This window comes from Marmota flaviventris, chromosome 7 (genome assembly GCF_047511675.1).
Source record: "Marmota flaviventris isolate mMarFla1 chromosome 7, mMarFla1.hap1, whole genome shotgun sequence".
NCBI lineage: Eukaryota > Metazoa > Chordata > Mammalia > Rodentia > Sciuridae > Marmota > Marmota flaviventris.
In genome coordinates, this window is record NC_092504.1 from 54,112,715 (window position 1) to 54,176,798 (window position 64,084).

A 64,084-nucleotide genomic window follows, 5' to 3' on the forward strand; every position below is an offset into this window, starting at 1 on the left:
AACTTCCATGTTCTTTAACATCAGGTAATTCTATGATTGATCATCTTGTTGCAGCCTGTCAACAGTTGTCTCCATATGGCTCTGCTAAGTCTCTCATACTTTAAATCATCAGAATGCTTCCAGTATGCACAAAAAAATCTCATATTACTCAAGAACAACTCACCAGTTTGTTCATCAATATCCTCATTGTGTACTTCACAGCTCAGCTTCACCAACTGTGGTTAATCCCTGTAGTTTTTTGACCAAACCAACTGTGGCAGATGGATGTAACTTACATCCCTCAATTTGGCAAACAGTGTTATGTACCTGTTATTATTGATACGTGTTCTCATTTCATTTTTAATACGGCTTGCACAGGAGAACATACTCATCAGGTTATTTCTCATCACTCAGCTGATTTTGCAGTGCTGGGCTACCCTCTACAAATTAAAACTGATAATGCTCCAGCTTACATTAGTTATTCTTTTCAACATATACTGATCACCAAACAGGTATTCCTTATAATCTCACAAAGGCCAGACTATTGTGGGTAGAGCTCACTTGTCTCTTAAACTACAATTACAAAAACAAAAAGGAGGAGATAGAACCCCACAAAACTGTTTGAATCATGCTCTCTTTCTTTTAAGATTTTTAAATTGTGATTCTGAAGGTTGCGATTTTGCTGAGCAACACATTTACCACTTCACAGGCCCATTAGGCCTCATTTGGCAGAGAGACTTACAAAGAGGACAATGGAATAGACCGGATTCAGTGATAATGTGGGATAAATGACATGCACTGTATCTTTCCCAAATGTGCAGCTTGTCCCATCTGAGTATCTGAACATGCCATCTGTCATCATCATGGAGGATCTGGAAACAAAGAGCTCATCCAGATGTGTCAATCCCATCCCCCAGTGGGAAGAAGAAGCTGAGAAGTAGGAAGAAGGGAGAGAAGACTCTGAGGAACCAAAAGGCCAACCTGCCATCACAGGGACAACTGAAGGACCTCACATATCAGGCTGAGCAGACAATCAAACAACATGGAGGTACTACGTCTCCACCACAAAGTTTATGTCTCTCTGGCTCTTTTGCGCTGTTAGGTAAGTAGAGTTAATGGGAAATTTATTGGACCTATTTCCCAGATATACCTTTAGTACACGTAACTATTTAGACAGGAAAATACATCCCAGTATTAATAATGATACAAATGATGTGAGGTTTTTCAGACAAACACCTGTTCATTCAATTGGATTTAATTACACTTAATATAGTGAGAATTTACCTATATGTTGGTCCAATGACAAAAATGCTGGCTCTTTAAATAGCCTTAGAGAAAGATAGCCAGGGCACCCAATCACACTGGCCCCTGGACCAGAAAATCATATGTTCACACAGTTTCAAAAGTGAGACTCTCCCATGACAAGACAGTGTTTCTCATGAAGCATCTACCAATACCTTACTGCCCTGATCATTTTTCAATAGAATTTGGTACCTTTTCTAAATGGATGGAATGTGCAAATGCCTTGCCAGTATAGCATTAAGTCCCTGGCAATAACATATATTTTGGATTGGTCCCCATCACTAATCCTGAAGGAAATGCAAGTGAAGACAAACACAAGAGGTAATCTAACCCCAGTAAGAAGGGCTGTAGTAGAAAAGCCAAAAAATACAAATTTTGGTGAGGGAGCAAAGTAAGAGGCACTTTTACAGCCTGATACTAGAATGAAAATTATCACAGCCACTGCAGAAAAAAAATAAGGAAATTTCTGGAAAAACTGAAAATACGACTCTCCTGGAGCTCAACTTTCCCATGAAGGGCTATAAATTAAAGAAAATAACATAAGTATATCAAAATGACACCTGCACATTCATGTTTGTTACAAAATTATCCAAGATATGAAATGGACTGTTGTGTTCTTTTTTAGATGATGGGTAAAAAAAGTGAAACATATAAAGTATTGTTCAGCCATTTAAAACAAAATAAAATCCTGTCTTTTCAGGAATGAGGGTGAAACTGGTGAATATCATGTTAAATAAGATAAACTAGACCCTAGGAGAAAAGTACTGTGTGTTCTCTTTCAGGTATAGAATCTACAAAAGGAGATTTCATGGAGATAGCTTCAGAATTGTACTAAGCAGAAGCTAGGCAGTATAGGAGGGAGTGAGAATAGAGATGTTGGACAACAGGTACCAAACTGCAGTTACATAGCAGGAATAAGTACAACTGTGCTGGGCTCAGTCAGGTGACTATACAGTACAACTCTTCTTATTTTTCTTATAAAGAATCAGAAAAGAAAATTTAGAGATTCTTAACAATACAAATTATAAGTATTTAAAAGACAGAAAAATTAACTGGATTGGCCATTACATATGTTATTCATGTATGAAAATATTTCACTCTGCATAATAATATGTACAATATATGAAAAGATTAATAATTTCAGAAATTTGAGGTTTTGAAGAATTATCTGATCTTTTTTCAAGTTTTCTCTGTGTGCTTTCATATTACAAAGTTATTTACATTTATCTACACAGAAAATATTTTTTTGCATCACATTGATTTAATAATAACTAGTCATGCTATTAATGTATCAGAGTAATTTTTCAATTTTAAAAAGGACTATTTAGTAAAAGTACATATCGCATTGTCTAAATCATTTTAATTTTAAAAATTGGACTAAAATATGAACAATCTATTTTCCATTTATATATAAATCCATGACTGTATTATTCAAGGCTTTTAGCAAATCAGTACTTGACATCATTTTAAATTTTAATCTAACAGCTACACCGTTGATCCTCATATGAGAAATATTTTCAGGTTGATCTGCAAATAAGCAAAATGCCAATCACAGGGTTCTCATGATAGATTTCCTTGTAGATGACATTGGTTCCAACATTAATAATAAAAGTTTGGTTTTCAGATGACCTAGGATAAGAATAAATCAGGGCAAATTATAAGTCAGAAAAAAATAAGAACTGCACAATATAAGCCATTGAATATGAATTATTTTCTAGAAAGCAGATTTTTAAAAAAATATTTTTTAGTTGTAGATGGACAGGATGCCTTTATTTATTTATCTTTATATGATGCTGAGGATCAAACCCAGTGCCTCACACATGCTAGGTGACCACTCTATCACTGAGCCACAACCACAGCCCCTAAGAGCAAATTATTATAACCATGAAACTGTGCAGAAATTGCTTTTAAATCTCAGAGCAAGAAGCATTACATCTTTTGGAGACATAAGTGAAGGTGATATGGAAATATGTGCCTTGAGACTTGAAAGATAAAGAAAAGTCAAAAAGAAAGAGCACATTCTGGATAGTAGCAATAGGATATCTAATTATAGCAGGGGAAGTACATGAATGTGTACTCTTACAGTAAAATAACACCCCTGAATCTGCTGTGCATTGTCCAAGGCAGCAGGTAGTAGGGTAGTTGTTTTGCTAGAATTATAGGTGGGACAGACTAAACTTCATCATGAAAATAATACCCCTTCAATTAAGATTCTTGGATTTTGTTGTCATGGAAAATGTAGAGAACATTATAATAAAGGATAAGAAACATTTTTTATGGCATTTCAAATAGCCCGACAGGAGATCAAAGGATAGGTGTAAAGTTGAAAAAACAGGAGACAGAGAGACAATGCAGGAAGAGGAAAAACAAACAAACAAACAAAAAAACCTCCTTGTGTGGGGTAATTACAACTGAAATGCAAATCATTTATTATTATGCCATGTATAATAAAATGTAAATGGTTTTCTTTATTCTCTAATAAGAGAGAGAACATAGGTAAATAATGAAATTTTCATTAATATTTTCAATACATTTGTGAACTACTCAACTACTATCTTTCTGATTAACTTTCTTCATATTTTCATGATTCATTCCCCAAGTCTTACCAAGGAGGTCACCTTGGGGCATCTACTTATACAGTATTATTGTGTCCTAAGGCATTCGGTTCCTTGCCATCAAATCTCCATAAAACCTATTACGGTAAGGCAGATGTCTTTTTACTTGAAATTATTTCAAATTTTAGCAAGTTAGAATGTGAAAAAAATTACATAGCAAAATGTCTATTGTAGAATAATAAAATGGGAAGAAGAAATGATAATAGGAACATAGGATATATGAATAGAGGTCATACTTCTGTAAGTATTTTTATATTTAGCAATATTTGGTATGCAACCTTATTTTTGGTATGCAACCTTTATAGTTCATATATAGTAGCTAAAGTAAACAGGTTATCAATTTGAAATATAATTATTTAAAACTTTGATACTTATCATTTTGGGTCAAATATCTGCTTAACATTTCTAATGACCTCCTACATTCATTTTGCTCTATGAATCCATAATTTACAGTTGTCTTCAAGTTTTCTATTTAATATTACACTTTTTTCCTTTTGACTGATATTGAGGAAGTTAACTCAGAAACCAACCCTTTCTTAAAATAAATTATTCTATTAGTGTTTGCCCTTGGGGGATCACAGTTTTTAATGCAGAGAATCCATGGTAAGGGCAGCTTCCTGTCTCCAACCTAACTCAGACATCTGCAACCTTGAGAAACTAACAGGGTCAGTCAATTTTATTTTCTCTAAGTATGGTTGGTTTGGTGGTTACCCTGGCTTTTCTTCTCTGAATAACGCCATGTACAGCACCATGAATTGATCCCTTTTATCATTTAGGAGAAAAATGGAAGCAAAAATTATGTAGGAAGATGACAATATGTGATATGATTTAGCTTTTTAATACCTACTTATCATTGTGCTGGTCCTAATTAAAATTAAACTTCATTGATATCTACATTGATCTCACAGATCCTGCATGGAAAAAGAGGACATGGCAGGGCAGAATTTGTTAATTCCTATGTATCTGTCATATAATATCCAATTCACAATGAACATGTTAAACATATTTCTTCCTTAGCAAAGTGTTAATATTGAAATTTTAAAATCTGCACTATTTTAGAATCTGCCATGTATATTTGGTTTTGAAAGTGAATGCTGAGACAAATTAAAGATATCCAAGGAAATTTCTGTTATCACAACCTTTAGAGAGATCAATAGATTCTTTCCATAATTCTGTACCATTAGGTCATCTTATCTAACCTTTGTGGAATGTAGGCAAAGTCTCATGTAATCACGTTAGATTTTCTTTGGTCATGTTTCCAGCAATTGACCCCAGTGAAAACACCACAACTCAATCTCTCTTAGCTCTAGACAGAGTCTTCTATTTACTATGAAGGAGAGAATTTGCTCCATCACAAATCCAAGAGCAGGACAAAGGTTACTTTAATGACTGGTTTACACACATAAGGAAAGAAAAATAAATATTTTCAGGACATACTAGAATAGTGGCTCTTTTGAAAATTAAGGTCAAATAACAAAACAAAAATATATAATTTTAACCTTTGTGAGGTACATAGGTCAGTAATGTTACATATATTTATATCTTAATGCCAACAATTCCAGAACATACTACTTTGCAAAATCAAGAAACTATATAAATTGGACACAATCCTCTTTTCTCCAGGCTCTGTCTGTCTACCATATTTCTACTTTCTGTTTCTCTGAATTGTAGTCATATAGATACTGAATATACCTGGAATGTTTTGTCTTTTTAATGGACTTTTTAACAGTATAATATATTTAAATTTCATCTGGTTTAGACAACTTACCACTATTTCCTAAGATTCATAGGTAAGCAAAGTTCCAGGAACATAAGTTATAGAAGATATACGTATATGACAAAAAGCCTATCTATAAATCCATATTGGATACTTAGTTTTTATCTAACACTTCACTACTGAGACTGAGGTCATATGTGTGCAAGTTTCTCTTCAAAACTTATGATTCCCCACACTGGCTTCCCTAAAATCTCATCGTTTCCATCATTACTTCTTCCTCTTGCTCTTTTTTCTATCTTCATAGTTCTCATAGTTCTCAGCTCCTTCACACCCTTTGATATGTTGCCTTTCAAGGTCATACTAGTTATTTCACTCTGTGCCCCTGGCCACCCACTTCATCTTCCAGGTTCTTCCAGTCACTATTCTTTTGGCTCAACTGAGAGCATTTAAGAGACTCAGGATCCTCTAGAGGCAACTACTTGAGTTTGAATGAGGAAAAAGAAAAAAAAAAAAAAAAAGCCTAACTAGAAATAAAATAAATATGTTATCCACTAGAGGGCAAAAGATGTCTCTCGCTTCAGCCTAATATTCAGCCTCCATTAGAAAGGCCCTTTATGCAAAGAGAAAATAAATATTAAAAGTCTTCTTCAAAAATATTAGTTCATATTGAGTAAGTCATTTCAACTTGTTACATTTTTTTTTAATCAACAACACAGTTTGGATGAAATATTATGCAATTCAGAAGACCTTAATACTGTAGGCAATTTTATTCACTATTTAATCTCACTGATGCTCTGCTAAGTCCTCCTATATCCAGGCTGTGGAAAATATTTTCTTATTATTTAATTAATTAATTAATTTAATTTGTGTATTACTTACATGATTGAGTGACAAATCTTTCTATTATAGATTAACCACTCTAATGAGTAGACATCCTCATTCTGTAACACTGTTGTAAAATTTAAAAGTTTATTATAAATATTGAAATATTATGAAAAAGGAAATTAGTTACTAGTAATCTCCTTATTGTTCAAAATTTAAATTGACTTAATTAATTTTTAAGGGCTGGAGATACAGCTTAGTGTCTCAACATTTGCTTAATATGCATGAGGACCTGGGTTCCATCCTAGATAACAAATACATATAAATATGAGAGTTTTTGTTCTGTATTGTTTTCTACTCATACAACTAAGTGCATATATAAGGCACATATTTAGAGAACTCTAATCCTATTATATATATTTTTTCATGCTCCAAGAAAATAATAACCTTACTTACTATTTATCCTCATTTTCCACCTGTATTTGTGTAATGGCTGACAGTGGAATTGAGTATTCTTTGATAAAATGATTGTAATAACATGAAAGAAGTATAAGCTTTAACATCACTCTTCCATATTATGTATGTAATTAACTTCCAGTGTTTGTCTTATCAATAACTACTATAAATATTATGTACACCTTAATTATTTGTCTCTACATAATTTATCAATTTTATTGTAAAATAAATGGCAAAAATGCACTTTTATTTTTTCTCATTTACTACAATTTTTAAAATTTTGATTTTCCCATAATATTGTATAATTTCAGGGGATTTATGTGATAGTACAATATATATATATATATATATATATATATATATATATATATATATATATATATATATTGTACTATCACATATATATATATATATATAATGTGTAATGATAATATTATATATATATATAATGTGTAATGATAATGCCTGTATCACCTCAGGTATTTATCAATTCTTCATGATGAGAACTTTCCAAAGCCTTACATCTAGCTATTTTAAAATATACAATAAATAAGATAATGTGTATTTTTCAGATTTTTGCTATATTTTCTAAATATCTAATCCTTGTAAATTACAGAAATTCATGGGAATCTAATAGTGATTGGCAAGGAAGCACTTTGGAGCAATTAGAATTCAAATAGACCTGACAATCACCAATGTGGATTTGAATCTTGTTTACAAAACTGCACTACCATAATAGCCTTTCTTATTGGTCATGGTTAGTCTGCTAATCATCTTTTTCTTTTCTTCTTTTACCTGTTCTCTTAACTTTTGTATTGACACTGTCATTATCCCTTACTGTGAATGGAGAAATCATTTAGCCAAGGGTTGGACTTTGCAGAATATTCATTTCTCTGCTTGTGGAATGGAGAATTAGCATATTTGGTTTTAAACTTTGAATAAAATCAGATGTTCTGTTGCTACTAAGAAGAAAGTAACCAAAAAGTATTCTTTGAAAGATGAAGTAATGATGTGGTAGAAAATGCTTGCTTTCAAATTATGTTAAGAAGATATGATATTCATTAAAAATACATTAATTCTCTGATTATTTAAAGAAATATAATTCTATATGCTTATAGATCTGTTTATAATTATAAACTCAGGGCAGCCTACAAATACAAGTGGTACAAATTAATAGGTACTCATTAAAAACATGCAATTTGTATTCCTTGATACGTGTGCAACATACATTTTTGTTCTATTCTTTCTGTCAGGCAGCTGTGGTATGGGGACTCATGTCCTCTCAGGGAGTTTTCCTGAGAACACCTATATTAGTGGTGTAAACAGGAAACACTTCCTGCCTTTCCTTGTTATAACATTTCCCACACAATTTCTCTTTCTTGCTCACAATCTAACTTTCAATGCAGAATGAAAGGGTGTTTGAGGTAGAGGTTTTGATACATTGTTTTTCTGTATATTCAGCACTTTGTTGTGGTACATGCTAGTCCCTTCTCAATATTCTTTCAGAGAATGACTGGTATTTTCTTACGTGTTGAATAAAAAAGATCTTCATTTAATTGACCCTATCCTCAAAAGTCCCTATTGTTCTGTAGACAAAAATAAAATTCACATACTTGTGATGGTATAGACATGCAAGAATTCCAACTTACAGGTACCTTTGCTCCATTTCAGGTAATTCTGTCACTGTGAGTGAGTCATTTGAGCCAGAAAGAGAGAATCATACCTGATGAAAATGTAAGAAAAATAGAAATAACTAAATGGCAATAGGTTTACTTTGGGCAGAGGTTTGGCTGGTATGCAGTGGAGTCCTCTAATAAAATGAACATTTGGTAGGGTTGGGAAAGAAAACTCTGAATCCAGTAGGTGTGAATGAGCCAGATATCTGCTTTGGCCTCTGTCACTGAAAATGTAGTGGCTCATACTGAACAGGAAAAGGAAGATTAAAGCTGTAGTCCTTCAGCTATTGGGAAATTGTCATGTAAATACACATATGCCTGGTGTCTGAAAGGACTTTCAATAATGAAGGCGAAAATGTTTAAAAGTGCATGTAGTTTAATAAACCTACTATGTGTGCATGGGAAATATGAATTTAAGTCTGTTTATTACATAAACATTGCTTATATTTACATATATGTATATTATGTCATACATAAAAATATATATGACACAATGTGAGAAAATATACAGAACACAATATGTGTAATCATTTCTTTATTCCAAATCTTAAATATCATCATAGTAATCCAGCTGGTATAGAGGTAAACATGTATTTGTTTATCCTCTAAATCTGGAATGATGATAGACACAGATGTAAACAAATATTTGAGTTATATATTCATTCAATGTATGGCACTAATGGAAAGGACTTTCCAGCATTCTTCCATTTCTTTGGTACAATTCAGAGGAATAATGCTGATCCTTGTTTCTGCAAGTCAACTGAAAGAAGTTTGAATATGAATTTTCCTCTTTATATCTCCTACTACTTTGGGTTCATGTTAGGAGCTTGCAAATATTTATTATATAAAAATAATTTAAAAGAAGAGATGGAAGTAGTTATGAATATATAATAGAAATACTTTCACTCACTTTTTACTTGACAATTTAAACACAAGACTAATAATTTGCATTTCTATGCTTCAACATTATATGCCTTAAAGAGAATGAATTGCAAACCCTTATTGAAGAAATATGGAAGTGCTAACAACCACAGTTAGAAGCCTCCTAGTCTGAGATTAAAACATTGTCACCCAAATGAAAAGGAAATCATTAGGCAAAATGACGAAATTGTTTCTAAATTAAGAATCTAATTGAACTAAAGGGAAACAATTTTCTCAGTGCTACGTAGATAAGTGTACTAGAAATATGTGTGTAAGTCCTCAATCTTTGTGCTTATATTCTTCAAGATATTTTCTGAAGTTTAAAATTAGTTTTCAAAAATAAAGAAAATGAACATTGCAATAGTAAACTATATGCAGTTGCCTAAGGAAGTACTCAGAGTTCCATGTGTTAGGTATATGCCTTCCTGTTATGTCTTATACAAGTGATAGCTAAAGCTTTATGACACTTCAATGTACATTTTTCTTCGATACTTTGAGTTTATTAAGTGAAAGTTTTAAAAATAATTCTTCTCATTAGGGAACAGACATATGAGAATCATGGGAACAAAAGTTGAGGGAATAATTCTCTACAATGGGCTCACTGTGCTAACCCCCAACATGTTTTATTTTCCAAGAAGCAATTGGCCTGCAGCCCTGCCTGGACTACATGGACAGGATATTTCACATTCCTCTTCAAATTACCTGTTAACTTTAGGAAAAATGCAGACTCAAGATAATGTTAATGGGAGGAACCCAAGAGACACTTGTCTTAAGATCCTGAAACTCTGGAAGATAATAATAGTTCTTCCTAAATGTAAAATCTGTAAGAATGTGAGGTTAAGAATCCAATTAGAAGCTGAGCACGATGGTGCACACCTAGAATCCCAGGGACTCAGGAGGCAGAGGCAGGAGGATCATGAGTTCAAAGCCAGGCTCCACAGCTTAACAAGGCCCTAAGTAACTCAGTGAGACCCTGCCTGTAAATAAAATACAAAATAGGGCTAGGGATATGGGCTCAGTGGTCAAGTGCACTGAGTTCAGTACCAAGTTCTAAAACAACAACAAAATCCAATTAGAACTAGTCAGCATCGACCAAGGTGACCTAGAGTTACCATGACAGACAGTACTTCAAAGTCTGATGTCACCCGGCTCTCAGTCAAAATCCCAAGGTGGACCTGGGCAGGACTTGCTGGAAACTTCTCTGGGATCCCCAATGAAACTGGAGTGCAGGAGAGACATGTTGTCCTTCTTCTCTCTGAGAGGAACAATTTTCTCCTTTGAGAGTGTCCCCTTTCCCTTTTGCTATATCCCTTCAGTAAACTCATTCCTGTTACTCTGAGTGTCATATCTGGAATTATTCTGAACTGATAACAAGATTCAGGGTTTCAAGGGGTTCAAACCTTCGCATTGCCTCATTGTCTCAGAAGATCCTAGCTCTGTTAACACTATGACTTCTTAATTTTGTAAGGTTGTTGGAAGCTGTGTATGAATTACGGGTTCCTTTAAGCCAACCTAATGCTGGGAAGCTGCTTTTCTGGGAACTCCTGCATGAAACCTAAACCCCTGATCATGCTGGTTCTCTGCCTTAGCTCAGAGTCCTAATCAAACAACAGCTCCCCAGAAGTGGGCAGAGATGGTCGTGACCTGCTAAGCATAAAACAACCTGTTTACCACAGGATCCCCTGCTACACTGAAAATCTTATACCTACTGAACCCCTTTTGTCTGTACTGCTACATCTAAAGCAAGCTCAGGCTATTTCTTTGTTAGAGTCAGACCCTTCTGGTCTGTTCAATCAAAAATAAAACAATTGATGTTTTATATATCCACCCAAAGAAGGAATTAAAATGAGGACATCTAGGTGAACATTTTTAAAGGGCTAAGAGTAAAAGTGAATAAGCTCATGAAACCAAATATTTTCCACATACTTCTATTTGATAAGAGAAAGCAGGTAGGCATCACTACATTTCTAAAGCCACTGACAAACGAAATTGTTTCCTGCACCTTTCAGGAAAGAAGGGATGCCAGGGCTGGAAAACCAATGGAAAGCCAAATCACAACTCTAATTACTGAACTCTATCTTCAAAGAGGTTAAAGCTACAAAACAGAATCATAAATGGCAATATAAATGCATATGGTTTTATTTTATTTTCTCAAATCAATTTTCCTTGAACTGAAATATTTATGTTTCTTACACAGGGAGTGAATTTCATGATGATAAAATTTGACTTGACAAAGTGATTTGTGAAAAGTTGTTAGGATAGGTAGGAATCTGGCCATATAACCTCCTCTAATGGGAGCAACGGGAGGAGCCAGGCCTAGATAAAATCACTCCCTTTTTTTTTTCTTTCCAGTTTTAAAAGACACCTGGCAACAAAACAGACAGCATTTAGTGATGATGAACATCACAGTTGCCACACAGGCCAGCAGGAACCCAATCACATCCAAAGAGTAGTACTGGAACCAGGAGAGGTCATGGGCAGCAACCCGGAGGTGTTTAGCTCCTTTATGGCGCATGACAAACTCAATCCAGAAGACAGCTCGGTCCAGAGGCTTCACTGGCTGATCATGTTGAATTCTTGATAACTTCATAGCATTATCTTTATATCTAAAGGTGAAACATAAAAGGATCAACATTGAAAATAAGTTAATCTGTCTAAGCACATGAAGTCAATGAAAGTTTTTCACAAGTGCCATATAGATGTTTTAAAATAATTGTCAGAGACCTGCCATGCATATGGTATGTTTTTTCTTTTGTCACCATATAATGTCTGGTTTTAGCTTGTGTTCTGATGTATAAATGTTTCAAAAGTGCCCATGGAATTTCAAGAAGGTGAGTCAAATTCTTTCCGTCAGAGAAAATAGTTATGAACCATTCTGAGTCCAATAAGTGAGAGAGAAAGCATGTAATTTGTAAAAGATCACCTTGAAGCTTTTAAAGAGGAATCATATCATGGTGTGCAGTGCTTCCTAACTATTCTCTATGTTTTTCCTCTTCTTTTTTACCCTCTACTGTATTTTTCACTCAGCAGCCAGGATGGGATTATTAAAACATACACATCTGATTATGAAGCTATCCTGCTCAAAATTTTCATGTGACTTCTCATCATAAGTAGAATAAAATCCAAGTCTATTCTTGTACTAGTGGATTCTGATGGGTTAGACACTGGCCATGATTTCTGATATAATTTTTCCTCATTCATTCTCTTTACGCATATGTATCTTTCTAATTTTATTTTTATTGAATTTTTAATTATATGTAAATTAGGGCACATTATAACATAATCACAAAAGCAAGGATTATAATTTGCTCTAACTCAGCCCCTAGCACTCCCCTCTTCCCATACCCTCCCTCCCCTTGCTTCACTCTCTCTACTGATCTTTCTGAAATTTATGTATACTTTTTTTAATTATTGGGTTTTTTTGCATATAATTGATATTGGGATTCACTGTGATATATCCACAAATGTACACATGAACTTTAACCAGATTTTTTCCTGTCTTCTTCCCTTTTCCTGTTCCTGCTTATTCCTCCTCAATCTTCTTTGTTCACTCTATTGACCTTTCCTCTATTTTTATAAAATTTTCTCTTCTTTTTTTTAATCCTTTCTCCCCAGATGCACCCCGTTATTTTGGATTAACTTGCACATATAAGAGAAAAATTTTGACTTTTGACTTTTTGAGCCTGTCCTATTTCACTTGGCATGATAGTCTCCAGTTCTATGTATACACAGGCAAGTGTTATAATTTCATATTTTAGGACCAATACTCCATTATGTGTATACACTACAATTTCTTTATCCATTCATCTGTTGAAGGGCACCTACATTGGTTTCATAGCTTGCCTACAGTGAATTGTACTACTATAAACATCAATGTAGTTGAATTCCTGTAGTGTACTGATTTTAGATGTTTTGAATATATACTGAGAAGTGGGATACGTGAATTATATTGTAGATCCATTCCTAGTTTTTAGTGGTTTTGAGCACATGTGTGTTCTCCCTATTCCCCAGTGTCACCAAATGTGTTCTCCCTTTGGCACCTTCATACTTTTAATCTCATCTGGCTTTTCCTTGAGCATCCTTTCATGCAACATCATAAGTCTTGCTTATATCTCATGGCTAAGGTTTTGGCCATCATGTCACTCCTCAGAGGTGCTTTTCTTGGTCTTATTAGCATAGTAGCCCTAGGGATTTCTCCTATTACTTTATGTTGTTTTAAATGTATTTCCTAATAATTTAAAATACAATACATTTTCTATAATAAGCCCTAATAGTAACAAGAAAAACACCATATCCTAAGTGATCACTAGGAAATATCACAATTAACTTGCATGGATGATGAAATAAGGACACCAATGTGTCCACTAATTGGATCATGATATAGGATTTGCAGGTTGTATGTTCTGCCACTTAGAAGATCCTTAAGAATCCACTAGAAGACTTGAATTCGATAATGAAATACAAACTCAGAAAAATAATAGTATAGAAAAGGCAACAAAAAACAAAATAGCTTTTTAAATATACAAATAGCAAACTCAGTGAGAAAGAAATCAGAAAAACATTTGTAACAATACCTTCAAAGAAAAATCAGTAGGAATAAATGTAATAAAGGAAGTGTAAGTTTTCTACAATGAAATTTATAGAATATTGAATATTGATACTGGAAAATGGAAAGTCAGGAATCAGCAGAAAGAATACTGTTCCATCTGGCTAAAACCAATATACAGATTTAATAAAATCCCTGTCAAAATACCAATGAAATTCTTCACAGAAATAAAATAAAAATCACAAAATTCATATGGAAGCCCAAAAGACCTCAAATATCCAAAGCAATTCTGAACAAAAGGAGAAATACTGGAATTAACACAACTCTGATTTTAAAATAGACTACAGGGCCATAGGAACAACAATAATATAGTGTGGGATATAAAGAGACAGAGGCCAATGAAATATAATAAAGGTCCAAGAAATAAATCTGTACAGCTGTATCCATCTGATTCTTGAGAAAGTTGCCAAAGATACACATTGGAGAAAAGAGAGCCTTTTCTAAATATGGTGCTGGTAAAACTGGATAGCCATATATTGAAGATTGCAGCTTGATCCCTAACTCTAACCCTGTACAAGAATGAACACAAAATGGAATTAAACATTTCAGTAGTAAGTGAAATGAGTAAATAATCAGAAATACAAGATGTTGCATTTTTTCCCTCATATGTGGAATCTAGCAGGGTAGGTGATATAAAAGTAACAAGAAAACTATTAAACAAGAAGAAAAGGATCAGGGGAGAAGGAGGAGAGATTGTTAGAGTAATGAAAAGTCTTTTAGGACATAATGTAAAACTGATATATTCATATTTAAGTCTGATGTTTTAATCTGTATTTTCTTTTGATTTATACATTATTTTATGTCTCTTTTTCCATTCTTTCTTTACTTCTCTCAGAGTATTTTATTATTTATTCTGCTACTATTTTTTCCTTGGAAATGTAGTTTTGAACTTGTCCTTTAAGTGATACCTTCCTTAAGCAGTAATAATATCATTAGGAGAAATGAGAGTTAAATTGAAGACAGTCATTCTACCTAGAAAGTATAAACTCCATATAATTTCATTTTGCAGTATGGAAAATGTTAATTACTGAAGTTTTGTTTTATCAAATATCATGAAGAAAATTTTATTGTGCTTCTAAGTTTATCACAATGTTAAAAAAATCAACCATATGGAATGTTAGAAAGACATTTGCAAATCATATATCTGATGAGACTTATATCCATAAAGATGGAGAAATATTAAAATCAATAACTGAAACATAAATAACCTGATTAAAAATGAGCAAAGGGTTGAGCTGACATTTCTCTCATGAAGGTAAGTGAATGACCAAAAAGCACATAAAATGATGCTCTTTACCTATCATGGAATGCAAGTCAAGACCACAGTGAGCTACAATCCTTTTCACTAGGATGGTTACAACAAAAGAAAAGGTGATAATAAATGCTAAAAATGATATGGAATAATTGGAACTCTCTTATATTGTTGTATGCTGCAAAAAAATTTGCAAATACTTTGGAAAATAGTTTGACAGGTCTTAATATATATATATATATATATATATATATATATATATATATATATATATATATATAATTATAATATGACCTAACAGTTCTATAACTAGAAATTACCAGAAGACATGAATACTTATGTTCATACAAATTGTACACGTTGTTCATAATAATCAAAATTGGAAACAGAAACCTTTATAAACTGATGAATTGATAAATTACTTTAAATATTTCCAACCACACAATGTTATTCAACAATAAAAAACAATAAAGGCTGACCTTTGCAAAGCATGATGAAACTAACAACACTAGTTAAAGAAACCATTGAAAAAGAAAATAATTTTATTATATTTTTAAGTAAAATATTTAGAATAGGATGATCTATAGAGACAAAAAAATAAATGGAGTTTGCCTAATCTAGGAGGCAATAAGAAATGACTTCAATGCATTGTCACATTTCTTTTGATGTGATAAAATTTCCAAAAATTACAGTATTTAAGAGTTTTATAACTATGAAAACATCAAATGTATTTGAATTTTAATTCACATTTTAAATATATAAATGGTATATTGTGTGTTATACATCATTAAAATCTGTGAAAATATTAATACCAATGAAATAATTTTTGAGTAAAATAATTTACGGTTGCAGAAATTTTAGGTATGGATTTAAGGTACTGTCATATCTCTATAAGTTTATCATTCTTTTCTTGTGTAGATCCTGTCATATTTAAAAATTAAATCCTCATTGCAAATGGCTCTATATGGCAAACATTTTGTGTATGTACAGAAATGGTGCAGTAATCATTTTTCTATGTAATTTATAAGATTAACCCAACTTTGAAATACTTATGATATTTGAAGTTGTATATAACCTTGAAATAGTAATGGTTAAACTGGTTGAAAATAGATTTAATATGGGTTGAATCTTTAGATTCTTTCAAAATTACCCTCCTCCACAGCCACATCAATGTTTATAACAGCACAATTCCCAATAGCTAAACTGTGGAACCAAACTAGATGTCCTTCAACAGATGAAAGGATAAAAACAATGTGTCATATATACACAATGAAATATTACTCTGCAATAAAAGAGAATAAAATCATGACACTTGCAGGGAAATCAATGGAGTTAGAGAAGATAATGCTAAGGGAAGTTTGCCAATCCCAAAAAACGAAATGCCAAATGTTGTCTTTGATATAATGGTGGCTGATTCACAGTGTGATAGGGAGAGGAAGCAGGGGAGGAATAGACAAACTCTAGATAGGGCAGAGGTTGGAGGGGAAGGGAGGGAGCGTGGGGTTATTCATGATGGTGGAATGTGATGATCATTATTATCCAAAGTACAGGTATGAAGACATGAATTGGTGTGAATACACTATGTATACAACCAGAGATATAAAAAGTTCTGCTCTATATGTGTAATAAGAATTGTAATGAATTCTGCTGTCATAAATAAATAAATTAATTAATTAAAAAATTACCCTCCTCAAAATGGGCTAAAATTTATACTCATTGATGAAAAGACAATTCTTCTATAAATACTACCCAATGTCAAAGTTGTTGTACTCACAAAGGGTCATTAATGACCATCCTCAAGGCCTTGAGAAGATCTGCACTTGACAGTGTTCTGTATTCCAATCTAATAGCTGCTCCCTTGGCCTTCACATAAGCAATGTTATCAGGTTGATCCGCAAACAAAGGAATGCCCACCATAGGGACACCATGGTAAATCCCCTCATAGACACCATTGGCTCCACCATGAGTTATAAAAGCTTTTGTTTTTGGATGACCTAGGATTGATTTAATGTCAGAAAAATTATTAATTTAAATCTTAGAAAATGAGAAATATGTATTATAAGAAATTAAAGGAATCAGTGTGTATTTTAGGTGACAAATTATTATAAATAGGAACCTGCATTAATTATTTTTTTAATATCTCAGAGGAATAAGCACCTTAGTCCACTAGAGGGCTAATCAAAAACTACATGAAAGAGAAGGTACATAAATTGAGACTTGAATATTGAATACAACACTAATAGGGAGAAAAAATAGAATAATTTTTAGTAAAAGCATCAACATGCACTTATGGAAAATAAGGTCATGAAAGACATATTAGCATATTATCACATTAAAAAAGACTGAAGTTGCTAAGTTTGCTATGTAGCATGTCCAAAGCAGCACGGAATTGGAGGTGATGGTACTGAATTCAGAGAAAAGAGAGACTACACTTCATTATAAAATGTGTTTGCACTTCATAATGAAGAATGTGCATTAATTTCTAGAGAAAATAAAGAGTCACTGTTCATAAAAAAAAAAAAAAATCCTGGCTGCCATTTTGAAAGGTGTTTGACATACACCTGCAGGAGAGGAAAGAATAAGTGAAAAACATACAACACCACAGAGAGACAATCCAGGAACTGAGTGAAAAATTCTTGCAGAGATAATTGCACCAGAAATAAAGATAACTTGGATTCTGTATATAATGACGGTGTATATTAAAATTGCAGCATTTTGCTTTGTTTTTTTTTTTTTTTTTTTTTCAAACCATCCCTGGGCTGGAAAATAATTAAAAAGAAGTTGAACATTCTGTTTGATTTTTTTAAGTAACAAGTATTGAATAAAATGTTTCCTATTGAATTGTAAGCATCCAGATTGATGGTACTCATGCTTTTAGGACTTATCTCAGAGTCTTACCAAGAAGGTCATTCTGGGGGATCCAGTTGTATATTCGAGTGTTGGGTCCTAATTTATCTGGCTTCTTGCCTTGATATCTCCAGATGACCTGTTTGGTAAAGAATGTACCTTTTTCTATGATTTAAAGTTTAATGTTATAGCATGTTTGCATTCTAAAAATTTAAGAAATCATCTAGTTCAACATTTAACACATAAGGAAACGAGTACAATTTAAGTAATGAGAATTATGAAAATACAAACTAAAACTCCATAAATATTTTGTTTTATGCATTTTAATCCTAGATTTCATTTTCCAAATTAATATCATTATGTTTATTTCTTGTGAGTGACATAGATTAGACAGGACATGTATTGTTTAAGATGCTTATTTCAGTTTGCATTGTTTTTTATACATAAAAGCAAACCAATGCAGTCAGCTACTGTTAGAAATAAATTAATACTAACTAGGAATTACATGTAACTTGGATTTGACTTCAATTTATTGAATACTACCTATAAGAAACTTTTACTTGTACTTATGGACCTTAACCCACACTTCTTCCAATATTGGTGAATTTGGAAATTCTTTAAGTTTTAAAAGGAAGAACCCATTTGCGACTTACAAATAATTACATGGATATTGAAATACAGTTCAAAATTGTGAGGTTGCTAAATGTTTTAAAACTGTGTGTTATCATTTAATGATGCAGTACAAATCTTGCTACTAGTCTTATATATATCCAAGATATATTTATGTCTAGGAGCTGACTCTGGAAATTAAAAGCAATCTTCATGAACTGGAGAATAATTTCTAAGTGCTTATCTTCTATATGCAATGGGAGCAGCAAAGTAAATTTAGGTCTACAGAAGGAAAAATAATTGGGTGATTAGGAGAAGCCTATATCAGATAGGAAACTGCAAAGCAGATGGAAAACACTCAAAGACCACAAGAGTGGTTATGTTAGAAATTGTGGTATTAAAGCATTTTATGGAGGTGGGAATTTGAATTTCATCCCATGCCAGGCTTTCTTTTGCTTGACTCTTCCTTATACTCTCTTCTTTCTTCTTAAAAGGTATTAATCTGATGTTTTAGAAGCAAAGTCCTTTGAGGTACATTTATAATGCACAGGGTCCACTTCAAAGGCAGAACTAATCTCTGCACTTTCTCTAATTGTCAGACATTGTCAGGATCCTGTCCACTAGTGCAAGGTGTTTTTTCTTTTTCTACAAATACATGTGACTGAGTGGGAATTTGGCCCAATGGTTTGGGTAGCCTTTCTTTTCAAAACTCCAGGAACAGTTTGTTAAATATATTTATACTTTTTTTAAATGGGGAGGGGAAGTATTTTGGACTTACATTTTGAAGTTCAGTCCATATTTGGCAGACTCCATTGTTCTGGATCAAAGATGAGATATCATGGCAAGAATCCTATTCTTAAATGAGGGTAAGCAAGGAATAAGGGATTCCCTGGGGTATCTAAAATCATGATAAAATTCAGCCTTCTTCAATACCTGCTTAGCATTATTGTGGTGGTCCAGTTATGAGTCAATTTTTTATAGCTTTGTGATAACATTGGCAGTGTATAGTGCCCTCAGGGATCCTGCAAGGAAAAGGAAGATGTAGCAGGGAGAAAGGTGGTATCTGTGTAAATAAATGTCTGTGATATCCTTACAATTAAATTTCACAATGGACCTGTAAAATATATTTTTTATGAACACAATGTTAATATTAACATGAATTCAACACTCTCTACTGTTTAGAATTACCACACATATTTTTGTTTAAAACATGATTTCTGAGATCAACTAGAGATATCACAATAGGTTATGTTTCACAAAGGATGCTTCAATAAGCAAACCCTTTATAAGGTTTAACAGACTTTTTACATATTTGGCCACTAAGAGGGCACTTTTGCTTACCTTTTGTGGAATCTGTGCAAGGGCAAATGCAATTATATTGGCTTTCTCTTCTGGCATGTTAGAAACCATCGACCCCAGAGAAAACACCACAATACCATTTTCTCCAGAACTCTGTACAAATTCTTCCATTTCCTGTGAATAAAACATTTGCTCCATCAAAAAAGATGAAGAGGGAGGGGATATAAGATGTCAGATTAGAGGAAGGCTGCCTTTCTAGTTGCTCCAAGGATCAAAATATAAGCAGTGAGAATACTGCTTCTTAGTGAGATGGGTGAAAGAAGGATTTCACTAAAATTCAATACTGGACAATCAGAGTGTCTCAGAGATTCAGAAGTTTGGGTTCATTAAACAAAGAAGATTACATTGAAACCAAACTGTGGAAGAAGCTACAGCAGTAGTAATGGTGCTGTCTACCACAGAGAAATGAAAAGCACAGGGAGAAACACAGTGGACACATTTGGTATGAAAAAAACCTGAGATCAGAGAAGCAACATGAACTTAGCTGATTCAGAGTCTCCACTGAGCACTAGTGATTGAAAAATGCTATTTATTTACTGCTTGGGGAGAGATGAGGTGGATTCATCTTGAGGTGGCCTTGCCGCAGTCTCTGTTACCAGAAAGGAGTTCTGAGCAAACACTTCTGTACTGCCTACTGTGTGGCCTAGAGCGTACCTGGCTAAATGGGAGTGAAACAGGCATAGATAAGATTTTACCCCAGGGGATTCAAGCCAGAAAAGCAAAGGGGGAGCACAACTTGCTTTACCTTTGAGCTGATGGCTCTTGTGACCAGCTGAAGTGGGTGAGAATCTGAACAAGGAACTTATGGAAATACTCAGGGACTGAGCCTATGAAGGATGTGCAGGTGGACAGCAGAATATGTGGAAGATCAGCTCCCCTGAGTAGAATTCTTAGGAGGCTTCTGAGATTCAGGCTCCCTACAGAGATAAGCAACTGCCAGGCCCTAGGTGTGTGACCATCCAATTTCTTCTGAGTATATACCAAACAAAACCCCAGAGGTCTGATTAGACCTAAGTTTCCTCCATCAGAACTCATCTCATAGAACACTGCAGCAACCCCACCTCAGGAGTGCATAGATCTGGTCTGTGCACACAAAGCTCCAACTGACACTTCTTCCCATTCTAACCTACATCATACTGGTAAGAAGGGAAGCTGAGAATTATTTCAAACATCTTCATTCTTAGGCCATTCCAAGTGGTAGCTCAGAGAGAAACACAAATAGAGGAAGGGGATACCAAAATCCAACCTTTGCTTTTACTCTCAATACATAGCTAAAAAAGAAATGGAATGATAGATAGTTGAGTATAGTCAGTAACCATCCATTCTGACAATTTTGGCCACCTCAGTGGAAATGAATCCTTCATTTATCATTAAGAATATTTTTACTTTTTCTTATTCTTTCTGAGTGTTTGTGTATTCTTCCATTACTGATTGGTTTATGGACATATATTAAAATACATTTCTTTCTTTTTTTTTAGCCTTAGCATTATTTAAATGTAGCTATTTTACCTTGCATTGCCTTTTGAGCGTCAAGGTTTTTGGTCTGTATAATTTTGTTTTGTTTTGTATTGTTTTAGTTGTTTGTTTCTGTATCTCTCTTTTATTCTCCTGGTTATAGTGAAAATCTATTCTGTATTTCTCTCTCCATTTATTTATTTCTCCTATTTTCTACTCCATCCTTATAACTATCACCTGCTCTCTCTTCTGCATTTTCTCTCTTCACTTTTTAAAATTTCAAACTTTTTCCTCCTATCTTCTTATCCCACATTTTTTCCTTTTACTGAGTGTATTTTTGCCATCTTTAAACTAATTGGTTTACATATCTCTTGACCCCACCATAATGTTGTTGTAATTATTACTTCTGTGGAAGACATAGTTGACACCTGTTTCTTGTTTTAATGTCAGATTTAGTTTATATTTATGCACTGCTTCCTTGTTGGCAATTGCTGACCCACTTTTTGTATTTTTTTTTTTTGTAGCAATTTACATTTTAGAAGTCATAATAGAATCCAGGAATTTATTGAAATGCTGTATATTATTTGTATCCGATGTTGTTATTGTTTATTTCCCCTTATTCTGTGAGTATCTGGAAATATACAGTGACACTACAGGTTTACAGGGTAGAGAAGTCCACTGCTGAAATAAATTCAACCAAAATAGTTCATTTTGCTCCACATGAAAACTAATGGCATTCAGTCACTAACTATACTTTAATACAGAGAATAGTAGAGATAAAAACTCAAACTAATGATAAGACCTCAAATAGAAATAGCTGGGGGTGGGTTCATGGTTTCCACCTCTGGAAATCCACTGCACAGGACAAATAGAATTAATTCAAAGGTTGTGAACACCATCCTTATAAAGGAGTCTTAAATCAGGTCACTCCAGGACACTTTGTAAAGTAAATAATATGGTTTCAAAAAGTGGAAGAGGGCTGGGGTTGTGACTCAGTGGTATAGTGCTTGCCTAGCACACATGAGGCACTGGGTTTGATCCCCAGTACTAATAAAAAATCTAAATAAAATAAAGGTATTGTTTCCATCTGTAACTATTTTTTTTTTTAAAAAAGCACGGAAGAGAAATCCCTCCTAACATATGCATAAAATCCAACACAAGAGTATGAGAATTATGTAAGGTACCATGAAATCACTGAAAAATTCCTAATTTAGCAACAACTGATGCCAAAGATATTGAAATTTTTCAAAAAATCAGGTAAATAATTCAAAAAGTAAATTATAAAATATAATCAATGAAATGATCATATTTTAAAATGATCAATGAATTATAAAAATGATCAATGAATTCCAAGAGAACACAGAAAAACAATTGAATGAATTAAAAAAAATCATTACAGAATATAAATGAAAAGTTCAACAAGTTAGAAATATTGAAAAAGAACCAAACATAAATCTTGAAAGTCAAAGATAAAATAAATCAAATAAAAGGTCAGTTGAAAATATTTATACTACAGTAGACAATACTGAAAACAGAAAATCAGATATAAAAGAAAAAGTGACCAGCTTTGAATATTCAGACAGTACTAAAGTAAAAAAAAAAAAAAAAAAATTAAGCACCCATGATGATAATAATTATTTAACAAAAGAGTCCATATAGAAGAAATAAAAAACTAACCCTGAAGTTCACAAATGAACAAGTCTGATTGGAAGAGTAGCTAAGAAAATGAGAAATAGAACCACATTAAACATAAATGAATCAAAATGACAGAAATCAATAAACATCTCTTTGTAATGACATTGAATATAAATCATCTCAATTCTTTAATTAAGATATATTGTCTGGAAGAATGGATTATAAAACAAGACCCAATGCTATGTTGTTCATAAAAGACACACCTTACAGGTAAAGAAGCCATAGGCTGAAAGCAACAAGATAAAAATTGATACATAATACAAATGGAATCAGAAAATAAGCAGGATTGTCTACTCTTCTGACAAACAGACTTCAAGTCAAAATTAATCAGAAGAGACAAAGCTGGTCACTGCATACTGATAAAATAAATAATTCAACAAGAAGATATAACAATTATAAATATTAAAAAAAGATTGGTAGTGCGAATAAACAAATTTGACAATGTAGCTAAGTACAAAATCAACATACAAAATTCAGTAGCTTTCTTATATACCAACAATGAATCTGCAGAGAAAATAATCAAGAGAATTATTTCATTCACAATACCCTCAAACAAACAACAACAATAGCAACAAACACCTAGGAATAAATATAACAAAAGAGTTAAAAGACCTCTAAAATTGAAGATTGAAATTATAGAAGACAGAAAATAAGATGAAAAGACCCCCCATGTTCATGGATAGGTAGAATTAATATTATTAAAATAACCAAATATCCAAAGCTATATACAGATTCAATGTAATCCTCATGAAAATATCAATGACATTCTTCACAGAACTAGAAAAAGATAATCCTAATATTTATCTGGAAGAATAAAAGATCCATAATAGTCAAAGCAATTCTAAACCCAAAAAGCAATGCTGGAAGCATCGCAATATCTGATGTCAAATTATACTACAGAGCTATAGTAACAAAAACTGAATGGTACTGACATGAAAACAGACATATTAACCAGTAGTATAGAATAGAAAACACAGAGAAAACCACACATGTGCCAAAAACATACTTTGGATAAAAGATTGCCTTTTAAATAAATGATGCTGGGAAAATTGCAGAAAAATAAAACTATACTCTTATATCTTTCTCTGCACAAAAATCAACTCAAAATGGATCAAAAACCTAGAAATTGGATGCAATACTATACAACTTCTAGGAGAAAATGTAGGGTCAACATTCCAGCATATAGGCACAGGTATTGACTTTCTCAAATACAACCCCTAAAGGTCAGGAAATAATTCAAAGAGTAGATAAATTGGAGGGCATCAAATTAAAAAGCTTCTGAACAGTAAAGGAAACAATTAGAATTGTGAAGAGAGAACTTATGAAATGGAAGAAAATCTTTGCAAAACACCTTCTGCCAAATGAATAATATTTAGAATATACAAAGAATTCCCAAAACTTTACAACAACAACAAAAAAAATCAACCCAAATATTCAAAGAGAAAATGAATTAAAAAGATGCTTCTCAGAAGAATAAATATAAATAGGCAACAAAAATATAAAAACAAAAAATGTTCAACATCATTAGAAACAAGGGAAATGAAAACTACACTAAGATTTTATCTTTCACCAATCAGAATAGTAATCATTGAGAATAAAAAGAATAATAAATGATGGAGAGGATATGGAGAAAAAAATACACCATTGGAGGAATTGTAAATGAGTACAACCACTATGAAAATCATTATGGATAGTTTTTCAAAAGACTAAGCATGTAAATATCATATCACCCAAGTATACCATTTCTCAGTATTTATCCTAAAGAATTAAAGTCATCTTATAACAGTGATACATGCATACCCATTTTATAGCAAAACAATTCATAATACACATGGAACCAGCCTAGGTGTCTGCCAATGGATGACTGAATAAAGAAAATGTGGTATATATACACAATGGAGTTTTATTCAGCCAAAATAACAAATAAAATTATGTCATTTTACAAATAAATGAATGGAATTAGAGTCTCTTACATGAAATAAGTCAAACTCAGAAAGTCATGAGTTGTATATTTTCTCTCCTATTTGAAAGCTAGAGAGGAAAAATGGAAAAAAAATGAGGGTTGATCTCATGGACATCAAAGGAAAATCAATGGAGAAAGGGACCAATGGGAGGGAGGTGGGAAAGGAAGGGAAATTCCTGGGAAGTTTTATTGGCCAAATTATTCTGTTATACTCTGTGCATGTATGATTATGTAACATCAGATCTCATCATTATGTAAAATCAAATGAACCAATAAAAATGTAGGAAAAGCAAATAAATTATTGGTATGTAAAATAAGAAGAGAAAAGCATGTATTATAAGATTTGTGAGTTATGGATATTTTTAAATTGACCCAGTCACTCACTTTCTTTGGAAAAAGATGTGTGTTATGACACAGAAGGTACCATTAGGTACCATTAGGCTTACTTGTAGAAATAAGTGTTTGTGTGTGTGTGAGAAATGACATAGAGCCATTAAATAGTAATTCAAAAGATGATGTTAGAAATTATTATATGTAGACTCTTTATTCATCATTTTATTCATTAGTAATGTTAATTTTTTTTTTGTTAAAAACTATAGCTAGTACTTGGTTATAATTCTTACTGTTATAGTACTTCACTTGATTTTATTCCAGGCAGGTTATCTGGATGATTTTTTAGTTTGGAATTATTAGTACTTATTTCTGTCTTTGTGAGCCCAGAAGTAAAGTTACCTGTGCATAGGATTTTTGTACATTTTTATGTTTCCCATCTCTATAGTATTTCATTCCTTACTTTATAATTTGTGAGAGTTTCCCAAGTTTTCCTCTATAATAGCTCATAAAAACTGGAGATTAAAAAACACTAGCATTGAGAAGATTAATATTATGGTTTGGACTTTCTTTTACATAATTCTAAGGATCCTAACAATCCTGTACATGTCCAGAACTATACTTATCCATAATCAGCATTTTCACTGCATTGGAATGATACATGTACTTGAGTAATCATATCTTTGGGTTATTTATATGTCTCATCTTTTTCCCTGAAATTTTTTAATGATAATGAAGTTCTATGAGAATGAACTGTGTATCAGTGGCTGTAAAGAACCCTTATTTTCACCTCATTATGAACCATGGGAGCTCTTGGACCACAGTGGGACTTCCTTTGGCCTTTTTACAGAACAGGTCAACTTGTTGAGTAGCTCATTCACATATAGTGAACATTGCAGTACTCCTAGGAACTTGTGACACATCCAGTTATTTTGTGATTCCAGTAAGCTAGAGCAACGTGTACAGCAATGTATTCAATATATTTTCTCCCTGCTCAAAATGTTCTTCATTTGTGTTGTACAAAGATTTTCTCAGTACCACTCTTTTATAAATATACCCTTTTTTTAAAAAAAACAATTAATCCCTGACATACACAGGTCCCAGTCTTTCTGCAACATTATTTTTAGAGGAAAAATAAATTAATCATACGAAAATTTGGAAGAGCAACAAAAAAATATGTAATGTTTAAGAAGATTTGCCAAAATTATCTTTGGTTCATTTAGAGATTCTGTTGGTTCAAAATTTGAATTTTTTCAATGTGGTCTTTTTTTCTGTTAATGTAAGTACATGAATAGATACATGCACATATGTAATGTAAATGGAAGATTAAAATTCTTTTGTATATCTTTTCTTCTCACAAAAATAATGATATTATTATAATCAGTATTTTCCATTTCAATCTCCAACTAAACTTGTGTTATGACTTAATGTAATTAAGCATTTATTTGTAAAGTAATTGTACTGGGCAAGGTGGTACACACCTGTAATCTCAGCAGCTCAGGAGATTAAGACAGGACGATCTCAAGTTCAAAGCCAGCCTCAGCAAGAGCGAAGCACTAATCAACTCAGTGAGATCCTGTCTCTCAATAAAATGTAAAATAGGGCTAGGGATATGTCTCAGTAATTGAGTGCACATGAGTTCAATCCATAGTACCAAAAGAGAGATAAAAATAAATATAATAAGTAAATAAAGTGATTGTGATGGTGTGGTATGTACCAGAATAAGTTTTAAAATCATTACTTAAAGTATGACATCACTTAATATGTTGATTAGCTAATGTAAGACATTTTTTCCAAAATGTATTCTATAAGTAACTGCCATGAACACAGATTACATTCATTTGATTTTTTGTTTGTATTATTACAATTGGTATACTGTGAATCCCAAGGCTATTTGCATTGTTAAGAGTATTGATACGTTTGGATCTTTGTCATTTTGACAAATTTCTGTATTTAAACAATACAGAAATTATCTGAGAATCTAATTATTAATGGAAAAGCAAGTAATTTAGGGGAGCATTACTTTATATAATAAAGATCAAGAAGACAGTGTTTCTAATATTGGCCTGTATTCTAATCTTGTTTATTCTATTAAATAACACCTGCTACTATTATTCCTTATCATGATCACACTGCTATCTACCTTCTCATCGTCCTCCTCCTTTCTCTGCATCTTTCCCCTTTTATTGACAAGGTCTCTTTCTCCTACTGTGAATGGGGAAATCTCTCAAGGTCAGAGGTTAATGGTTTAAAACATTCAATAACTCTATCTCAGTTTTTAGTCAGAATTTTCACTAACTTTGGTTTTCTGTTTGTATTGTAGGAACTTATCACAAACAACAAAATAATTCTATTGAAAATGAGGTTTGAGTAAGATCTCAATGTGTTGGTGTCTTTAACAGGTAGGGAAAAAGCCACTCTTTAGAGATCACATAGCAATATGGCAAGTAATGTTTGCTTCTAAGCATGGTATTTATTAAAAATGTTTTAGACTCTTCTGTTTCCTCCTATGAAATATTATCCTATTTGCTGACAGAATGAATTTGTAATTGTAAACTAAAGGGCTGTGCTCAGAAATAAATGACAAGAAAACTTAGGTCATCATTATGTTTGCAAAGTACATTTTCTTTGTTCATTCTGTCAGGAAGCTGTGATGTTGAGACCTGAGTTTTCCAAGGGAGTTTTCCTGAGGTGTCCTCTAAGATTGGCATATGGCAGAAAGCTCTCTCAAACTAAACATCCCTAGCATGGTATAGGATGTAGTAGTCTGAGTTCTCAGGTGAGTTTGTTCAAATGCTGGAGTGAATACAAGTAAAGGCCACACATTTATGTCACTGAGAAAAGCAATTACTTTAAAGCTAAAAGGTTGTGAAGAGCTTGAATACTTAAAATATAATTTTAGCAATTCCACTTTCTCATTTGATTGCCAAAACTCACACATTTACCTTTAAGCACATTGATGGAATATCTGTTCTCTAGGTCTTTGGTTGAAAATACAGTGTTGATTTTTCAGAAATCTAGTTTCTTTTATCTGTGACATTATATCCACTGTGCCTGGCACATATTACCTAATTAATATTATTGGTAATAAACCTGTATACCAGACCTGGGCTGTCGACATTTACAAGAGAAAATCTATGGTAGATTGTTTAAGCCATATTGTGAGTTTCTATCTCTCAATTTGAATATAATCCAAATTCATGTCCAGAGCAGTGTTTAGGGTATGCTAAAATGAATTAAATGTAAAAATACCCAAATGTCACTATTTCTAAGTATTAATCCTACCTTTTTGGTATAGTTAGGGTCTTTAAAAGTAGATAACAAAGTTAAGTTTTTCAAGGAAAAATAGTTTTGTAGAAACAAAAAATGAATAATTACAATAGCGAATATTGCTTTGGATCCTATGTTTGTACCAAGGATATTGTGTATCAGTATTATCTACTTTTTCCAGGTAACACAATATGAAGTTTGACTATTAATAGATAAATAAGCATAGTCACATGTAAGAACAACCTCATCCATGTTTACATCATTTGTTATCTGCAGTCTTGCAACAACTTTCTGAGTGGTTCCTCTGCATTGTCTTTCCCTCTAAAATCCAACTTGGTGACTGCATTTTGAGATTTTTCAAAATGGAAACTTTATTCACATTTCTCTTATGCTTAACTCTTTTCATTGACTACCCAATGTACTTCACAGATATTTTAATCTCCTACTAATTATCTGGCTTGCACTTACCTCTCTAGCATCATCTCCTCTTTGCTGAGCCTTCTCCTGCTGAACTACTCTTGAAGTTCTTGGGAGTTTCCCTTACTATTGTATGTGCTTTTCCTTTTGTGTCTTCCTCTCTCCATCAACCCCTTTTCCTATCCTGTGGATTCTTTGAATTCACCTTAGTTATCAAGGCTTGTAGAATTTTTTTTAATGATCTTCGCTGGATGTTTCATTAGTATTGTATAATTTCCTTATGATAACACACACAAATTTATTACTTGTTACAGTCTCTGTACCCAGACGGAATATAAGGTCTTGTTGATGCAGAAACTGTGTCAACTTTATAACTCTCTATATCCAGCACTTATCTCTGGTATATGACAGTTACTTAATAAATATTCTTTGTATTTATTAGAATAAATGATTGATTCTTAAGTATTATTTTTATGTATATATTTTATATATTACATAACGAAGGTCTTAATTTCCCTGACTATTCTCAAAGGATACCCAATATCCTACTTTCTTCTGTGACAATAATGAAACAACATTACATGTGATGGCTTAGGAATGCCTGGGTCTATAATTGGCAGAACTCTTTATCTTGCTTTTCATATCTCTAAGTTAAACACTCTGAATTAAGAATGCAGAGTCATTTCTACCAAAAATGTTAATCAAACCGAACAAAAGAACAGGAGAACATTCACCTTAGGCAGGGGTTTGGCAGGTTTACAGTGGAGTCCTCCAACAAAGTCAAAATTTGGTAAGAATGGACGAGGAAACTCTAAATCCCAATAGGTTCGAATGAGCCAAAAATCAGCTTTCCCCATTGTCTCATACATTGTAGTGGGTCTCCCTGAATGGAGAAAAGTGAAAAAAGAAAATGAGAGACATGTACCTTGAATACTTGATATATTGCCTTGAAATGAGTTGGATTTGTGTAGGCAAGGTGTTCAAATTAACTTGTGTATGTGTGTGTTCCTGTGTTTGCATACTACAATTGATATGTTTTTTAGAACACAATTTGCATACTATATTTAATACATTTTACATATGTTAATTTGTACATAAACTAGTTGTGTGGGTACTTTCTAGTGTTTCATTAGTATATTTACAATCACAATTAAATTATTAACCTAAGCCTCCACAGTAGTAAACATGCATTTTATTTTATTTTCTCTCTAAAACTACAAAAGTAACCTAAATTTTTAGAATTTTTGTGAGATCCATTAACAATCAGTGCTCCCATAACTGTGGACATATCTTTTCAAGGAGTAGTCAGTCTAATTCTTACAATTAAGCAAACCATTCCCTTGATCCTTGATTCTTCAAGTGAACTGTAATGATTTAGTGAGTATGCCTGAATTCCTAGTGACCTCTACTGCATTTGCCTCATATTAAGAGATTAATAGTATTAACTTTGTAAAAATATTTGTTTTTGAAATTAAATCCAGAAGGTTTACACAAATATTAAAATAGAGATTGGTTCTGATGCTTAATTTAGTTCATATTGTCTTAAATGGTATATGCAGTTTAAAAAACATAGACTAATAAGGTGTGGTTTTACTCTACACCAAGGTTTTAGTCCTTAACACATGATTAGTTTGTTTTTATCAAAGGAATATGAAATATAAGGTATCACAATTAATAACTTTCTGTTCCTGAGATAGAGACACTGTTAACTGTGAAGTAATCTTCACAGCAATGCAAATAAATATTTTTTAAAATTTCTAACTGAGGAAAAAAAGCTATTCAAAAGTAAACAATTTCCTCCATGGTACATATATATGGTTGTGTGAGTAATACATGTGTATGTTATTAATGTTCATGACTATCATCATTAAAACATTTAGTGAGATTAATAATGAGTATCCTTAAAGATGAAAAGAATAGTAAAATGCATATGTAATTGCTCAGAGAAATCTTCCATGATTCAATTTGCAGGTTATTATTTCCTGAAACATTTTGAATAAGTAATTGTCACTGGCTTCTAACTGGCCTTATAATATAACGGCCCTTTTTTTGCTGGTGAAACTATTTTTTCATCTTATATTTTCATTCCTTTCTTTTACTTACAGAAAAGAAAATTCTTCTGATTTTATATTCATGCAAGCTCAGCTTCAAAGTCACAGGAAATTTAGGTTTCACAGTACTAATTAAAGAACCAGCTTACCTAGAACTTCACTGTAAAACTGATTCCATTTCTTCACATCAAATGACTGGAAACAAAAATCAAAATAAAGCATATACATTGTGTTTTTAATCCGATCCATGAATGTCATTTGAGCACTTAATTCAGACATAACAATGGGCACATAGGAAGGAGGGAATGAAAGTCCACCACTGTACTTTTCATATGTGTAGCCAGGAGTAAAGCGGAGAGTGTATACAAATGGTACTTTAAGTAGCTCAGCCAGCAGCTCACCACAGGGACCAATTGCATCTGCAAGAACCACATCAAATTTTGATTCATGTAGTTTCATCATAAGTTTCTTGTTTAAAACTACATTTCTGCAGAGCTCTTGAATTGTATCAGAATATTCCTTGAAAACTTTTTGCACTAATGAAAAAAATTCCCAAAAGTCATCTTTTGGAATATCATAAATTAATTTATGGATCCATTTGGAGAAAAGTTCTTCCAAATGTTGTTCACTTGATGGTGCAGGGTAAACCTCAAAATTAATAGCAGATGTTGTGTTGGGATTAATAAGAATGGAAGCTGTCGATGTCAGAACAGTCACCTCATGACCTCTCTGGAGAAGTTCATCCAGGATTGTCTTTATGTTGATCCAATGGCTGTATTCTGTGGGCCAAACCAGCACTTTTCCACAGCTTCCAGAGCTAAAGTAACACATCAGTTGTATCAGCAGAAGAACCGAGTTCCTTTTCACAGACATATTGGTGCAATGCAATGCTTCTTTTACATTAGCAGCTCTTCTTTTTTTCAATTTCTCAGGCTGATATGTCTCAGGATAAATCAATTCAAAGTTAAAGTATAACTCCTGCACTTCAAAGTCCAATTGTACAGGCTGATCATGTGGATGATAGAAGGACAAACACAAGTAGAGTACCTCAAGGTTATAAATGTTTGTATGACCTAGAGGGTTCATCTGTCCTCTGGTGCCTCTCTCTCTTTCTTTCTCTCTCTTCCTCTCTCCTTCCAGATGCTGACATGAGCTGAGGGGCTTTTCTTTGCTGGGACTTCCCTCACTGATGTGCTACTTCATCTTAGGCCCAGAGCAATGGAGTTAGCCATCAATGGACAGAGACCTCTGAAACCTTAAGCCCCAAATAAACTTTTTCTCCTCTAAGTTGTTCTTACGTATTTTGGTCACAGTGATGAAAAAGTTGACAAAGTAATCACACTTCTCAATATTGTACAACTAAACCTCAACAGAAACATGGGTGGTGACAAGCTATGTTCAAATTACAAGACTCCCCTACTGAAAATATGATTTCAGTGATGCAGATACTTGAATCAAGTCTACCTTACTGTTTTTAAGAGTTATTGTTAATATTTTTTTAAGGGTAGTGTAAAACATTCTAATCTAATCTAATGTTATTGTGTTTTTTTATGTTCTTGGAAGCAGACAATACATAGGAACTGGGGCAGGAGTTGTGGCTTAGTTATAGTGCACTTCCCTGACAATTGTGAAGCCCTGGGTTCGATCTTCAGCACCACATAAAAATAAATAGAATAAAGGCATCATGTTCATATACAACTAAAAAATTAAAAAATAAAATACCTATGAATTTATCTCACCTTTAGATATTTATCATTATTGTTTTACTAAGCAATGTGTTGTATTCAAGTTATCTGAAGAATCATTTTATTTTAGTTATTATGTTTTTCAATTTAGGAGTACTAAAAGGAAGTTACAGATGAAACTTTATTCAATTTCTCTCATCTCTGTATTCCTGTATAGCTTATCTTATAATTTGTTGAACTTTTCCAAGCACCACCCCTTAAACCACTCCTTCAATAAGTTTAAGATTTTTATGATTATGGAGATATGCTTTAGAATTTCAATGAAATGGTTCTAAGAGTCCTGTTTAGATTCTAGGAGTATACATGTATAGCTACACATTTAAATTATCATATTTCTTAGGATATTATTTCCATGTGGAACTTTTGTCCTGATATTCAGTTGATACTTTGGTAGAATGTGCTATATGTAACTGGATGTGAGTGGTGTTTCTTCTCACCTTTCTGTGTCTCACAGGGAGCACTTATACCACAATCAAAGGGGTTCAGCCAGCATTTCTCCAGTGTAGATCTGGTCAACATTTTGATCAAATCACCTCACCTTTTAGAAAGCTCCTGGTAAAGACATGTTTTCTTGGGATTCTTTGAAAATTATTCTTATTTGAAATCATCAATACGTACCAACTGCTAAATTATTATCTAACATAAGAGCAATCCCATATCATTCAATTTAATCTCTGTTGTGTGTTAGTCAACTTTGCATTGTTATTCTAATAAAATTCCTGAGATAATGAACTGATAAGGAAGTAAATATTATTTTGGCTCACAGTTTGGGACATTTCACAGTCTGTTGGCACCATTGCTTTGGGCTGATTTTGAGGGGGTACATCACGGTAGGAGTGTATGACAGAGAAAGTGACTAGGAATTCAAAAAGAGACATAGATAGAGGAAGAGAAAGGGCTTAGATCCCAATATTCCTTTCAAGGGCATATGCCAAATGACCTAACTTTCTTCCACTGGGCCTAACAATCTAAAAATTCTACCACCTCCCAGTGTTGCCTTGAGCCAGGGACAAATCCTTTGGGACATATTCAATATTCAAACTATAAACTCTTCTCCCCACAAAAGGAAGAAGATGTGGAGGAGACAAAGTTTCACTACTTGTGTTTTTAAAATCGTATATTGCTTTTCTTTTCTTCATTGCATTTTATATGCATGATTTGTTCTTTTCTCACTGTATAATAATGAGCAACTTTTGAACATAAAATGTGTATTTTCTAATATAGAGAGGTTATATTTAAAACAATTTTTAGAGAAAAGATAAACAAGCTAAAATTTTTCTAATTATTGACCATGCAGACTGTACATTGTCCAGAGCATTCTTCAAAGCATAATTATTTTCTGTAGGGAGACCATTGTGTTATTTCTGTGACTCACGTGGGGCATCAAGGTACTCTGTGTGATTCCAGTAAAATATAGCAGCATTAATTTATGTTCAATCTTTGTCTCACAGGTTTGTGGTCCAAAGCTATTCATTCAGTAGATGACATTACACAAAAAAGGTAGAGTCATACAACCTCAGTTGGTGAACTAATTGCAAACATGTATTTTTCTCATTCTGTTATATCCTTATGAAAATAGTACAAGCTCAATTTGAGAAAATTCAGAAAATTGTGGAAAAGTATAAAAAATGAAATAAGATTGACTTTCTACTTTTTCATGTAATCTATTATATTTCATCTTTCTCCTCAGTTTCCAGCTAAACTCATAGTGAGGCTGACTTAGGCAAACTATACCTTCTTGAATAAAATCTTTTGTAATAATGCTTTATGCAGATAAGGTTTTAAATAATTCAGCAAGAAAAGATAATCACATTATGTCCAGTATTCATTTTACAGATAACTGCCAAAGACAGTATTCTGTACACCTTGATCATTTTTTACTATATTATTATGAATCTTATTAAACCCATGGCTATATTTATTTTTAAGATTCTTGATGAATTTTGACAAATGTCTCTTCTTTAATATATTCTGAAGTTATCAATGAATCTAACAGAGAAACAAGATATTTGGGGGAATAATTTCTTTTTATGAAATTTAGAAGAAAATCTCACAACTATTGATGCTAATTTAAATGTTTCTATGAATTAATAACAATAGCTGGTAATACTAATTATTGATACCGCATTATTCTTGATCTTATTCCTTATCTTCATTTTCTTCTTACTCTCTACGCAACCCCCCCACCAAACACACACACACACAAACTGCCACTGCCACTTTCTCTTTAAGTGACCAACAAAATCCTTCAACAATGGAACTAGAAGCAGGTCTCATTGGCACATGCCTGGAGGGTCTCAAGTTCTACAATCTTCTGGTTGTTCTTTTATTCACTATGGTGAAAAAGCTTACTAAATACTAACTATTCCTCAATTTGAACCATTTCAATCATGAAAATTTTCTGTGATGTTGGATTACTTCAGGGTTGATTTACCCATTTTTCAACAACTTATGTAATTTTTGTATTGCTTTTAGTGTTAAAGATTATTATAATAGACAACATGCTGAGTTCTGAAGGAAAAGTATGATGATATTTTTTTCAGTCATTCCAATGATTTAGATCCCATACTAGTGTTATGGGTATGAGGAGACAATCAGCTACTGAAGAAAGAGAAAAACTAGACAAACTCTTCATAATTACAGGTTATAGAACAGTAATTTAATTACAAACTGTCTACAAAAACTCATTACATTTCACCAACATAACTTTAACAAATATAGGTAACATTGTTTTCTGTTTGAGGAGAGAGCAAAATTCAGCATTTTTTCATATTCCTGTTCTAAATTACCAAAACATAAAATTGAGACCTAGTATCTATTTCTAAAGTATGATTATGAGAGTGGGCCACCGGGTGAATTCATTTGAAGGATTAAGAGGAAATAATAATAAGCTAATGACACTAAATATTTTCTTCCATAGCTTAACTGTAGAAAGCAGATAGGAATGACTATGTTTCTAATGCCAGAGACATTCTACTGCAAAGTGACTTAGCTGGAAGAAGGCAAATGTCTTTCCAGATGCTCAGTAGAGAAGTGATGCTGAGGCTGGATTTATACTAAAAGACATCAGCAATATGGCCTCTCAGAACCAAAGGGAACTGTTAGACTTTTTTACAGGATTGTAATTATTGAGTGTTTTTCCCAAGAAAGTTAAATGTACACAATTCTCCAAACTAAAGTTAAAGAAGTTTGAAAATTTGAGAAATCATATTGATATTATGAGGAATTCTATAATCTCAAGAGGAAAAAAATGCTTAAAAATGAATAAATAATCTGAATTTCCATTTTTTAACAAAAGAGAAATGGGCAACAAGTATATGCAAAGATCCTGTCCATCACTAATCCTGAAGAAAATGCAAATAAAAACAACCACAAGAAATAATCAAATATACATAACAAGGGCTATACTCAAAAAGACAAAAAAAAAAAAAAAAAAAGAAAAATGTTGGCAAGGGTGCAGAGTAAGAGGCAATCTTACAGACCACTACTATAATGTAAATTAGAACAACCACCTTGGAAAAGAAGTTTCTTGAGAAACTAAAAATACATCTCACCTGGAGCTCAACTTTTCCACTAAGGAATAAAAAGAATTAAAGAAAAAGACATCAGTAGTATATCAAAATGATTCCTGTACCCCCATGTTATTGCAGCTCTCCCAACATTAGCCAGGATAGGAAATCAAGTAACATATTCAACTTTTTAGATAACAAAAGTGAAATATATATGCAGTGAATTATTATTCAGCCATAAAAATGGAATGAAATCCTATGCTTGTAGGAGTTAGAAAGGAACTGGTGAACATCATGTAAAATAATATAAACTAGACCATAAGAGAGAGTACTGTGTGTCTCCTTCATGTGTAAAATTAACAAAAGTTGATTTCATGGAAGTAGGTTTAGCATTATGCTAAGCAGAATCTAGGTAGGATAGGAGGGTGTGGGAATAGAGATGTTGGACAATAGGTACTAAACCACAGTTAGTTAGCAGGAAGAAGTCCAATTGTTCTGTGCCAAGCCAGGTGACAGTAGGGTACAACTTTTCATGTATATCTAATAAAGATATAGAAAAGAGGAGGTTAAAAGTTGGTTATTATAGAAGTTATAAATAAGTATTTAAATGAAGTAAATGAAAATGAACTGTATTTGACATTATATATATTATCCATGTATTAAGTTTTCTACTCTGCATAATAATGGTTACAATATATAAAAAGATTAATAATTTCAGAAATTTGAAGTTTTGAAATATTATCTAATATTTCTTCAAATTCGTTTACTTTTCCATGTGTTCTGTTTACATTTAGCTACACAAAATATATATTTTTAGCATCACATTGATTGAATAATAAGAAGTCATATAGTCACTGCATCAGTTTGATTTTCACTTTTAAAAGTCCTGATTTAGTAAAAGCACACATCACATTGTATAAATCAATTAATGTTTGAAAATTAGACTAAAAATAGGAGAAAATCTATTTTCACTGTCAAGGGAATCTGTCTATACATATATCTAAGTGAAAAAAAATGTTATATTCACAAAGGGACTTTGATGACTATATTCAATGCTTTGAGCAAATCAGTACTTGTCCTTGTGTTAAAATCCAATCTAACAGCTGCTCTCTTGATCTTCATGTGAGAAATGTTATCAGGTTGATCCACAAACAATGGAATGCCAACCATAGGGATCCCATGAGAGATGGCCTCATAGATGCCATTGGTTCCACCAGGAGTTATAAAAGCCCTGGTTTTTGGATGACCTATGATTAGAAGAAATTAAGGCACTCTGCCAATTTTGAGTCATAAATAAGATCAGAAATGCACAACATGAGCCATTGGAGATGAATTATTTTCTAGATATCAGATTATTATAACCATGAAACTGCACTGAAATTATGAAGGCTACATGGAAGTATGTGAATTGAGACTTGAAAGTGGAAGCAAGGTTGCCATGTAAATAAAAAGAAAGAGAACACTCTGCGTAGTAGCAATATCATGTGTAGTTTAAAAGTGGAAGTATGAGAATGTGTACAATTAAAGAAATTGTGACAGCTTTGAGTCAGTTATGCATTATCCAAGGCAGCAGAAAGTAGGGTAGTTGTGGTGCTGGAATCAGAGGTAGGACTGACTACACTTCATCATGAATTGAAGTACACTTCACAATTATAATCAAAGATTGTTTTTATAATGGAAAATTCAGAGAACATTGTGTGAAAGGAGAGGGATCTTTTTTTATGGCATTTCAAATAGCTCTGCTGTATGTCAAAGTATAGGTGTAAAATTGCAGAAATAGAAGAAAAAGAGACAATGCAGAAATTGATAAAAAAATTCACTGAGAGAGGTAATTACAACTGAAATATAGATAATTTATTATGCCATGTATAATAAAATGTGAAGAGTTGATCAATCTCCATTTTCCCTGAAAAGAGAGTAAATATAAAGAACTTAGGTAATTAATGACTTTTTCATTAATATTTCTAATACAATTATGAATGACTCAACTATTATCTTTATGATTAAGTTTTTTTTTTTTTTTTTAAAGAGAGAGTGAGAGAGGGAGAGAGACAGAGAGAGAATTTTTAATATTTATTTTTTAGTTATCGGCGGACACAACATCTTTGTTTGTATGTGGTGCTGAGGATCGAACCCGGGCCGCATGCATGCCAGGCGAGCGCGCTACCGCTTGAGCCACATCCCCAGCCCTATGATTAAGTTTTTTTAAAATATATTTTCATGATTCATTTCCCAAATCTTACCAAGGAGGTCACCTTCGGGAATCCACTTATACAGTCGAATGTTGAGTCCTAATGTATCTGGTTTCTTACCATCAAATCTCCATAAAATCTGTTAAGGTAGAGCAGACCTCTTATTCATTGAGACAACTTCAAAATATAGCAGGTTAAAATATGGAAGAGATTATGAAATTTCATAGCCTAATGCTTCTGATACAACAGATAATGAAATGAAAAATAGAAAAAGATATGATAATGTGAACAACTTAAATGGTGATTTAAATAGAGGACATTTTTATGTACATATTTTTATATTTAACAATGTTTGCTGCTATATGACCTCCAGGGTTCATAAATATTTGACAAGCTAAATGGTTTTATCAATGTGATATACATGTATTTAAATATTGATGGTTATAATAATTCTATTGTAGGACAAAAATCATTAAAAATTTCTAATGGGCTCCCCCATTTATTAATCTATATTTATAGTGCTTATCAACATTTAAATTTAATGTTACACTTTTTTCTTTTGTTTTTTATTTCTTATTTTTATTATTATTTTTTAAAACATTTATTTTTTTTATTTATATTTATATATAACAGTGGAATGCATTACAATTCTTATTACATATATAAAGTTCAATTTTTCATCTCTTGTTGTATACATAGTATACTGACACCAATTGGTTTCTTCATACATGTACTTTGGATAATAATGATCAGCACATTGAACATTCATTAGTTACTCCATGCCCCCTTCCCTTCCCTCCCACCTCTCTGCCCTATCTAGAGTTCATCTATTCCTCCCATGTTCCCTCTCCCTATTCTACTATGAATCAGATTTCTTATCTAAAAGAAAACATTTGGCATTTGGATTTTAGGGATTGGCTAACTTCACTTAGCCTTATCTTCTCTAACTCCATCCATTTACCTGCAAATGCCATGATTTTATTCTCTTTTATTGCTGAGTAATACTCCATTGGGCATATATCCCACATTTTTTTAACCATTTATCTATTGAAGGGCATCTAGCTTGGTTCCAAAATTTAGCTATTGTGAATTCTGTTGCTATAAACATTGATGTGGCTGTGTCCCTGTAGTATGCTGTTTTTAAGTCCTTTGGGTATAGACAGAGGAGAGGGATAGCTGAATCAAATGGTGGTTCCATTCCCAATTTTCCAAGAAATCTCCATACTGCTTTTCATATTGACTGCACCAATTTGCAGTCCCACCAGCAGTGTATGAGTGTACCTTTTTCCCCACATCCTCGCCAACACTTATTGTTGTTTGTCTTCATAATAGCTGCTATTCTGACTGGAGTGAGATGAAATCTTATAGTGGTTTTGATTTGCATTTCTCTAATTGCTAGTGATGCTGAACATTTTTTCCTATGTATTTCTATTGATAGTACATCATCTTCTGAGAAGTGTGCCTTCAGGTCCTTGGTCCATTTATTGATTGGGTTATTCGGATTTTGGGTTTTTTTTTTTGTTGTTGTTTGTTTGTTTGCTTTGTTTTTTGGTGTCTAGCTTTTTGAGTTCTTTATATACCCTAATGACTAGTGCTCTATCTGATGTGTGAGGGGTATAGATTTTCCACCAAGATGTAGGCTCTCTATTCACCTCACAGATTGTTTATTTTGCTGAGAAGAAACCTTTTAGTTTGAGTCCATCCCATTTATTGATTCTTGATTTTAATTCTTGTGCCCAGGGAATCTTATTAAGGAAGATGGGGCCTAATCCCACATGATGGAGATTGGGGCCTCCTTCTTCTTCTATTAGACACAGGGTCTCTGGTTGTATTCCTAAGTCCTTGATCCATTTTGAGTTGAGTTTTATGCATGGTGAGAGATATGGGTTTAATTTCATTTTGTTGCATATGAATTTTCAGTTTCCCCAGCACCATTTGTTGAAGAGGCTATCTTTTCTCCAATGCATGTTCTTGGCAACTTTGTCTAATATAAGATAATTGTAGTTTTGTGGGTTAGTCTCTGTGTCCTCTATTCTGTACCATTGGTCTACCAGTCTGTTTTGGTGCCAATACCATGCTGTTTTTGTTACTATTGCTCTGTAGTATAGTTTAAGCTCTGCTATAGCAATGCCACTAGCTTCACTCTTTCTGCTAAGGACTGCTTTAGCTATTCTGGGTCTCTTATTTTTCCAGATGAATTTCAGATTGCTGTTTCTATTTCTATGAGGAACATCTTTGGAACTTTAATTGCAATTGCATTAAATCTGTATAGTGCTTTTGGAAGTATGGTCATTTTGATAATATTAATTCTGCCTATCCAATAGCAAGGTAGATCTTTCCATATTCTAGGGTCTTTTTTGATTTCTTTCTTTAGAGTTCTGTAATCTTCATTATATAGATCTTTCATCTCTTTTACTAAGTTGATTCCCAAGTATTTCATTTTTTTTTTTTGAGGTTATTGAGAATGGGATAGTTTTTCTCATTTCCCTTTCTGAGGATTTGTCACTGATATACAAATGGGTTTGATTTATTGGTGTTGATTTTATATCCTGCCACTTTTCCAAATTCATTTACTATTTCTAGAAGTTTTCTTGTGGAAATTTTAGGGTCTTCCAGGTATAGAATCATATCATCAGCAAATAGTGCCAATTTGTGTTCTTCTTTTCCTATATGTATCCATTTAATTTCTTTCATTTGTCTAATTTCTCTCACCAATGTTTCAAGAACTACATTAAATAGAAGTGGTGAACGAGGGCACTCCTGTCTTGTTCCAGTTTTTAGAGGGAATGCCTTTAATTTTTCTCCATTTAGAATGATGTTGGCCTGAGACTTAGCATAGAAAGCCTTTATGATGTTGAGACATGTTCCTGTTATCCCTAATTTTTCTAGTGTTTTGAACATAAAGGAGTATTGTATTTTGTGAAATGCTTTTTCTGCATCTATTGAGATGATAATATGGTTCTTATCTTTAAGTCTATTGATGTGATGAATTACATTTTTGATTTCCATATGGTGAACTAACCTTGCATCCCTGGGATGAAACCTACTTGATTACTTTTGTATTCAATTTGCCAGAATTTAATTGAGAAATAATTCTTGTAGTACCCATGCAGATTGTCTGTATCTCACTTTGATGTTGAGCTTCCAGACCCTGCTGGTGTCCCTCAATGGGTGCTACTGCATCCTGGATCTGGGAACTGTATAAGTTGGAGTGTGTAGATCTGGGCCACTGAGGTTGACCTCTCATGGTAGTCTGCTGGTCAGAAGGGGCAGTCCTGAACCACAGCCTAGGCTCTGGCAAAGTCTGCCCTGCTGGGAAGGGGCTGGACCAGGCTTGCTATAAGCCTGGGCCCTGCAAAGGCAGCTGTGGGTGGATCTGAGCCTTTGTGCTTGACCTCCCACTAATCTGCTGGTTGGAAGGGACGTTCTTGCCCCCAAAGCCTAGGCTCTGGCAGTGTCTGCCCCCTGTGGGAGGGGTGAACTGTGCCTACTGAGATCCTGGATCCCCCTGGGCTGATGTGTGTGGTCTGGGCTGCATCTGGGTTCCTGTGGTAGTCTGCTGGTCAGAGGCTAGGCTTTGGTGAGTGTCTGCCCTGTATCAAAAGCAGTGGACCTAGGCTGCTGTGGGCCTGGTCCCCACAGAGGCTGTTGTGTGTAGCTCCACTTTTTTTCCTTTTGAGTGGTGTGTGAGAAAATTTACTCAAACATATTTCCTGAGAATAAATTTTTCTGGTAGTGTTTGCTCTTGTGTGATCATGTTTCTCTAAGGCAGAGAGTCCATGGTAAGGGCAGCTTCCTGTTTCCTTCCTGTCTCCTGTCCAAGACATTTTCAATCTTGAGAAAGGAGCAGAGCAAGTCACTAGGGCAGGTTGATTTTTCTTTTTTCTAAGTCTGGTTGGTTTGGTAGTTATCTTGGTTTTCCTACTCTGAATAGAATGAAGGACAGCTCCAGGAATAGGCCCTTTTTATCATTTAGGAGAAGAATGGAGGCCAAGATTATGTAGAAAGATGGCAATCTGTGATGCATTTTGACTTTTTAAGACCTACTTATTGTCATTGTGTTGGTGCTCATTCAAACTTAACTTCTTTGGTATCTACAGCGTTCTCAGGGGTCCTGCATGGAAAAAAAGAGGATAAGGCAGGGCAGAATTTGGTATTTTGGTATATCTGTCATATTAATATAATATTATATTCACACTGAACCTATGAATATATTTGTGCTTTAGCATAATGTTAATGCTGACTTTTTAAAATCAGAAATTATCTCTGCACTGTTTTAACAGTTGCTATATATATTTGGTTTTAAAAATGAATACTGAGATAAATTTATACATACCACAAGTGTGCATCTTTTGCAAGGAAAATCATTTATAAGACCCTTTACAGAGTTAAACAGACTCTTTCCACAGTTCTATACCATTATCTAACCTTTTTAGGAATCTGGGCAAGAGTTAATGCAATCATTTTGGCCCTTTCTTTCATCAAGTTTCCAATCATTGACCCCACTGAAAAAAATCACAACACCATTCTCTCCTGAGCTCTGGACAAGGTCTTCCATTTCCTGTGAAGGAAAGAATTTGCTCTATCACAAATCTAACAACAAAGCAAAGATTTATTCAAATAAGGAGAGAAAAAATATTTTCAGGACATACTAAATTAGTGGCTTTTTTAAAAAAATTAAGTTCATATATACATAACATAAATATATAATTTTAACCTTTTTTGAGGTACATAGTTCAATAATGCTACACATACACATATCCTAATGCCAACATTTGTAGAACACTATTACTTTGTTAAACCAAGAAATTATATAAATTGGACACAATTATTGTTTTCTCACTCTGATCTTTTACTACCAATACTTCTACTTTCTGTTTCTCTAAATTTGTGTAGTATAGATACTTAATACATATGGAAGGTTTTTGTTGTTGTTATTTCTTAAATATATTGTTGTTGTTTTTAGTTGTAGATGGACACAATACCTTTATTTATTTACATATGGTGCTGAGGATTGAACCCAGTGAATCACATGTGATATGCAAGGAAAGAGCTCTACCACTGAGCCACAACTCTAGCCCCTTTACTGGGATTTTTTTTTAAAAAAATCTGTATTCTACTTATTCATTTGTGTGTGGTGCTGATGATCGAACCCAGGGCCTCACTCTAGCGCTGAGCTATAGCCTGAGCCTCCCTTTACTGGATTTTTTTGTTTTTACAGTGTAGTTTAAGTAAGTTTCATCTGGGTTGTGGCACAGTTTCACTATTTCCTATGTATTATAGGGTAAGTAATGTCCCAGGGATGTAAGTTATATAAGATATACATATATTACAAATAGCCTATCTGTGTATCCTCTTAGACACTTACTTTGCTTCCAAGACTTCACTTTTGGCAATAGTGTTGTTGTGGTTATGTGTGTGCAAGTTCCTCTTCAAAACTTATAATCACCCAAATTGGCTTCCATAAGACCTTTCTCTTTCTTTTCATCACCACTCCCTCCCTCCTCTTATTGTTTTTAACACCTTCATAGTTCCCCTAGTATCTTCACTCCCTTTCATGTGCTTCTTTTCAAGATCCACCTAGTTCTCTCACTCTGTGTCCTAAGCCACACTTTTCAGTTCCTGCTTCAGCCTCACTGTTCCTCTAGTCACTTGTTCTTCTGACCCAACTGAGAGCTCTCAAGCAACTCAGGATCCCCGGAGGCAACTACTGGAGATTTAACAGAAAATAAATATTATTGGAAATAAAATAATTTAGTCTCACTTTAATAAAAATGGCAATTATCAAGAATACAAGCAACATTTAATGTTGGCAGAGATGTGGGGTAACAGGTACATTACTGGTGGAACTGCAAGTTGGTGCAACCATTATGGAAAGCAATATGGAGATTCCTCACAATAATTAGAATGCAATTGCCATTTAACCCAGCTATGCTTTTCCTTGGCATATACCCAAAGAACTTAAAATCAGCATACTACTGTGATGAAGCCATATCAGTGCAGCTCAATTCACAGTAGCCAAACTATGGAACTAACCTAGATGCCCTTCAATAGATGAATAGACAAAGAAAATATTTATATATATATATATATATATATATATATATATACACACACACACTCTAATGTTACTCAACACTAAAGAAAAATGAAATTATGGAATTTACATATATGGATGGAGCTAGAGAATATCATGATAAGTGAAATAAACCCATCTAAAAAACCAAAGGTGGATGTTTTCTCTGATATGCGGAAGCTAATTCACATTACAGGGTGGATTGTAGAGAAAAATAGAGTTTCTTTGGATTAGAAATAGAGAATTGAAGGGAAAGGAGGCAGTATGTGGGTAGGAAGAATAATAGAATGAATCAAATATTATTACCCTGCGTACATGTGTGATTACGTGACAGGTGATAATAAGAAGCTACACTCCTTTTATGTATGATGTGCAAAATGCTTTTTAATAATTTTATTTTTCTTTAACTAATGAGAAAAACTTTAAAAATAGAAGAAAGAATTAAAATTACTATATTGTACACTCAGCTATGCTTAGAAGACATTCTGAGCACCACAAGATATCTGTCTCCTCAGCCTATTCAGCCTCCATAAGAGAGACTCTCTATGTGAGGAGAAAAGAAAATGTTAAAATCCTTCTTCATAAGCATTAGTTAAAAAAAAAACTTTGTATTGTGCAGGTAATTTCAAATTGTTGTATTTTTATCAAAAACAGTAGAATCATTGAGTTTTGTATTAGAGTGTTACCTGACTTATGGCCAAAATTTTAGAATGCATTTCATAGGGTCTGTAAAGATATGTTATTCAGTTTGTTTATTTATGTAAGTATGTGATACGTTTATATGATATTTCCTAAGTACAAGATGGTATTCGTTATTAAATTTATAAAATCCCTGTACAGATTTCTATTCACATTGACTTAGAGTTAAATCAACATATGTAGAAACTAGATCTAACCAAACATTTAGAATACAGAGAAATAAAGAAATCCAAACAGGCTTCATGTGCACATGACTTGAATAAATCTTTGGTAAAAAAAGATTGCATTGACATTGGTTTAATGAAAAAAAACTGTTTCTGAACAACCAGCATTAAGTATTTTATTAGCTTATATTTTCTTTCTGTATGTATTAAACAGTCACATAGTGTTAACAAGGAAATACCTTGAGATGATACCTGATTTTGCTGGTGTCATTGTATCTTCCCAAAAAGAGTGTTTGAAAACATTTGTCTTGATAACTTGATATATACTATTATGTGGTATATATTAATTACATACTAGCCCATTTCAAACTAAAATTAACCACTTAAACACTAATTAAAGAATGGAACCATGCATTTTTGTAATTTTGACATGGGGCTCTAACATATGTATTTGGTTTTGTTAATAAACACAAGATATACTTTGGTGACAAAATAGTCATGAATTCTAGGATTCCCTCCTATCTGCATTGAAAAACAAGGTATTTCTTATCAGGTCCAGGAACCTTAAATTATCCTAGGGACTACAGGTAAAGAGGAATTTATCAAAATCTAAGAGTATTAAAGGTAAATTCTGATACCTGATTTGACTTCCCAGCCTTAAGTGGAGATTAGAATTCTTATTTGATACTCCTAGCAAAAAGATTCAGAAGGCAAATTCACAAAGCACTATGCAGTCAATTCCCATTCCATTTGTACTGATGTAAACAATTCTATAAATCCAAAACAGTTGAGACACATTTTGTCAAGAATAACCTTACTCACTTACTTTCTTAATAAGATTAAGAGATTGTAGGTAGATTTTGTTATAATAGAATGTTATAGCATATCTTTTTGTATTACTCTAACCTGGATTGGTTCATGTGTCCATCCTCGATGAATTTTTAATTCTGGTTTCCTTCATTATGTGGCTACAACTCACCAAACAAAATTACCATATTAGCCCCCGTCCTCCTGACTTGGTCCATAGAGAATAATATCCTCAATTCCCAGATACTTATCTGACGCTCTAAAGTATCCCCCCCCCTTCTGAAGCTGAATGCTTCTATTTGTGTGGTTGTGACGTTGATGTCTATGCCATTACCAAGGACTCAAAATTGAATGACAAATTTCACGGCATAATCATTGCAGATCATGTGCCAAATATTCTGCAAATGAACCGTGGGCATGTCTGAGCCAACTTGAACAGCTTCTTGCTTCTTGTTTTTCCTTGAAGAAGCCTCTGAAGAAATAAATTGCTTTGGTGTGTTTCACTAAAAATAAAACATTTACGGGCTTTTCCCTTTGTTAGGATCAGACCCATCAAGTCTCTTTCACTTGTCAATGCCCCACCTTTGAAAAATATTTTCCTGCATCTTTTGTATTTATTTCTTGATATTACTTTTCTAGCTTTTTATGTCCAGCCAGCCCACACCTCTGAGGGTTAGAAATTCCTTCCCAGGCCAAGGGAGACAATTTTTTGTTAAAAGTGATGTGTAAACTTTATGTAAAACTTTTTAGTTAAACTGTTCTGATGTTACTTAATATCATTTATTACTAAACTGGTACAAGATTCTGATTCACCGAATACTTTTGATGTACCACAATGCAGTGGTGATGATTGTGTGGTGAAGTATGGTGTGTTCATTGCTCCTTTATTTCTCTACACATATAAAGAACAATTAGGATAAATTGAAGAAAATCCTTACATATCTTTTTCTTTGCTCTAAAATCACTTATTAGATTAATTTCATCAGAATATTGCAAATTGTACCTCTAAATCATTCTTTATTGTTAAGAGTCATGTTTATTCCCTAATTGTTTATATATTTAGCTACATGTTTGATGAACATATTTCTGTACATATTATGACATGAAATCATATTGTAAAATTGAGGTCCCTGTAGAATTTCCTGTGTATACCTGACTGTGACAGATTTCTTATATCACCTACTGGGTTTGGCAGGAAATTCACACAAGTGGGAGAATTCCACCAGGCCTTTCTCCAGTAGAGATTTGGTCACACTATTGAATAACTCACTTCAGTGTTTTGAAATTTCTGAAAAAAATGCTTCCTGAAATTGTCCTGGAATTATCCTAACAGGTGGTTTCTGATCCTTTGCCTTATATATTCTATACAAGAATAATTGTACCTTGTTCAATAAAGTCCCTAATTCAAAAATGAAATAGAGATCCAAAAGTTTTTTTGAAATCTTGTCAATTTCCACACTTTTCTTAATGTTTCTGTTTTCAAGTCACTTTTTTCTGTTTTCATCTGTGAAATGATATTCACATTCTCAAAAACCACATAGTATATTTCATTTTCTAACCACTGGTTAGGCTTTGTTTGAAAAAAAAAAATATCTTAAGCAACAACATGAAATAACTTCACATTTGTTGCAGGTCCCATATTGTCTTCAACATTGTTTAAAATTATAATTTTAACTTGATTATGTCTTCTTTTTGATGAATGCATTATTCCTGTGACTCACATGATACATCCAGATAGTTCGTGTGTTCAGATGACTTTTAGTAATGTAGCCAATTTTATTTGCTATTTATTCTCACTGATGCTCTGCTTAAATACTTCTTCATCCCTATTATGAGAAATTTGCCTATTGTCTTTTATTTATTTATTTACTCATTCATTTTTTAAATTGTGTGCATACTTATATGATTAACTGAAATATCCTCAGATTACAGACTAACCACTGAGAAGACTGGTTCTTCTCATTCTACAACAACCTTTAAAATTCAATTTTAAAATTTTATCATAAAAATTGGAATAATATAATAAACAGAAATTTTCTTAAAAATAAACTACTTGTTGTTTCAAATTTAAATTTATTTAACTTTTATGTGTTTTAAGGGCTAGAGATAGAATTCAGTGTTCCAGCATTTGCTTAGTAATTAAGAGGACCTGGGTTCCATACTTAGATAACAAATACATATAAATTTTCATGTTTTTGTTGTGTTTTGTTTTCTATTCTTACAACTAAGTGCATACATATGGCACATATTTATAGATATTTAGGCACATATTATATATGCCTATTCATCCTCCAAGAAAATATCAATCTTATTTAATATATATCCCTCATTTTCCAAATATATTTGCATAATGGCTGAAAATGAAGTTGAGTATTCTTGGATAAAATGATTGTAATTGTATAACATGAAAAAAGTATATATTTTACATCATTCCTCCATGTTGTATATCTAAATGATTTCCAATTTTTTTATAAATAAATGCTATAAATATGATTACAGCATAACATTTTTGTCTGTGTAATTTCCAAAGTCATGAAGCAAATAGAGCTAGGCATTTTTATTTTTGTGTAATACTTTGTAAATTTTTTGCTTTCCCATAACAGTTATACAGGTTTTGGAGATTTGTGTGATAATTCAACATATGTATATAAAGCTAAATTATCAAATCAAAGTAATTAGTACCTGTGCCATCTTAAGCATTTATCATTTTTTTTTCTGCTGGGAACATTTCAAACCCTTTCTTCTAGCTATTTAAACCATACAAAAATTTAGAAAATGTGCATTTTTTCTGATTTTTGCTATATTTTCCAAATATATTATTCTTCCAAATATATAGAAATTTCTGAGAATCTAATGGTGTATGGTGAGAACGCACATTGGAGCTATAAATATTCATATAGGTCTGACAATCACTGATGTGGATTTGAATTTTATTTATGAAACTTCATTACCACAACAACCTTTCTTAAATATTATGATTAGTCTGCTAATCATCCTCTTTCTTGTCCTCTTTTATCTGTTATCTTAATTTTTCTATTGACACTGTCATTATCCCTTTATCTAAATGGAGAAATATTTTACCCAAGTGTTTGGCAGTTCAGACTGTTTGTTTCACTGCTTGTGGAATGAGGGGTGACTATATTGGATTTTAAACTTTTAATAAGATCAGATTTTATGCTGCTACTGAAGATGTAGCCAAAAAGTCTCTTAAATGATCACATAATGAAGCAGTAAAAAATGCTTGCTTTCCAACTGTGTTATTAAGGTGTGATATTCATTAAAATACATTAATTTTTTGCTTCATTTTAAGATATATAATTCTATAAACTTATAGATCTGTTCATAATTATAAACTCAGGGCAGCCTACAAATTCAAGTCTTACAAATTAACAAGTATTATTAAAAATCCACAATTTGCACTCCATGTTACCTGTGCAATATATATTTTTTCTAATATTGTTGTTCAGCAGTTATGCTATGGAGACCCATGATCTCTCAGGGAGTATTCTTGAGGCACCCTATAGACTTGAGGTAGACAAGAAACACTTCTGGTCTTCCTTATCATAACATTTCCCACACAATTTCTCTTTCTTGTGCACAGTCTACATTTCAATGGGGAATGGAAGGTGTTTGTAGCAGAGACTGTGCTACTTTGTTTCTCCGCATATTCAGCACTTTCCTGTGGTACATGCTAGTCCCTTCTCAATATTCTTTCAGAGAATGACTGGTATTTTTTTTATGTGTTGAATAATGAATTTCTACATTTAACTCACCCTATCCTTGAAAGGTCTTCTTCTGAAACAAAGATAAAATTTACATATTTGTGATAGTATAGATGTGAAAGATTTCAATATAGGTCTCTTTGCTCCATTTTCTATAATTCTGTAAATGTGATTAAGCATTCTGAATGAGGAAGAGAGAATAACTCCTGGTGAAAATGAAAGGATGACAGAACCAACTAAATGGAAACAAGTTTACCTTAGGCAGAGATTTGGCAGGTCTGCAGTGGAGTCCTCCAACAATATCTACATTTGGTAGGGTTGAGTGAGAAAATTCCAAATCCCAGTAGGTGCAAATAAGCCAGATATCTGCTTTAGCCATTGTCTCTGCCAATATAGTGGGTCATCCTGAACAGGAAATAGAAGACTAAATCTATAGAACATTGGGAAGTTTTTGTGCAGATAGGAATACGCCTCATGTTGGAAAGAACTTTCAATAATGAAGAAATATATGTTTAAAAGTGTGTTTAGTTTTGTGCCTCAGATGAAGCACTAATCTCCAGGATATATAAAGAACTCAAAAACCTGAAAACCAAAAAAAACCCCAAATAACCCAATCAATAAATGTGCTAAGGAACTGAACAGACACTTCACAGAAGAAGAAATACAATTGATCAACAGATATATGAAAAAATGTTCATCATCTTTAGCAACTAGAGATGCAAATCAAGACTACTGTAACATTTCATCTCACCCCAATCAGAATGATGATTATCAAGAATACAAGCAACAATAAATGTTGTTGAGAATGTGGGGAAAAATGTACATCCATTTATTGCTGGTGAAACTACAAATTGGTGCAAACTTTATGAAAAGCAATATGAAGATTCCTCAGAAATTTTGGGATGGATCCACCATTTGACTCAGTTATCCCACTCCTTAGTTTATACCCAAAAGTCTTATAATCAGCATACTACAATGATGCAGTCACATCAATGTTCATAGCCACTCAACTCACAATAGCTAAACTATGGAACCAACCTAGATTCCCTTCAGTAGATAAATGAATAAAGAAAATAATGTACATATATACATGGAATATTAATCAGTCTTAAAGAAGAATAAAATTATGGCATTTGCAAGTACATTGATGGATGCTAAGGGAAATAAGTCAAACTCAAAAAAAAAAAAAAAACAAATGCCAAATGTTTTCTCTGATAAGCAAATGCTAATCCTCAATGATGGGAAGGGAAGAATGAAGGAACTTTATACTTTGCAGAGAGGTATGAGGGAGTGCAACGGCTATGCGGATGGGAAAGTTGATGGAATGAGGTAGTCATTATTACTCTGTGTACATGTATTATTATAGTATTGGTGTGACTCTGAATCATATTTGGCTAGAGGAAGAAACTGAGCACCATTTGTGTACAATACATTCAAATGCATTCTACTGTCATGTATAACACATTAGAAAAATTTGTTTTTCAAAAGGTATGTGTAGTTTAATAAAGCTACCATGTGCATGGAAAATATGCATACATAGTCTATATTTATTATATATATACATATATATATATGATGCTTATAAATATATATATATATATATATATATATATATATATATATATATATATATATAATATATAAGCTTTTGGAGTAGACTTTATCTGTAATCTCTTAATTCTTTACAAGGTTAATTGCACAAAAATAAGCTGGCCAGTATAGATACAAATATTTAGATTTTTACCTAAAGTGGAAAAAGCAAATAACAGAAATGTAAGCAAACATTAGAGTTACATAATCCATTATTCATACCATGCTAATAAAAGAACATTTCAGTATTCTTTCATCTAGTTTGTATAATTTAGAGAAAACTCTAACCCTTGTTCTGCTAGTGAACTGAAAAGAGTTTAAATATGATTCTGTTCTTTGTGCCTACTACCTCCTTTGGGTTCACGTTAGGAGCTTGTAAATATTTATTACACAAAAAATATTTTGAAAAAAGTGCTGGAAATTGTAACAATATAAAACAGAATTATTTTTGTTTAGTTTTAATTTTCATCTTTTTTTTTCTTTGACAGATAGTTTAAAACACAAGACTAATAATTTACATTTTTGTGCTTTAACATTATAGGCCTTAAAGAGAATGACTTGCAAACACTTAGTGAAGGAATTTGAAAGTGCTAAAAAAAAAAAAAAAATTAAGAGCCTCCTGGTATGGGATGGAAACAATGTCACACAATGGAGAAGGAATTTATTAAGCAAACTGACAAAAGAGTTTCTAAATGAAGAATCTAATTGAACTAAAGGGAAACAATTTTCTTAGTGCTACATGGATCGTTGTAATAGAAATATGAGTGTAAGTCCTCAATCTCTGTGTCTAGGTTCAAGAAGACAGTAAAGTTTAAAATTAGTTTTCAAAGATAAATGAAATGAGTAGTGCAATGGTAAACTGTATGTAGTTGCCTAGAGAAGTCCTCTGGGCTCTATGGGGTGGGTATATGATTTTCTAGTGTGTTTTATACAAATGATGGCCAGAAGTTTCTGACACTTCAATGTATATTTTTCTGAAGCACTCTGAGCTTCATAGATGATTTTATTTTATTACATGAAACTACTAAAATAATTTTCTGATTTTCTATTGTTATAATTTCACAATTATAAAGGTCCAGAAAAGTTAGGACCTTATGGTACAAGTCACTTACCTAATATTTCACTGTAAAACTGATTCCATCTCTTCAAATTAAATGATTCAAACCAAAAATCAAAATAATGAATTACAGAGTATCTTTCATTTCATTGAATGTCATTTCATCACTTAATCCTGAAAACATTATAGGCACATGGGAAGAAAAAAGAGAAGTCCCCCAGTACACTTTTCCACTATGTAACCAGGAGAGAAACAGAGAGTGTACACAAATGGTTTTTGAAGAATTTCAGCCAGCAGCTCACCACAGGGACAAATGGCATCTGAAAGAATGACATCAAACCTTGACTCTTGTAGTTTTGTCATGAGTTTCTTGTTCAAAACTGCATCTCTACATACATTCTCTACATAATCAGAAAATTGACTCAAAATTTCATGAAATTTTAAATAATATTTCCAAAATATCTTTTATTGCATCTCATAAATCAATGCATTTAGTGATTGAGAAGAAAAATCTCTATATCTCCTCTTTACAATGATGAAGGATAGCTCTCAAATTTAATTGCAGATGATTTGTAACCATCCACAAAAATGGAACCTGAAGGTTTCAAAACAGTCCCCTCATGCCCCCCTCTGTGGGAAGTCCTCCAATATTGTCTTTATATTGATCCAATGGTTGTATTCCATTGCCCACACCAGCACCTTTCCACAACTTGCAGAACCAAAGTGAATACTCAGCAGTAACAGGAGCAGAACTGCAGTCATTTTCGTAGACATCCTGGGGAAATGCAAGGCTTCCTTTCACATTGAATTACCTCTATTCTTGTTGCTATCTAAGGAAAAAAAATCAGTATTTGGTTAAAAGGTAACTTGTATCCATCAAAGTAAATACACAGTGAACATTTAGAATATCTAGATTCCAAGTTGAAAAATCAAAGGTTAGGTGACTTCATGCTTGTGTGTTTTAATGACTCTTTCATGATTATAAATGCTTTCCTACAGTTAAGAATTTATGATCCTGCATGTGTGATCACCTCTCTTATGTTCAGATTTTTAGAATATGGATGGAACAATGGCAAATGAGGTGACTTTTGCTTATAGATTTCTTGACTGCAACTAAACTAAATATACAGTTGAAAAAACATTTTTTAGGTATCATCTAAAATATTTTTGCAGTAAAGTAATTGTTTGAATATAATTCATATAGTATACAAACCACCATTTTAAATGTATATATTAGTTGTTCAATCTCAGAAAAGAATCTCAGAATTGGAAACCTCCGTTAATATTCAATGTGGAAATGTTTTAAATCCAAACCCTCCTAGTACCTCTGATCATCCTATATGCCTCATTGCTAGGTAATATCTAATCAATTTCATCTCTCTATAGATATGTTTATTATGGAGACACTTCAAGTAATTGTTATATAATATATGGGATTTAGTGATTGATTTCAACACTTTTAAATAATTGTTATGGGTTTTGGTGATTGATATCAATACATACAATTATGTCTTGAAGGTTCATCAATGTTGTAGTATGTGTCAGGCCTTCATTCCTTTATGCTATTACAGGGCATTAGTTATGTCAGTGATCTAAGGCAGCCATGGAAATCCTTTCTCATCCTGATTTTTGATCTTATAGAATGCAGGGTGGTATCTCTATATTTTTTATATTTTTAAGAGTTGCTTTGTGGCACAATATATGGTCAATTTTAGAGAAGGCCCCTTGTGCTGCTGAAAAGAAAGTGTACTCGCTTGTAGAAGGATGAAATATTCTATATATGTCAGTTAAGTCTAAGTTATTGATTGTATTATTGAGTTCTATAGTTTATTTGTTCAGCTTTTTTTTTTTTTTTTTTTTTGAAGATCTATCCAGTGGGGAAAGGGATGTGTTAAAGTTACCCAAAATTATTGTGCTGTGGTCTATTTGACTCTTGAACTTTATAAGAGTTTGTTTGATGAACGTAGATGCTCCATTGTTTGGGGCATATATATTTATAATTGTTAAGTCTTGTTGGTGTATGTAGTGTCCTTCTTTATACCTTTTTATTAACTTGACCTTGGAGTCTTATTTATTTGATATGAGGATGAAAACCCCTGCTTGTTTCCAAAGTCGATGTAAGTGGTATGACTTTTCCCAACCCTTCACCTTCAGCCTGTGGATGTCTTTTCCTATGAGATGAGTCTCTTGGAGGCAACATATTGTTGGGTCTCTTTTTTGATCCAATCTGCTAGTCCATGTCTTTTTATTGGTGACTTTAGGCCATTAACATTCAGGGTTATTATTAAGACATGAGTTGGATTCCCAGCCTTTTTTTGTTTATTTTTGGTATTTAATATGACTTGGTTTCTCCTCTGATTAGGTATTTCAGACACATTGCTAAGAGAAACAGGCATACGTTTATTGAAGGGACAGGATAAGGGAAAAGGGGACACTTTGAAAGAATGAGTGTTTCACTCAGGAGAAAGACATGCCCTTCCTTCTCTCCAGTTTTTTTTGGGGAGGACCCAGGGAGTTTTCCAGAGGGTCTTCTCAGGTGTTCCTTTGACTTTTGAAAAACAGCAGGCTACCATCCAATCTTTAAATTCCCACTGTGCATGGTAACTTCCAGGGAACTTCTAGGTCACTTTGTACCATGCTGACCTGTTCTAATTGGTAAACAGATTTTAAGGTGAAAGGTTATTTATCCTTATATCCCTGTTTTGTAAGGAGGTCTTTGTAAGGGTCATAAAATTCCTCCTCTCCCTCTCCTCTGGGTACCTTGTATTTTTATTGGCATTTTGGGTCTGCATTTCTGTGGCAGATAACAGCTTCTTTGCTAAGAAGTGTAACAAAATCTTTTGACTTAAATCAGGTAGGGCTGCAGTAATATTTTTATATAAAAATAAAGCCTGTGTAAGTCAGCTCAGTGTGTTGTTTGGCAGGTCACAGGTCACTCAAAAAACACACCAAGTCCCAGTTTTGTTCAAATTGAAGAGTCTTTATTCAGCTGCCCGGCTAGTGACTGCTCCCCACAGGACTCATAAGTGTCTCTGCAAGGAACAGCCCCAAGCCTGAGAATTATAGGATATTTAAAGGCAAAAACCACAAAAACCATATCTGGGTTGACATAGCTGCAAGCAAGCATGTACAGAAGCTGAATTGGGCAGTTAGTGAGACAGTGCAATGGGTACATTAGTATTTCCCATGAGATTTTTCAGTTGGCATAGCAGTAAGAAAGCAGAAGGAAAGTGGATTAAAATGACCCTAGTTCAGTACAAGTTAGAGAATTGTTACTAATGTGTAGGCAATCAAGCTCTGACAAGGTACATTGCCAAGAAAAATGAAAACCAAAGAGCACAATTTTACATTGTGTATTGACTATATATTGCTATTTTGTGTTGCCAAGTATATTATGTTAGGCAACTATTAATAGGTACAAAAGTAGGACTTTCTCATGGGAGAAGTATTTCTTACTTGATATGGAGTCTCAGGGTAAAATGCAGTCTATTTGGTCATTGCCCATATAGCCTGGCCCATAACAAGTGGTTCTACTTTATAAAATTATTACCTTAACCTCTTGTGCCCATTCTTAATATTTGTGTGTTCCCTATCAAAGGCAGATAGGGTGGTCACATTTGGTCACATTTTTTAATTCATTCCTAAGTTTTTTGCACACTAGTTTTTCCCAACTTTGGCTACTAGGAATAATCTTAATCATTAATGTTTATGTACTAGTTTTATTTGGATATTTTTATTTCTATTTGGCATATAAGTAAAAATAAAATTTCTAGGTCTTACAAAAACTCTATTTAACATTGAGGACCTGGATAAATCTTAACTCTATTTACTGAAGCAATTTTCTAATCTAATAAGCATTGCTTGAGAATATTAATATCTCAATCATTGCTAGCACTGTATTATTATTTTTATTATAACAACATCATTGGTGATATAGTGAGATACCTCAATATGGTTTTGTTCTGAATTTCCTTTCCATATTTGTAAAATTAATTTTTCAGTTGTCCATTGGCCATTTGCATATTTTTCTTACAATTATGTCTATTAAGATCTTTTGTTGATTTGGTGTTATTCTTATTAGTTGGTTCCTATCTTTTTTATAGAGTCCTTCTATAATTCCATTAACATTTATATGTGATTTGCAAATATTTGTAATTTTTCCTCTTGATTTTACTGATAGTGTTCTTTCATGTAGGATATGTTTTAAGTTTGATGAAGTTCAATTATTCCATTCTAATTTTTCCATGCATTTGTACCCTAAATAAGAATCTGTTACCATCCTCAAGGTCATAAATATTCATACATTTTTGTTATTCACTTATATACTAAAACCTCTCTCATGTAAATTTCTGAACTACCTTATTAATATTTATACATGGCATAGGTTGAAGAAGGAAATATATTTTAAAATATTTTTTAGTTGTAGATGGAAACAATAGCTTTAAAAAAAAACATTTTTTTAATTGTAGATGGACACAATACCTTTTTTAAAAATTTATCTTGATGTGGTGCTGAGGCTCAAACCCAGTGCCTCCTACATGCCAGATGAGTATGCTACCACTGAGCCTCAATCCCAGCCCTGGAAACAATATTTTTGTATTTATTTTTATATAGTGCTGAGGATTGAACCCCATACCTCATATGTGGGAGGCAAGTGCTACACCACTTAGCTATAACCACATCCCAACCATTTGCGTTTTATTTACAAGTGGATAATCAGTTTTTGCACCCACATTTATTCCATAATAAGACTATTCTTTCCCTTTGTTTTGTCAAACTTATAAAAATCAACTAATCCATTAACATTCAGTGTTATCATTGAGATATGATGTATACTCTTACTCATTTTGGATTATTTCTAGTTTCAATTTAGCTTTTGTTCAATTTTGATTGGCTTTCCTTTTGGTGTAGTCCCTACTTTTGCTGGTTTTCACTTTTTAAATTTCTTTCCCATTTTATTGAGAATGTAGTTCAGGCTTTCTAGTTGTGAATTCTTTTAATTATTGCTTATCTTATAAGGTTTTTACTTTATCTTCAAATCTAAAGTTTAGTTTTGCTGATTATAAAATTCTTGATTGGCATCCATTTTCTTTCAGAGCTTGATATATGTTGACTGAGCACCTTCCAGCTTTGAGAATGTGGGTTGAGAAATCATCTAAGATCCGAACTGGTTTCCCCCTGTATGTAATCTGATACTTTTTTGTTGTGTCCTTTAAAATGTAATCCTTATTCTGTATGCTAGGCGTTTTCATTGTAATGTACCTTGTTGTGGGTCTGTTGTAATTTTATACATTTAGGGTCCTGTAATCCTTCCAAACTCATTCTATTATTGCCAATATCACCCTAATCCTCAAACCATGCAAAGACACATCAACGAAAGAAACCTTCAGACTAATATATCTAATAAACATAGATGCAAAAATTCTCAATAAAAATCTCACAAATCAAATACAAAAACATATCAGAAGATTATGCACCATGATCAAGTGGGATTCATCTCAGACATGCAAGGTTGGTTCAACATTCAGAAATCAATATATATAATTAATCACATCAAAAACTCAAAGATAAGAATCATATGATCATCTAAGTAGATGCAGAAAAAGTATTTGGCAATATGCAACTCCTTTTCATGTTCAGAACACTAGAAAAACTAAGGATAACAGGAAGATATCTCAAAATTGTAAAGGCTACCTACGCTAAGCCTCAGGCCAACATCATTCTAAATGGAGAAAAATTAAAGACATTCTCTGTTAAAACTGGAACAAGAAAGGAATACTCTCTTTCACCACTTCTATTCAACATGGTTTTTGAAACACTGGCCAGAGCAATTACACAGACAAAAGAAATTAAATGGATATGAATAGGAAAGGAAGAACTTAAATTAGAACTATTTGGTGATGATATAATTCTAGACATAGAAGACCCATAAAGCTCAACCAGAAAATTTCTAGCACTAGTAAATGAATTCAGAAAAGTGACATGATATAAAATCAATACCCATAAGTCAAAGGCATTTCTATATATCAATGACAAAGCCTCTGAGAAGGAAATGAGGAAAACTATGCCATTCACAATAACCTCAAAAAAAAAAAGATACTGGGGAATCAACTTAACAAAAGAGGTGAAAGTTGTATACAAGGAAAACTACAGAATCCTCAAGAGAAAAATCGAAGAAGACCTTAGAAGTTAGAAAGATCTATCTTGCTCTTGGATAGACATAACTAATATTATAAAAATGACCATACTACCAAATAATTACACAGATTTAATGCAATTCTGATCAAAAAACCCATAGCATTCCTCATAGAAATAGAAAAAGCAATCATGAAATTTATCTGGAAAAATAAGAGACTCAGAATAGCTAAAACAGTTCTTAGCAAGAAGAGTAAAGCAGGTGGCATCACTATACTAGATATAAGGCTGTACTACAGAGCAATAGTAACAAAAAGAGCATGGGATTTCCACCAAACAGACTGGTAGACCAATGTTACAGAATAGAGGACACAGAGACCAACCCATAAAATTACAATTATCTTATATTCAAAAAAAGTGCCAAAAACATGCATTGGAGAAAAGATAACCTCTTCAACAAATAGAAATCCATATTAAACAAACTAAAATTAAACTCCTATCTCTCACCATTAACAAAACTCAACTCAAAATGGATCAAGGACATAGGAATTAAAACACAGACCCTGCATCTAATAGAAGAAAAAGCAGGCCCTAATGTTTATCATATGGAATTAGGCCCCATCTTCCTAAATGAGACCCCTATAGCACAAGAATTAAAACCAAGAATCAATAAATGGGATGAAATCAAGCTAAGAATTTCTTCTCGTCAAAAGAAATAATCTGTGAGGTGAATAGACATTTTGGGAGCAAATCTTCACTCCTCACATATCAGATAAAGCACTAATCTCTAGGATGTATAAAGAATTCAAAAAGCTAATCACCTAAAAAATGAACAACTCAATCAACAAATGGGCCAAGAACATGAACAGTCACTTCTCAGAAGAGGATTTACAATCAGTCAACAAATATATGAAAAAATGCTCATCATCTCTAGCAATCAGTGAAATACAAATCAGAACTACTCTAAGATATCATCTCACTCCAGTCAGAATGGCAGCTATTATTAGGACAACCAACAATAAATGTTGGCATGGATGTGGGGAAAAAGGTACACTCATACATTGCTGGTGGGACTGTAAACTGGTACAGCCAGTATGGAAAGCAGTATGGAGATTCCTTGGAAATCTGGGAAGGGAACCACTATTTGACCCAACTATCCTTCACCTCGGACTGTACCCAAAGAACTTAAAAACAGCATACTACAGGGACACAGCCACATCAATGTTTATAGCAGCACAATTCACAATAGCTAAACTGTGGAGCCAACCTAAATGCCCTTCAATGGATGAATGGATAAAAATAGTGTGGCATATATACACAATGGAAATTTACTCAGCAATAAAAGAGAATAAAATCATGGCATTTGCAGGTAAATGCATGGCATTGGAGAAAGTAATCCTAAGTGAAGTTAGTCAATCCCCAAAAGACTAATGCCAAATGTTTTCTCTGATATAAGGAGGCTGACTCATAGTGGGATAAGGAGGGGGAGCATGGAAGGAATAGATGAATTCAAGATAGGGTAGAGAAGTGAGAGAGAAAGGGAGGGGACAGGGGATTAGCAAGGATGGTAGAATTTGATAGAGATAATTATCCAAAGTCCATGTGTGAAGACACAAATTAGTGTCAGCATACTTTATATACAACCAGAGATAAGAAAAATTGTGCTGTATAAGTGTAATAAGAATTGTAATGCATTCCACTGTCACTTATTTTTTTTAAAAATCAATAAAAAAGTAAAAACAAAATAAATCATTTCAAACTGGAAGTAGTTTGAAATATGAAATTAAATTCTTTTTCAATCATTTTTTTTTAAATTGATGAATAGTTTAAAACAAGAGACTAATAATTTGCATTCCAGGGAATGAATTGCAAACCTGTAGTGAAAGGACTGTGAAAGTGTTAGAAAACACAATTAAGAGCCTCCTGATATGTAAAGGAATCACTGTCATACAACTGAGAAGGAATTCATTAGGCAAATGACAAGATGACTTCTAAATGAGAAATCTAATTGAACTAAAGGGAAACAATTTTCTTAGTGTTACATGTATAGTTGTACTAGAAATATACATGTAAGTCCTCAGTCTCTCTATGTTCATCAAGACATTTAGTGAAGTTTAAATTTATTTTTCAAATATAAATAAAATGAATAGTGCAATGGTAAAATCTGTATGCAGTTGTCTAAAGAAGTCCTTAGAGCTCTATGTGTAGAGTATACGCATTCCTGGTGCATTTATACAAGTGATGGCTATAGATTTCTGACAATTCAATGTACATTTTTCTATAGTACTCTGAGTTTGATTGATGATTTTTTTTTTATTACATGACATAATTAAAAGACATTCCTCTGACTTTATATTCTTGTAAGATCACCTTCAAAAAGGCTCAGGAAAGTTAGGATTATATACTACAAATAACTCACCCAGGATCTCACTGTAAAACTGATTCTATTTTTTGTATTAAACAATTCAAGCCAAAAATCAAAACAAAACACATAAAAGATATTTTTTACCCTCTCAATGAATGATATTTGATCACTTAATTCTGAAAATAAGACGGGCACATAGGAAAGAAAAAAGAGAAGTCTCCAACTGTAATTTTTAATGTGTAACCAGGAGATAAGTGGAGAGTGTACACAAATAGTTTCTGAAGAATTGGGGCCAGCAGCTCACCACAGGGACAAATGTCATCTGTAAGAACAATACCAAACTTTGATTCTTGTAGTTTTCTCATAGTTTCTTGTTAAAACTACATCTCTGTATATATTCTCTACAAAATCAGAAAGTTGACTTGCAGATTCTTGTAATATTTTCAAATTTTGTGTGTTGGGCAATTTATAAACCACTACATCAAGCAATTGAGTGTAAAGATTCTCTACATCTTTTCTTGACAATAATGGATAGCTCTCAGATTTAATGGTAAATGAGTTATACCATCCACAAAAATGAACTTTGAAGATTTCAAAACAGTTATCACATGCCTCCTCTGTGTGAACTCCTCCAGTATTCTCTTTAAGTTGATTAAATGGCTGTATTCCATTTCCCACACCAGCACCTTTGCACAACTTCAAGAACCAAAGTGAGTACTCAGCTGTAGCAGCAGAACTACAGTCATTTTTGTAGACATCCTGGTAAAATGCAACTCTTCCTTTCACATTGAATTATCTCTGCTTCTGCTGATGCCCAAGAAGAAATCATTAGTTAGTTAAAATGTAACTTATACACATTAAATTAAATACATAAGTCAACAGTTCAGATATCTGGATGACAAGTAGAAAAATCAAAGGTTAAGTGATTTCATTTTTGCATATGTGTAATGATTCTTTCATGATCATAAATGCTTTCCTGAAGTTAGGAATTGATAGTTCTGCATGTGTATTCATATTTTAGAGTGTGTGGAACAATGGCAAGTGAGGTGATTTGTGCCTATAGAGTCCTTGACTGGAACTAAAGTAAAATTATTGTTGTATCTACATTTCTTAGGTATCATGGTTTAACAGATTTTTTTTTTCAGTAAAATTTTTGTTTTCATATAATTCACATAGGAAAGTACTCACCATTTTAAGTATACCTTTCAATTGTTTGATCTCAGAGGAGAATCTCAGAATTGTAATCTTCAGTTAATATTCCATGCTGAAGCATTTTAGCAATTCAAATTCTCCCTATACCTGTAACCATTCCACATCCCTCATTCCTAGTTAATCTCTAATCAATTTCCTCTCTCTAAAGATAGGATTATGCTGGGGACATTTAAATTAGTTGTTATATAACATATTGGATTTTGTGATTTATTTCAACACATTTAAATAATTGTTATGTGTTTTGGTGATTGATATCAATACTTGTAATTATGTCTTAAAGGTTCGTCCACATTGTGGCATGTGTTAAGATTTCATTCCTTTTTATTCTGCGACAAGGCATGAGCTATGCCACTGAGCTGAGGCAGCCATAGAAGTCCTTCTCATCCTATTTCTGTGGTAATGCCAGGGTGTTTTAGACATGTTGCTAAGGTAGCAGGCAGGATTTAATTGAATGGACTGGAAAAGAGAGAAGAGGACACACTCAAGGGAGTGAGTGGTCCTTTCAAGAGAAAGACAGCATGCCCTTCCTGCCCTCCAGTTTTTAGGACATCCAGGGAATTTTCCAGAAGTGTCTGCCCAGGTCTACCTTTGACTTTTAAAAGACAGCAGGATGATATCAGACTTTTTAATTCTCACTGTGCAATTTAACTTCCCAGGGAATTCTAGGTCACTTTGGACCATGTTGACCTGTTCTAAATACACCATGTTCCTAAACAGATTTTCAGGTTACAGGTAAATATCCTTATCTCCCTATGTTTTGTAATCAGGTCTTTCTTAGGGTAAATAAAAGAACATGTCACTCCCCATAGAGTAATTGGTACAATTATTGGCATTTTGGGGCTTGCATTTCTCTGGCAGATAAGAACTTCTTTGCTGAGGAATGTAACATACTGTATTGATTTAAACCAGGCAGTGTTGTAATTATTTATTTTTTTAAAGAAAGCATGTGGGAGTCAGCCCAGTGCCTTATTCCATAGAATTATTACTTTAACTTCATGTTAACATTTGTGTGTTTTTTCTATCAAAGCCAAATAACAATTCATGGAGTAAAATATATTACATTTGTTTGTTCATTCCTAAATTTTTGCAAACTAGTTTTTTCACAGCCTTTGGCTACTATAATTAATTGTATTTATTAATATGTATGTAATAGTTTTATTTGGATATGTTTTCATTTTTATTTGGTATATAGGTCAAAGTAAAATTTTGAGGTCTTATGAAAATTTTATGTTTTACCTTTGAGAGTATGTATGACTGTACTCTAGTGACTGAACCAATTTCTATTCTAACCAGCATTGCATGACTATTTTAATATCTCACATCGCTGCCAACATTTTATTATTATTTTTATTATAACCATTTTATTGGTGGTGTAGGGAGATACTTCATTATGGTTCTGTTCTGAATTTCCTTCTAATAATTCCAATGTTATTTTTAGGTGTCCATTGGCCATTTGAATATTTTTCTTG

The 64,084-nt window shown here is 33.0% G+C and overlaps 1 protein-coding gene and 1 pseudogene across 1 annotated transcript; both read right to left on the reverse strand.

Moving 5' to 3' along the window:
- Positions 1-11,814: 11,814 nt before the first annotated feature.
- Positions 11,815-32,215, reverse strand: LOC139706500 (UDP-glucuronosyltransferase 2B31-like). Its single transcript, XM_071614794.1, has 6 exons — positions 31,492-32,215; positions 30,026-30,174; positions 20,144-20,275; positions 18,245-18,332; positions 17,121-17,340; positions 11,815-12,094 (listed from the first exon to the last, which is right to left on the reverse strand). The coding sequence occupies exons 1-6, from the start codon at positions 32,213-32,215 to the stop codon at positions 11,815-11,817; spliced, it is 1,593 nt and encodes a 530-aa protein (XP_071470895.1).
- Positions 32,216-37,619: 5,404 nt separating this feature from the next.
- Positions 37,620-53,665, reverse strand: LOC114078703 (UDP-glucuronosyltransferase 2B4-like; annotated as a pseudogene).
- Between the last annotated feature and the right edge of the window lie 10,419 nt (positions 53,666-64,084).

Excerpts from the sequence above, each read along its gene's own strand:
- LOC139706500 (XM_071614794.1), bottom strand. The coding sequence starts at position 32,215 with ATGTCTGTGAAAAGGAACTCGGTTCTTCTGCTGATACAACTGATGTGT. Across the intron at positions 30,175-31,491 it reads GTTTTACAGTGAAGTTCTAG|GGAGACCCACTACAATGTAT; the intron begins GTAAGCTGGTTC and ends TTCTCCATTCAG. Across the intron at positions 18,333-20,143 it reads TTGCACAGATTCCACAAAAG|GTCATCTGGAGATATCAAGG; the intron begins GTAAGCAAAAGT and ends TTTACCAAACAG.